Source organism: Martes martes, assembly GCF_963455335.1.
Source record: "Martes martes genome assembly, chromosome: 5".
NCBI lineage: Eukaryota > Metazoa > Chordata > Mammalia > Carnivora > Mustelidae > Martes > Martes martes.
The window spans coordinates 81,016,078-81,068,917 of NC_137892.1; the positions used below are offsets into that span (position 1 = coordinate 81,016,078).

A 52,840-nucleotide genomic window follows, 5' to 3' on the forward strand; every position below is an offset into this window, starting at 1 on the left:
CCTAAGGTCAATGAAAGCTCTCAGGGGGCCCAGATCTTAGCACATTTATCATCTCCAACCAACACGCCTCAAATGCTGAACCACAATTCTGGCAGACCAGCTAGAGAACAACCTATTCTTCTTCCTGTTGCAGGGGATGGGACACTTGATGAATCTAATCTGAGGGGGCCAGTCAGAGCCTCCAAGTGTGGACAAGGTTGCACACAGCAGGCTTTGCCAATGGCTTGGCAGGCTGCGGTCTGTTGGGAGGAGCAGATGCTCAGGGAGCCTAAGTCATCCTAGGAGATGCAACAGAGTAAACCCTGAGATCGCTGGTCCCACACCCAGCTGGCTCAAAGGCAAAACCAGGTCAAAATGGACACTGGCTATAAGGAGGAAGACAGAGGATGGAGTGTAGCCCATTTTGTTGCTGCTGTTAAAAAAAAAAAAAAAAAAGGAATGAATGTGTCATGGGATGATTTTCTGTGACACGACCAGGTGTACTGAGGGGGGCCAGCTGAGGTTACACAAGGAGCATCATGGGAATAGGGAGGGACACTGAAGCCTTACTAGAGGCTGATGGAACCTCAGGAGCAAGGCTGCCAGGGAATGGGAAGTAATGGCCATCCTTACAACCCCAGCTGATGTTCCAGTTTAGAAGCTGATGGGAAGGAATCACTCAAGGGGAAGATGTTGAAAGTACAAGAGAGCCGGAGGGAGGGGTGTACATGAGCAGAGCCACCTCTGCCTCTGAGACCTTCCCAGAAGTCTGACCTGAAGGGGAGAAGAGACATGGGCTAGTGCATCCTCCGAGAAATTGGAAAACACATCATCTGCTGGAAGCCCTGAAGGAAGACCCTGAGGCAACGTGAGGAGCTGGGAGTTTGAAAATGCTGCCATGAGGAATCAAATAGAAAGAGTGAGAGCCAACGTGAGAGGCCCAGCTGAACCCCTGGCAGGAGTAATTCCTGCTGGTTCCTGTTCTCCTGTAGCTCTTCTGTGTGTCCCCTAACCAAGAGATTGCCTTCATCTCTGACAAAGTTGGATATTTATATTTGAAGTCCCATTTTAAGCATCTGAGTGGGGGCACCTGGGTGGCTCAGTCAATTGAGCGTCTGCCTTCAACTCAAGTCATGATCCAGGAATCCTGGGACAGAGCCCAGCATCAGGCTCCTTGCCCAGGGGATAGTCTGTTTCTCCCTCTGCCCCTGCCCTACCCTTCCCCTCCCTGCTCTCACTCTCTCTCTCTCTCAAATCCATAAAATCTTAAATACACACACATGCCTGAGTGGGTAAAACTTTAAAACAAGTATAGCTTTACATGAAAATGTTATTATAGCTTTATTACCTGAAAGACTGAAATACAAATGCATTTACAGTAAAGCATTTTAAAGGCTGTTCTCTTTATAGTAAAACCCTGTTTTCATACTCTGCTTAGGAGGACAGAACTGCCAGGTACATGTATTACGTACTATATTGATTTATGAACAATATGTGGAAAAGACAACATGCAGAGCCTACAAAGAGTGGTGCCCTTGGTACACAGGTCCCATCTTCTACATTACTACAATCATTCAGAATATTCTGCATGTCCATTCTGCCTTGCAAATTTTGACTTTCATTTCAAAGTCCAGGCCTCAGGCTGCTTTCCTGTCATTTTACCCCACACTTACAGTAAAGTTGGGCAGGACAGAGAATCCCACTCCTAAAAATGGAATCAGAAGTAGGGACACCTAGATTCCCTTGAATAACCATCTGAGGCATGTAACTGTTGCCTTCGTTGCTCTTGTGGACTTACTCCCTTTGCCCTCCTCCCACACTGTTCTGAGTAGCAAGGGGCAAGCATCTCCAGACTTTTGTCAATGTGTACTGGGGCTGTTTGTGCTTTTGAGCAAACTCTTTCCCTGCTGACCCCAAGGTCTAGTGAAAGCTGCAGAGAGACAAGAACTGCTAATGATGTGTCATACTCAGTCCAGATACCTTTCCCCAAAAAGTGCCAAGACACAGATAATGACACATACGATAATTACAAGTAGACTTGTCACTAACACAAAACACATCAATGCGAAATTTCTTTTTAAATGCCCTATAAACACCACATATTTTAAACAGTCAACTAAATGACGAGTCAACCGGTTGTTGTAAAGTTTGGCTGAGGACCTCTAATGTCTAGCAGCTCACCTGCTCTCTCAGTGCCCCAGTGGCTTGGAGGTAGAACATTCTGCAGTGTCAACAGGTGGACAGGTGGTAGTAAAATACACACGGGAAAAGTCTGCCTTCACTTAAGCAACACAAATAACGATGAAGTGTCTTTAACCATAGCGAATAAATTGACAAAATTCAGTTTATACCAGTAAATGGTTGATCATCATTAACAAGAACAAAGGAGGCCCCAGATACCCCTGGTGATACTGCATATCATTGTAGCCTTTTTTGGGGGACAGAGTTGTGCAATATGTGACAGCAACTATAAAATTTGACCCAGCAATTCCACCTTTAGAAAGAACACCTGAGGAGTTAAGACAAAGGTGGGAAAAGAAAATGCTATACAAAATCAACATTTACTGAAGGTATTCTCTGTACAAAGAAGAAATATAAAACAATCCTGTCAACTAAGGGGCCTTAGCAAACCATAATATGAAGGCACACCATGAAGTTCTGACTGTCTATTCAAAACGCTACCATGATGAACTATGTTCATGCATGAAATTTTAAACATGGAATAGTAAGGGACAGTGAAGGTAAAATACAGTAGAATCAATATATAACATGCAAGGAAGTGAACATGTATATTAGAACACACAAATCATATAAGGGACTAAAAAATGATACAGATAACTCATATTTAGAGATTTTGTTTGTTGATGGTAGTGTTGTTATAGTGGAGTCCAAAAAAAATTCTAAATTTACAAAAAAAAAAAGAATGCCTGTGGACAATGAGTAGGATCCACACAAGTGGGCAGAGGTAGCCTACTGAGGTTTGGGGCCAGATATTTGTTGTGGGTGTGGTTTGGTGCATTACAGGGTCACTACCAGCACTGCTGACTTCTACCCACTAAATACCAGCAGTACCCTCCAGGCAGTGCCAAATGTCGGACAAAGTAAGCTGTACCAAGAACCACTGGAGGGGCACCTGGTTGGCTCAGACTTTAAGCGGCTGCCTTTAGTCAGGTCATGATCCCAGGGTCCTGGGATTAAGCCCCACTTTGGGCTCCCTGCTCATCAGGGAGCCTGCTTCTCTCTCCCTCTGTCTGCCATTCCCCCTGCTTATGTTCTCTCTCTCTCAAATAAATAAACAAAATCTTAAAAAAAAAAAAAAAAAACATTGGAGTAAGTGATAACAAATGATCAACTCACCACCTGACCACCTGAGCTATGGGCAGTTGTGAGGGCTGGGGCCGGGAGCCAGTGTGTGCCCTTCCTACAGAAGCAGTCCCCACTCAGAAATCCAGAACGACCACAATGTGACTTTTTCTTTCTTTAGCGGCTAATTCAAAGTTAAAACATTTTGTGGGCCAATGCTGTGCGGTCTGAGCCTTGTGTCTGTGGGCTACCCAAGAGTGAGCGAACTTTGTCTGCACAGGGCCAGGCGGTGAACATTTTAGCCTTTGTGGGAGAAATTCTTTCTCACAACTAGTCAGTTCTGTCTTTGTGGGAGGAAAGCTGACACAGACAATATAATAAAAAATGGGCGTGGCTCTTTTCTAATTAAGCTTTGTTTATGGACACTGAAATTAGAATTCCATAGAGTTTTCACATGTCATTAAACATGAATCTTCCTTTGATTTTGTTATCCAGCCTTTAAAAATATCAGCAGCATTTCTGGGTCAGGGGCCTTGGAAATAACAAGGCCCAGATGTAGCCTGAGGGTCAGTGTGCAGACAGCAGGCAGTAAGTAGGGCTGTGCCAGGAGAGGCTGCCAGAACCCCCTCAAGGCGACTGGGAAGCCAGGCACAGGCTTCTCCCACACAAGGGAGCAATAGCAGCGGGCACCTGGGACCCACACAGGATGCCTCTGGGTTCCCATCTCCCTCTCCCATCTCCTGCCTCTTTTCAAAACCCAGCGCCCTCCCCCACCTCCCCCATAGTGTTTGTACTGGGTGTGGTATACTGCTGCCTCCGGAGAATCCACAATGAGAGTATCCCTCCCCACCTTTTTTCCTCCAGCCACAGATTGGCTTTTCGGCCATTCTTCTAAAATTTTCTGGTATTATTAGAAGGGCCAGGAACAAGGCGCTGACAGAGCTGTTTACATGATTCCCAGAGCCCCGGAAAACTTCAGTGGGAATGTTACCCATTTTTAATGAACTTACTAAAATGCAACTTTTCCTGTTTGTGTTCTGTTTGCTGTAACTGAGAAAATGCAGACAGCTTTTTCAGGCCACAGAGGCAACCCAGGACAGTGCGAGTGGAAACGGTTTGAGACCCAATCCCAGGAAAGAAAGGCCTTATGGCCTCGTAGCTGTTGGGCCTGTGCCCTGTGAATGTGCTCTGGAGGGCAGTGTGTGGCCCCCTGAAGGAGCTTCAGGGGTCCTGCTTCCCTTCTTGGCAGGAAACAATGACTCCTAGGACCTACCTTGGGCCATCTAGAATAGAACAGAGAGTCCCGGTTTCCTTAACACTCAAGGCAGCAAAAGTCAGTGCGAAAATAATAAAAGGAGTCTAGTGGGAAAGGAAGAATAAATGAAAGGAAAATAAAGAAGAAAAAATTGAATTTAAATAAAATTAAATTTTAAAAAAAGGAAGCGTTAAAAAGATGAGAGGCTGCTGGGAGAGGTGGAAAAGCCAGGTTCACAGCCCCACCTTTCTCCATCTCACAGCCTGGCCTTCCTCCATCTCTCCAGCCTCTCAGCCACCTCCCCCAATAGCTAGAGGAGTCAAAACCACATACTAGGAAGTCGTCTGCCATCAATGTGGTCACGATGCTGGGTCTCCACAACTGAATCCTGACCATAGGATTCCCTTGATTGCCATAAGCTCTGTGTGTGGCCAGTGCAAAGGAGAGAGGAGTCCTGGGGTCAGAGCAGCAAAATCGCAGCAGCATGTTTCTACAGCCTACTCAGGTTGTGCTGGGAAGAAGCCTTAGAAGGTCATGCTCAGGAAGCCTTCCCTGGCTCTGAGGCCGCGTGAGACGCCAGGGTCTCTGGCTAAAAGCAGGGCAGTGTTCAGTGCCTTCCTACTCCCAGGCTTGGGGGCAAGATAAAGTGGCAACAGGGCTGGGCAATGTGAAGATTGGGGTGGACCTTCTGGCCCAGCCCAGAGTCTGCTCACCAGTACCCTGCTGAGACACCCTCCACACACATTCCCTGATTTACTAGCAGCCAGTGTGCTGTGAACTAGGGGCAAGAATTGAGGGTGGAGGTCCTGCTGAGATTTATGAGGGTAAGAAGGCGCCTTGGGCAGGCACAGCATCAGGAAGGCCACTCTAACCCACCCACCCCCCGCCTCTTCTGTACAGAGGGAAAAACAAAATCTCGAAAGTGAGATTTCAGTGCTGCCTTGGAGGTGGAGCCCAGAACCCAAGGTATAGAGGTATAGGGAGAGACTCTCACCTCCTACCAGACCCCTGTCTGCTGGCAGTGGGGAGAGTCTGCTGGAACCCTGAGGAAGTAGCTCCAGCAACAGCTGTGACAATGATCTAATTCCTACAGAAGGACACATGTATCCACCTTGGGGGCCCTGCTGTCCCTTGAAGTAATGTCACAGACCTCAGTGTGAAACTGAAAAAAATAAATACATAAATTGCTTTTCCTAGGCAGGGTGCACAGACATATGACCATCCTTCCTTCTCAGGCAAGTTACACATCTGGGCCAATGAAGATCAACAAGCCCCTCAGGGGTGTGTGAGAGTTTCTCTAACACAAGCAAGTTGGGGGAGACACCCAGGGAAGCTCTTCTGGCCAAGTCATGATATATGCTCTCTGCAGGAGTCACCCACACTGAGACCCAGAGGGATTCAAGCCATAGCAACAATTAAACTTCTCTTTTGGCTTCATCTTGAGGTTTTTCACATGTGACAAATTCTCTGGTTGTCACCGAATTTTTCAAGTATGGATTTGGTTCTCTTTCCTCGCAGAGATGCTCTGGCCCTAAACTCTGAACGGAAGAGAGAAGTTGTTCTTTGGTTTCTAAGCAGGTCCCCTCTGGTATTCTAGAACACAGCTGTTGGGGTTTTCTCTGTGGAATCTCAGTTGATGTGGGAGGACGATAAGGCCAATATGGAGAAGTCACATACTCATTTTTTTCCTCTCTCAAAATGCTTTCCTGATCCTTTCCAATTTCCTCTGTGGAAACCTCTTCCAAAAAATTCTCAAAGTTCACCACCAACTTGTCAATAAAATCACTGGGGGCCGAGTATGATTTTAGAACCCTGTCTCCTTCCGTGTTCACAGGATCATCAAACTCCTTCAGGTTTAGCTTATCCTGAAAAAGAGAAAGGGACACCCCCAATGATCATTTAAGAGCTGCACATGAGGCAGTCAAAAGCTCATTAGGCTTGGGATAACCAATGTCTCACCTCTTGACCAGCCCCCCACATTCCTTCCAGAGACCAGAAGTGATGGCCAATCTCCTCCACGTGCCCTTCCAGAGAAGCCTGGAAAGACTGACCCATTTCCTGAGAAATGGCATATGGTATTCAAACAACTTTTTTTCTTCTAGAGAGCTCAAGGCTATTTTCCACATAATCATAAGCTCACAAAACCCCAGTTGAGATCGGAGCATCCAAATTAGAACTCTTACATAAGATGAAAAACCACAATAATCAGACAATACTGCCTCTAAATTCATTTACTCTCTTAACAACTTTTAATAAGTAGCAAAGTGTATAGGGTAACACACAGCTGATAAAGGGGAGAAGAAAACAGAAATAACACAAATGACAAAAATTGAAATAAATAAATAAAGATGTCTACATTTTAAAAAGGCTTCCGAGCTGAAACAAGCAAGGGCTAGTACTAAGAATTCCTGCATCAAGAAGTACTAGAAATAGTCTTTCAATAGTAAAAATTTAAAGGTTATATTCGATAGGGCTTGTTTTTACTTAGCTAAAAGAAATTATATCTTAAAAACTGCAAAACAGTTTTTAATTTAAACTTACAAAAAAGGAAGTTTTCTACTTAGGGATAAGTCACTAAAAAACCCTATTCCCAGTTCAAGTCTGACTGTAACTTCCCCAGTCTGAGAAAAACAACTGGAGGCAGCCGTGTCAGCCTGTGGACAGCTATGTATATCAACATCTCCTCAAGGTCTCCAGTGGCCTCTAGACTAACTTGTTCTTGACTGCTTTTTAGTGGCCCTGAATCTTATAGCCAGGCTCTCTCTTGCTCCCTAATTAGACAGTCAGGTCCTTGAGGGTAGGGCCAGTGTCCTTCAGTGGGATCCATTATAGGACCAGTTCCATGTCCAGCACACACTGGGTCCTCTGAGCAGAATGAAATCCTTTCCACTGGTCCAAAAGGATGAAGGCCAAAGTTGTTCCAGAAAGCCTCATTCCACCTGTCATGCTAGCCATACCCCGGGACTTTTTAACCTCAATTTCTATTGATGTGAAGCCTGTACAAATCTCAGCCCAGGACTCCTCCCCACCTCCAACACCCTTCCTTGTCTTCTGCAACCAACGTACTCAATGATTTCTCTAACAAAAGCAAAAGCATTTACCTTGAAATCATCTCCACGCCATGTGGCTATGCTGCTTTCAGCAGGGTTGGGAACATCAGGCCAACATAAGTGCTTCAATTTGCTAATAAGAGATATGATTTTAAAACAGGAATTGAGTTTGAGAAGTATATGTTACTTACACTGCATGGGTCTGCCAGAAGATTGCAGCTTTGCTACAGAGAATTGTATGGCTCTCTATTAAATAAGGGCCAGCTGTCGACTTCCTGACAGAAACTGGGAACACATAGTTTGGGGAGTGAAATTATAAGTCATCAATGGGTTGTGATGGAAAGACACCTTTCTTACCCTCTCCTGCCCCTGCATCTCCACCCCTGGTCCATCACAGAACCATGTTTTTGAGACTTATCCTCCAGGAAGCATAACCCTCTAAGCCTGATACAACACCTACATTTTAGTGCAGTGATTCTCAAAGTGTGGTCCTAACCAGCCTCAGCCGCCTCACCAGAGAGCCTGATAGATAGGCAAAATGTACAAGGGTTTGCCTGGTGACTTGGTTTCTACCTATGGTTGGGAAATGAGGCTGACATTCACTTAACTATAACTAAGCCTAGCTGCTTGGCAGAGAAGATCCTCAACTGTGCAGTTCGGGAGAAAGAGATCTATGGGGGAGGGAGCCCTTGACCAACAGGGTAGCATGAGGCTTTCTGGGGAGAGAAAGGACAAGACCCTGAAGACAAGCTCCCTTTCCCACAGTGACCAGGGCACATAGGACAAACGTCTTTGTGGCCAGCCCTCCAACACTGCACTACTAGCAAGGAACAAGTCTATGCTGGGCATACTACTGGCCAATGCTCTAATCCCATGGGTAAGTTCTCTCTCTACCTGGGAGACCACTGGCAGGAAGGACCTTCTCCCTGACTTTAGAGTCAGATGCCAAATACATAAGATAACAGCATGTGGGGCAGCTGGCAATCCCCTGGCATAAGCCTGGTACATGGGGCTGTGGGGAGTAGAAGTCCTCATTTGGTCAGAATTCTGATGAGCAGGGTATGGCATATAAATAAACTCAGGGGGGCGCCTGGGTGGCTCAGTGGGTTAAAGCCTCTGCCTTCGGCTTGGGTCATGATCCCAGGGTCCTGGGATGGAGCCCCGCATCCGGCTCTCTGCTTAGCAGGGAGCCTGCTTCCTCTTCTCTCTGTGCCTGCCTCTCTGCCTACTTGTGATCTCTCTCTGTCAAATAAATAAATAAAATCTTTAAAAATAAATAAACTCAGTAAATATTTACCAAATTGGTAAAGAATCAACATCCCCTTAATAACATGGTGCCCTCTCCACACATGATGCCTTCCACCCCTACAATCCCTGATTTTGAGGGTACGTGCTGTTGCCTATAAACTCACTTGGGTTTTTTGAGACCATATGCCACTGTCAGCATGATGAGAATGAGAAGGCCGCCTCCAACCAAAGAAGTTATAAAGAAAATCTCAGGGACACCTTTGGGAATAGGAGAACAAAAGTCAGTAAAAAGATGAGCTCCTCACTTTGGTGACAAAAATTAAAGATTAATTTTTTCTTCTAGGAGTTTCAGCAACACGTTCCTTATGAGTTTTCTTTCAAATCAATTAAAATTTGTTAATAAAAAGAAAATTGAAATTTGTGGCTCCTCATCCAGTTCTCTTCTGCCTGAATAACAGTGACAAATACTATGTTCACCAGGCTCATTCTCCACCTTCATTCCTTAGCACATATTTAGTGAGCACCTACCACTTTCCAAGCACTATTCTGGGTAATAAAAAGTAAGGAAGATATACAAGATCCCTACTTGCATGGAGCCTACATTCTGGTAGAAGGATTCAGACAATAAAAAAAAGATGATGATTTCAGATATAACAGGATGATAGAGTATATTTAGGTAAGATGGGAGGATAGTTAGTAACTTTACACATCGGCAAAGGAAGACTTCTCTGAGAGGAGAAATCTGAGTCAATGTTAATAATGAGAAGAAATCACTCATGCAAAAATGTGGAGAAAACATTCCTGGAAGAAGGAACAGCAGAGGCAAAAGCCTTGAAACAGGAAGAAGTTAGAGAGCACAGATAGTAGCAGAACGCGGTAGGAGAGGAGGTCAGTAAACCCCAGCTCAGGAAGGATCCTGAAAGCTGTGGGTAGGAATTTGCATTTTACTTGACACACAACAGAAGCCACTGGTGGGTTTCAGGAAGGGAGCTAGTGTTTTAAACTCTGACTGCTATGTGGAGAATAGACAGCAGAGGAATGAAGACAGAAGCAGGGAGATCTGCAATCTGCAAACGAGTGTAAGAAACATCAAGGCTCCAAGGCAGGCTCTTGCCTTAAATTTGACCCATGGAGAAAATTCTAGCAGAGATGCAATCTGTGCCTAGTGCTGTGAAAATACAATATGATTTTAAAAGATTCTACAGAATAACAAAAGAACTCCAAAAAAGGCAGTGTTAGCCCATAAAAACAGAGCATGTTTTCTATGTGGAAACACATGCTGTATTTACATTTTCCAGAGCCATAAAGATAGTTTTATACTTTTGAAAATGTGATAAGCAAGAGGCTTTCAAGAGTACTTAAACCAGGGGGGTCTGGGTGGCTCAGTGGGTTGGGTGTCTTGATTTTGGATCCAGTCCCATGGTCATGAGGCTGAACCCTGCATTGGGCTCCACACTAAGCCTGGAGCCTGCTTAAGATTCTCTCTCTCCTTCTGCTCCTCCCCACCCTCTGCTCACATGCTCTCTCTCTCTCTCTTAAAAAAAAAAAAAAAAAGAGAGAGAGAGAGAGTACTTAAACCAGCCTATGTTTACCTTTTACTGAAAACACTGGCAATGTCTCTTCACTTTTAATACAAATAATTCTTAAAACAGGTCTAGTATATCCTTAAAATCAAATCTCTGCTCCTCGGGGCGCCTGGGTGGCTCAGTGGGTTAAAGCCTCTGCTTTCGGCTCAGGTCATGATCTCAGGTTCCTGGGATCGAGCCCCGCGTCGGGCTCTCTGCTCAGCAGGGAGCCTGCTTCCTCCTCTCTCTCTGCCTGCCTCACTGCCTACTTGTGATCTCTGTCTGTCAAATAAATAAATAAAATCTTTAAAAAAAAAAATAAAAAAAAAAAAAATCTCTGCTCCTCAAGGACTTGAGAAAATTAACATATTTCTGTTTCTCACATTCTCCTTCTTCCTTCTTCATCTCTCCTCTCATTCTAGCTTCTTTTCCTCTTGAATATTTCCCATAACCATCAACACTATATTTTATATTTTGTTATTAAATTTTTCTTGCTATTTTTTAATGTAAAAACTGATAAGTAGAACATATTATGTACATTTTTCCTCAAAAATCTCCACAAATGATTGAAATTAAGTTCCTTCCTGTGGACAATGGTGCTAGTTAAACCAAGGTTTTCTCTCCAAGGCCCCACTCTGTAGAAACCTCTGGAACACAGATACTGGTGACTATGAACTTGGGGCAGCTTTGAAGCAGAGGTTGGTATGTACTGAAATGAAGTTGGAATTAACTTGAACCCTTCTCCTCAAGATGACATGGGACTACCCATGATGAAGGAGCAAAATGACCAGTCTTTTCAAATTCATTTCTCAATGTGTCTGCTCTCTCTACTTCTCTCCTCAACCATATGCCTTCCAGGAAGGTCAGTGAGCCAGAGGGCAGATGGTTCTTCCTACTTAAGTTCTTCCCTTTCATTAGGCTTCCCCCTGCCTTTAGCAAACATCATCTCTGACTGCCATAAGGGAAATGCCAAGGAGACTTATGTAAGGCATAAAGGAAATACTCACTAATTGATAATGTCTTGAAGTTTATCTTGGTGCCATTGGTTCCCCCAGCACTGGTGCTGGCCATGACCTGAAGAGTATAAGAGGTCTTTCGTGTCAGGGACTCCAGGCCATACTGCAGGATGTTGGGGTTGACTGTCTTGGCTAAAGGAAAAATATAGAAGTCAAACACAACAGCCAAGCCCAAGTAAAAACTGCTTTAGGAAGAGTGAAATAAGAGCACTGGGACCTGTACCTCCAAGTCATCCAATTGAATACCACAATCCCTCTACCCATGTTCTGCTTAAAATTAGGCTGTAAAGACATAGCAAAGACCTAAAAATAAGAGCTAACACTATAAAACTCTTTGAAGACAACATAGGGTAAATGGTGGCTTTGAACTTGGCAGTGGTTTCTTACATATGATACTGAATACATAAGCAACAAAAGAAAATAGATTAATCTGGACTTCACCAAAATTAAAAACTTTTGTGCATCAAAAGACATTATCAAGAGAGTGAAAAGACAATCCATAAGATGGAAAAAAATGTTTGCAAATCATATATTTTATAAGAAACTTCTAACATAATCTTATGACTCAAAAACTGAAAGACTAACAACCCAATTTAAAAATGTGCAAAGTGGGGCACCTGGGTGGCTCAGTGGGTTAAAGCCTCTGCCTTCAGATCAGGTCATGATCCCAGGGTCCTGGGATCCAGCCCCACATTGGGCTCTCTGCTCAGCAGGGAGCCTGCTTCCTCCTCTCTCTCTGCCTGCCTCTCTGCCTACTTGTGATCTCTGTCTGTCAAATATATAAATAAAATAAAAATGGGCAAATAAATTGAACAGACTTTCTCAAAGAAGATATATAAATGGTCAATAAGCACATGCAAAGATGTTCAACATCATTAATTATTAAAGAAATACAAAATGAAACCACATTGAGAAACCATTTCATACCCACCATGCTAGTAACAATAATATAAGTGTTGGTAAGAATGTGGAGAAATTGTAACTCTCATCCATTGCTGAGTGGGCATGTAACATGGGGAAGCCACTATTGAAAACAGCTGGGTGGTTTCTCAAAAAATTAAACCAGAATTATCATATGGGCCAGCAATTCCACTCCAAGAATTAAAAGCAAGTAAATACTCAAAGAGTATTTGCCTACAGTATTAATTACAGTAGCCAAAAAGTGGAAACAACCCAAATGCCCATCAATTGATGAATGGATAAACAAAATGCAGACTATCCATAGAATAGAACATTCTTCAGCTATAAAAAGGAATGAGATATTATTACAATCTGCAAGATGGATAAACTTTGAAAACACGATGCTAAGTAAGAGAAGTCAGATTCAAAAAGCCTTATATTGTATGATTCCATTTATATGAGATACCCAGAATATGTAAATCCAAAAGACAGAAAGCAATTTTGAGGTTTCCAGGGACTGTGGGGAAAAGACAATGAGAAGCGACTGATAAATGTGACAGGGTTTCTATTTGGGATAGAAACAGATAGAGACGATGGTGGCACAACATTATTGATATACTCAGTGCCACTAACTGGTACACTTTCAAATGTTTTGAGTGGTAAATTTTATGCTTTATGTATTTTACTATAACAAAAAGAAAGTTAGCCTAAATAGGAATCCAAGCCTAGCCCAGAATTGAGGATGTCAGTAGATATTGTGGATTCAAGCAAAAGTATGACTTGGAAGTGGGCAGAAGGAGTCAGGGTAGAGGGTCCTGCACTGAGGTAGGCGTCACCACTCTACTCTTTAAAGCAGAGTATTAAAGAGTCTGCATTAATGATCGGGATGCTCCCAGGAGGCCAACTTGTTCACAGCCTGACCACAAACACTCCTTTTGCTCCTACAGGATTCTTAGGTTCTGTCACTTCACTCTCATTTGACTCCAAAAAACTCAAGGGGTAGGTGTTCTTGGCCTTATTATCAGAGAGGCTGTCAAAGAGGCTAAGCGATTCATGCAAGATTGTAGGGCACCAACCCCTCGGCAGGTGTACCCACAGCATCTCTTTGGGCCTTGGGGGTTTTCCAGCTTGGCTACAAGCACACTTACAGAACTCCTTTCCATCTTCAGCTTGGTAATATACGGTGTAGTTGCTGATGAAGCCATTTCTCTGACTCTTGGGAATCTCTTTCCACATGATTGTGACTGTCTTCACACCAATGTTGTCTGCCTCGGTCACAGGACCCACCGATGGAACTTTACAGACCAGGGAGAAAAACAATAAGCACTGAATCACACGTGGGGAGATCCTTTCCCCCAGAGCTGTGGATGGTACTCAAGGTAAATCGGGGCCAGAGATGGGAGGCTGGAGCAGAGTAGGGAAAAGAGACACCACCTTGTTTGGGAACATAGTTCTCTGGAATTATCCATCTTGAACAGAAGGAAAGCACTGTTAAAGGCCTACAAAAAAAGTACTTTCTGACAGAGCCCCCACTCTCATTTTGCATTCAGCTTTCATTCATATCAGTAATAGCTAGTATCAAATACAGCTGCAGGACAGGCACCCAGGGTTACCTTTGAGTGACAGGACAGATTTTCTAATGTTGAATCTGGATAAGGTTAACCTCCAAAGGATAAAGAATAAAGTCTGGGCAGTTCATCAGTACAACCCTTGAGTACAGCAACACAAAAATAATTTTTTGCATCTCCAATTTAGGATTAACTCTGTAAGGTCCCTAACTTGGTCTTAAATAAATGTTATTTCTGCTTACAAGGCTATTGGCCCTAAGTTCCTTTGTGAGGTTGGACAAATTATTTCACCTCTCTCTCTGAGCCTTGATTTTCCATTTGTAGAATGAGGGGCTTGGACTTGAGGATCTCTAACTTCTACCCCAGCTTTGAAATCCAGTAAACCTACAACCGGACCGCAACTGTGTCAAGCGTATATAGCTTCCAAGCTGAAGGTGCAGCACAGCTAAACACTAAGGCAACTGTGAATGGGCTACAGACATTCACAACCTTGTCTGGTTGTTGGACAGGCCCCAGGGTTTCCTTGCCCCACGGGGCCTTTGCATACATACTGCCTTCTTGAGCATAAGCCTGAATGGAATATGGCTGGCCCACTCGGTCTCCCAACACTGGATACACAGAGATGTTATAGCACTGGAAGGGTTTTAATTCATCTGTAAAAAAGAGAGAGAGAGACAGAAAATAAGCCTTATGCTCAAAGGCTGGCAAAAGAGAACCATTAGACCGAGTTACATCTACATCTTAGAAGACATACTGTAAGTATGGACATATACTCTAATGTAAGAATATTTCTCTACTGTTTCCACATCTGGAAAACAAGGAGGTTAGGTTGGATCATCTCCATTGTCCAATTCTAACCTTTTAAAATTAATTCTTAGAACTAAGTCTACACCACTCTAATGAAATGACAGAGCCAACCAGGAAAGGAAAAGTAAGAGATCCAGTCCTTCCTCTATCACGGATTTTGTTACATGATTTGGAAGCACTACAGAATAAAACTTAATCCTTCTCTCAATAGCATATCACCCTGAGAACTCAGATACCATGAATTCTAGCTCCTCTACCATGAATCCCTGCATGGGTATAATCCTTTATATGGATGCCGTTAAGTATTAAATGGTTAGACTGACAGGTTTGGGAGGGTAAAGCCTCACTCATTTGTCTTTCAAGGAGCAGGGACTTTCTTAAAAAGAAGTCCATTCTCTATATTACTTACTTGGAGAGAGGACCTAGATCTTAAACAGGGAACCAGAACTAAAAGGATAGCCCGGGCAAGACTGATAGGAGAAAAACTCCAGTGTTACCCACATGATAAGATATCCAGGAAGGGCTCTCTGATGGTGAGGTCAATATGGTGGTTTCCACCTGTAAACAGACCATATACCAAGTCTGATATCCATAGATTCCTGGCCCAGCCTAAGTGGGAACCACCAAGAAATATGGCACTTCACTGGGCCTGCACTTGCTTTGTCCAAAGCTATTAACTACATCTACAGCTTTAGAGTCAAAGTTAAAGATTTTAAAACTAGTGGAAATGAAACTGAATCTTATATAGAGGAAACTTGTGGGGTCCACAATGGATACCTTTCCGGATTGTCCAGTTCCTGGCCTGAGATACAGATTCCCAGGAAAAAGTGGAGGGCTCTGAGTCCAAATCTGGAAACCATTCAACCATCCATGTGTCCACATCTGGAGCAGAGCTTTGCCACTCCACCACCAGCTGGTCCTGAGTGAGGCAGGCCTGCATGGCCTCAATGCAGTGAAATGCTAAGAGAGGGGAAAAAAACAAGAGAGAATGCTGCCCAACTCATTCTCCAAATGCACCAACCACACTGGCTTCCACTCACTGTCCAAACTCTAAAGAAGATCAAAATTCAAGATCTCCACTGCAGCCTCCTCTTAATGGTGCTGTTTCCATCCTTTTTATTGTATCACTTTTCCTTGCCTCCCACATTTGATGATTAAGTATCTTCTTAATCTTTCCTTATGTCTCCAAAATTAACCTATTTCCAAGAAAGAATCTCATTACAAAGTTGCTGCCTCACAAGACTTACCTTCCACAAGTGCCTGTGCAAATAAAAGGAAGCAAGTTTAGACAAAGAATGAATCTCTAAAAGCAGAATTTCAGGTACCAGTAATTCTATGGCTGGGAGCTGGGAGATCCTGCCCCTAAAGTCAAATTTCAACTATCTAGGCTGGTCCCACACAACCTGGCTATAGATTCCTATCCACAAGGCAGTGAGAACTGTATGTACCAGAAAGATGTAGACACACACTTCAAAGCACCTAGATATGACTGATACATAAATGACATTTTCTGCAGCCCTAACAAACAAACAAACAAAAAAACCCTCTTGTCTTGAAACAAGCAACAAGGATTCCTTTAATAGAAAAGTTACAAATAAAATCTTGGGGAAAAAAAAGAAGGGTGGGGTGCACCTGGGTGGCTCAGTTGGTTCAGTGACTACCTTCAGCTCAGGTCATGATCCCAGGGTCTAGGGATCAAGCCCCATGTCAGGCTCTCTGCTCAGGAGAGAGCCTGCTTTTCCCTCTCCCTCTGCCAGCCACTCTGCCTGCTTGTCTTCTCTCTCTCTCTCTGTCAAATAAATAAATAAAATCTTTAAAAAAATTTAAATACAATGCAATACCTAAGATTTTAAATAGAATAAATAAAATACCTAAGAGTTTCAATACAATACCCAAAATTTAATTAGAATCAGATAGCTATCTTATTAAAAATGTTTAAATAAGAAGAAAGGAGATCTACTGGAGGGCAGTGTGGCACAGAAGGAGAGCACAAGTAGGTGGGGCCCAGAAGATCACGGGGTGCCACTCTCCTCTCTCCTCTGCCCCTTATCACCCACAACATGCCTGAGGCTTCAAAATTACAATTAACAAAGTATGCTTCAATGAACACCAAAGACAGTCCTGGATAAAGGCAGGAGGCAGTGTCCTTCAAGAAAAATAAAAAATCTTTCTGAAGCTAGAAGCCTAGCCAAGTGTAGAATTTGGTGTGAGGTCTGGGAGTACTGAATCCTGCTATTTCTAGGCAACAAGCCCCAGCAGGCTGTGTGCAGCTTTACGAGCCTCTGTTCTTGAAGGCCACAGTTTATGAATCCTTTTCTCAAACTGGGCCTTTATGAGATACTCCAGCTGCTAGTCCCAGAGAAAGGCCAGGAAATTTGTCGATCTAAAAGGATCAGGAAGGGCAACTGAGGCATGAAGGAAATGTAAAGCTAGAGTAGGGATAGGGGCCAGGACATCAACCACATGTGATCCCTAGAGCTCCTACCACTCCCACCCCCACCCATAGCCTCTAAGCATCCTCAGTTACCATTCCAGTCAGGCTGAAAGGCATTTCTAGAGCTTCTGGAACCCTCCCTAGCCTCTTGTAGAAGGTAATATTCATGCTCCCTAATCTTCTCAATTCCTTCTTACTATCTGGTCTCTCTCTCTCTCTCTCTCTCTCTCTGTGTGTGTGTGTGTGTGTGTGTTGCTTGGTTGGAAGAACTGTGCCCTCAACTCACTCCAGAGTCCCCTTGCAGGCCATGCTGGAACCACTCTTCCTTGGGTTTTTGTTGCAAATTGTACCCATGATGGGTGGAACTGTGTCCCACAAAAAAGAAATCCTCAGTACTCCAGAATGTAACCTTATCAGGAAATCAGATTGTTGTGGATGTTAGTAGTTAAGATAGTGGGTCCTTAACCCATTATGACTGATGTCCTCATGAACGGATTTGGACACAGAAACAAAGAGACATAGGAAGCTGGCCATGTGAAGACCCAGGCAGAGACTGAAGTTATGCTGTTATAAGCCAAGGAATGCCTGGGGCTTCCAAAAGCTGGAAGAGGTAAGGAAGGATCCTCCCCTAGAGCACAACCCTGCCAACACCTTCATTTTAGACTTCTGGCCTCCAGAACAATGGGACAGTAAATTTCTGTTGTTAGAAGCCACTGAGTCTGTGATACATTGTTTCAGCAGCCCTGGGAAAATCACATAGCACCTTTGGCTTGGCCAACTCCCCTTCCCTGGCCGTGTTTCCTTCACATCCTTTTCGGGTCTCCCTGGAGGCACTTTCGTAATAATTATTTGCACACAAATCCTGACCTGAAGACAGGAATGAGTGTTGATTCCTAAGTCCACAGTCCTTTTCTTTACCAACACTGGCTGTCTGAGGAGTAGAGGTCAGGTTGAAAGAGCCAAACATGCTATAGGGATGAATGGAACAGCCCAGGCCCTGGGCCACAAGAGGTGTAGAAAAGGTTCAATTAAGCCATAAATCAACTGTGAAAGAGCCTGGGCAGTGTCAAGGGTGCTGAAGGAGAAGTTTCCAAGTCATCACTCTGCTGTACGTAAACTCTCCTGGACCCTTCCATTATTCAACAAGAAGGTTTGAACAATTTCTCCAAATACAACATACCCCCAGGTGCTGTAGAAAATCCATATTCGTCCTGGGAGAGGGGAAAAGGGGCTTTGACTGCTAACACTTTTAAGTTCTTGTGGTCTGCATGAAGGCAGTCACTGTGGGCCATCAAATACAGCCCTCAGGCACCGTGGTGCTCACCTTAGCTGTCTAAGGCTACCCTCAGCTCTGCCTCAGGAGTCCCGACAGCCTCCTCACCCACACCACACAGTGGCTGTGCTCTTCGGGGTCCTACCTCAGATCACTCCAGAGCCACATGCTGGCTAAGGTCCTTTAAAACTCAGAGATGTTTAGGTCAAAAGGAACATGAAGTTGTATCTATTCCAAACCCTTTTTTTAAAGATGGTAAAATGGAGGCCTACAGAGGTAAATAACTGGTTCAATGTCAAGCAGCATCAAGTCTAAGATTCTGGTATATTGTAAAACTGTAGATTATGCAGATCTGGGTTTGATTTCACCTGAGCAACCGTGGGCAGATTCACAAGCTTTCCTGAATCTCCACTTCATCATCTATTAAATGATTCTAATAGCCTCTACCTCATGGACCATTTCAAGGCATTAAATTAACCTATCTCATCTTGGCATAATGCCTGACATTTACCAATGAACAGCATATGATAAGTGTACTTACTGTTAACATTTATAACAATTATTATTATTATTAGTAGTAGTATCTTGGTGCAAAAAGGTGATTTTATTAAAGCACAGGGACAGGACCCATGGGCAGAAAGGGTTGCTGCTATAACAATTATTATTATTATAACTATTCTCTAGCTGACTCCACCTTATTAAACAAAATTCTGTAAAGCATTACTTTCTTATATGTCTAAACCAGGAGTCTTTAAACTTTCTCTGTAAGAAGCCAAATAGTAAAAATTTGGGGTTTTATAAGACATGTGGTCTTTGTCACAATGATTCATCTCTGTCACTGTTGCACAAGAGGAGACATAAGCAAATGGAAACAAATAGGTGTGGCTATGTTTCAATAAAACTTTATTTACAAAAACAGGTATCAGGCCAGGTTTGGTCTACAGCTGTAGCTTGCCTGCATCTGGTCTAGGATTATTATAATGGATGATCACACTGATGCTTCTGACACAAAGCAAGTACCTTCAGAATTGGGAAAAATTAACAACATCAACAAAAAACCCTATGGGAATTTAGCATAATTTTAGTTAAAATATTATTTTATAGTATTTTTAAAGTTGATAATCCCTGCCTAATAAAAATTTAATCAATCAGAAATTTTATTAAGAATGGCAATGTTGGGGCACCTGGGTGGCCATTCTGTTGAGCGTCCAACTCTGGTTTGGCTCAGGCCATGATCTTACAGTTGTGAGATCAAGTCCCCCATTGGGCTTCACTCAACACAGAGTCTGCTTCAGATTCTCTCTCTCCTTCCTCCCTCCTATACTCTCTCAAATAAATAAATAAATAAATAAATAAATAAATAAATAATTTTTAAAAGAATGACAATAGTAATAATTAGCATTAGGCAAATCATTTTAAAGATACAATCTCATTTCACAACAGCTCTGTGAAGGAGGCATTACTATATAACAGCTCCATTTTACAAGTAGCTGAGGTTTAGTGAGGTTACATAAGTTGCCCAAGGTTTGTGGTAACTAGATACCACAGTAAAAAAGCCAAGATATGAATACAGGGCTGTTGGACTCCAAAGCCCATGTTTCTATCCCGTATTCTTTACTGCCTCCCACTCCAGGGCCACACCAAGAAACTGGCTTTACTATGCAGCAGTGTCTCTACTAACAAAGCATGTTTATTCAATGACACGCATTTGTCAGAAACCTCATCACTAGGGATATCAGATAGGCAGAAAGTAGGATGCCAGGAACTAAGGATGGTGGAGAATATTATTAAATACTACAGTAATGTCAAGTGTAGCTCAAAACACAGAATATGTATACAACTGACCATTGAACAACATGGGGGTTAGGGGCACCAACCCCCATGCAGTTGAAAATCTATGTATAACTTTTGACTCCCCCAAAACTTAATTACTAATAGCCTACTGTTGACTGGAAGCCTTACTGGTAACAGAGTAGATTAATCATGTTTTGCATGTTACATGTATTATGTATTATATTTTTTTTATTTTTTAAAAAATTTTATTTATTTATTTGACAGAAAGAGATCACAAGTAGGCAGAGAGGCGGCAGAGAGAGGGGGGGAAGCAGGCTCCCTGCTGAGCAGAGAGCCCGATACAGGACTCAATACCAGGACCCTGAGACCATGACCTGAGCCGAAGGCAGAGGCTTAACCCACTGAGCCACCCAGGCGCCCCTATGTATTACATTTTTACAACAAAGAACACAAGAGAAAAGAAAATGTTATTTAGAAAGTCATAAGAGAAAATACATTTATAGTATTGTACAGTTAAAAAAATTGCATATAAAAATTGCATATAAGTGGACCCACCCAGTTCAAACCCATGTTGTTCAAGAGTCAACTGTACATAGGAGTTCCAAAACGAGACAAGGGAAGAAATGGGTTCAGTTTAAGGGGAAGAGAAAGAGGGGAGTAGAGGCAAATGAGTCCAGAGCTGGTAGTGCAAAGGTCTGAACCAGTCTAGGTCTAAGTAAAGAGAGGTGAAAAATTATAGAGTGCATTACCTAACTATGATGTGTTTCAATAAATAGTTACTGAGCACCTTTTCTTTCTTTCTTTCTTTTTACCTGAGAACCTTTTCTATGCCAACTGCTCTAAGCCTATTCTAGGTGCTACAGAAGGGGGATGGTGTGAGGAAGAGGAGGGGAGGAAAAGAAAAACAGACAAAAATCTCTGTGCTCAAGGAACTTGCATCCAACTGAGGGAGAAAATGAGGAGTGAGAAAATCTATAGAATGAGAAACAGTAAGATTTATAGAGAAAAATAAAGTGGGAAAGAAGAAATCCCTTGCCTGCAATTCCTTGACTAAGAATCACAGAAAGTATTTTATTCCAATATGCGATATAAAAGATGAGTTTGCCTGGGAACAGTAAAATGTTTAAAACTACTTAATCGAAAGTGTAATGAGCACTTTATCGATAAGTATAATCATCAGAAATTTTCCTAACTGAAGATTCACATGGAAAGGGGAAAAGGAAGAACATGGAAGAGTAAGTGCAGGCTGGGACATGGTCAATACCATGAAAGGGAAAACTCAAAAGAGAAGTTTCTTTCACTGAGGACAAACGTGGTTTTGGACAGTTTTATATGGCTCACTCAGACCAAACAAATACAAGCTGCTTGTAGAACTTCTAGGTGTATGACTGTCTCGTATGACTTTATGAAGTCTCTGCTTTTCAAAACAGGCTTTGTTGCAAAGGAAGTATATTTCAAGGGGCTCATTAATTACCACAAGATTTTGGTCTCCTCACCATAACCTATAAAGCTCCCACTTCTTTTTCATTTGGACCTGACAGAAAGAGCAATCCTTGAGGGGGTCTTCCTGGCCAGCTAGTTGGGACCAGGCATTGAAGTAAGACGTTGACACTCTACTTACACTTTTCATCAACAGCCGGAATCCTCAGCATGGCCACCGGAGATTCCCCAAGAGAATTATAAGAAATCACATACACCCAATGGGTCTTGCCTCCCAGATGCAGTTCATGTGTTTGGTTAGTGGTGTTCACTGTTTCTGTGAGATTAGTGTTGCTTTCTGGAAAGTACCATATCTTGTAGCCAAGGGCCTTCTCCAGGACCGGGGATCCGCTTGCCTTCTGAACCCAAAGGAAACAAAATGTATTGCCAGAAACAAGAAAAGATAGACACTGAGATGGTAATAAATGGTGAGGGTGAGGGGTAATGTTAATTATTAGGTGCTAACCTGCAATTAGGTCATCACCCTTCTGGGATGAATGATACACCCTGTGCTGTAACAACGTGAATCCTTCAAGGGCCAAAAGAGATTTGATAAATGGTCCCTTGGTATCAACCCTTAACAGAAGTGTACTTCCATGAGGCTTAACTAGGAGAAGGTGCAAGTCAATGTAAGCAAGTCATTTTGATGCTTATCTTTCTTTCCCTCCCACAGGAACAGGACAGGACAGTATAAGCTAAAAATGTGAGGCAGTCCCTCCAAGAATCCCAATTCTGTTCTGGCCCTGGGTCATCTCTTCTCTGGAAGCTTCCAAGGGTTGGAAAATACCTGTGCTGTGACATAAAAAGCAGCATGCCGCCTCCTTTGAGAAAAGAGCTAGCTTGCCTGGACCAGCCATACTGGATATCCCAGCTAAGAGGCCTAAAACATTCAGGGTTGCCCTACCAGTCCTAAACCTGCGGTGAGAAGCCTCAGGGGACCCCAGAGATTCCAAGCCAGACTCCTCTTCAGCCTTGAACCTGAACCTACTAACCATATGTTTTTGCCTAGTGATCACCTTGCTGAGTATTTCCCAGGAGTTATAGGGCTTTCCAGTTGTTTACTCTGTGTTACTGACAACACACATAGATGGAGTAGAATGACTGAATGTAAGGTCAAACAGGACTTTAGAAGTCACTTTGTCCCACTGCCTTTCCAGTTCAGGAATCGACAGAAACTTCCTAATGACTGGGAGGTTTTTACCTCTTAGGACAATGCATTTTCTTTTATAAACAACAGCTTTATTGAGATGTAATTCTGATACCATAAAATTCACTGTTTTAAGGCATACTATTAAGGGATTTTTTTTTTAGTATATTCACAGAGCTGTGCAATCATCACCACCATTCAGTTTTAGTCCAACCTTCTTAACCAAACTTAATTCTTAGAAACCTCTCCTACTGAGGCAAACAAACAAACAAACAAACAAAAACGGACCAGTCCCCAGGTGAGGGGAAGAAAGAGGAGGGGACTCAAGTCCATTTCATGAACTTCACATTCACATATTTGCCTACTTGACCCAATACTCGGTGACTGACCATATGCGGATATGTGCCATTGTTTGCTTTCCTTCCCCCAAAATACACTGACTGAGTGATTTGTTCATACTTAATCAGTGAGAAAGAAACCACAAAATGGGAGTCACATAATCTTGATTTACAAAGGTGTCCCAGTGCACCTGGCTGTGCTCTCCCTGGCCTGCTGCCTCTATAACTTGAGGAGGCCCCAAAGTCCTAAGGTATGAAGGGAGTGGAGAAAAGCAGAGGGCATAACTGGGACTAGAATATCATCGGTAAGTGATTTCTCCATTTTCAGAAGGATTTTAAACTTGCCTGGACTTTAGCAAGTATGAGATAATATGAGTGTTCCCGGAGAACTCTGGACACTACTGAAGAGTTCTGACATCTCGCTGCCTTCCTCCCCTTCTTCTCCCCTCCACAGCTCCCCCATCTTTTTCTCCTGGTTCCTGGCTGGGTTTTTTTCCCCCCTCATATTTGCCCTTCTCTTTTCCTGTTTATTCCCTCTTCCCCTCCTTTTCTGTCCTTTGTCTAACCTTCTCTTCTCCTCTTTTCTCCATCTCTACACATGATGCCCACATCTTCTCCTTTGTTCCTCAATCCCAGGCCTCCATCCAAGAAAGGATCATTTGACCCCTGCTCTGTCCTTATATCCCACTATACCAGTACTCAAAGGGACATATGAGCAATGTATGTTTTCAATGACCCGAGGCCACATTAGTGAACTGACCCCAAGTCAGTGCTTTTCTCCCATGTAGGGGTGGGTGTTATACAATATTACACTGCCTTCAAATGCAGCCAGCCTGGGTCGGTGGGGGGGTGGGGGGGGAGGTGCGGGGGGAGTTCCCCAGAAGGTCAAGATGCCTTCTGCACTTGCACTTTGTACCTGTCTTAAATGTTAATGTTCAGACCAAAGAAGAGAGGGGGCAGGGTCTGTAAGGTGTATTTAGGCCAACTATAAGATGACCTATAAGGCTTTGTGAACTGTGAAACCACTGTGAGATTTGGGGCATTATAAAGCCTCTAGGGAAGGAAACACAGGAGGTAAAATTTCAAGAATTACAGTTACTGGAGGTGTAAAAAACCAATAGTTTTAAACAGAAAAACAACAACAACAACAACAACAACAACAACAAAACTGTAAGGTGGTCACCTTCCACATCAACTGCACTGGCCTTCTTTCATTGACCTTGGCTGGTCTCAGGACTCTCCACAGATCCAGGCCATAGGGAGCTGTAAGGAAACAGAGTGAGGTGCTCAACATAAGACAGAAGGGACCTGAAACAGAATTTGCTGAAATTAGCTGGGTTGACTATTAAAAGTATAGTTGGGAAGGGTTTGCTGGAGGAAGCCAGGAGGAGTAAAGCAGTCAGTGGAGGGATGGCCGCACTGCAACAACCTGCGATGTCTTCATTTTGTGACCAAAGGATTCACATCAACCAAAAGTAAAAACTAAAACTACTCTTAGATCCAATGGCTTAATGTAAGTTTAAAAAGTACAATAGGTAGTACCGTAATATAATTTATAACTGAAATCTGGATTGAAATGTAACATCTCATGTCCTCTAAGATATAATATCTACAAACACTAAAGCTGGGAATGACACAGATAACTAATAAGGAGATAGATACATAGATAGAGATATTATATTATCTATACCATTTCAGGGTGGGGAAGGGAGAGGGAGAAAGAGAGAATAAGACCTACTCCCAAAAACGTTAAGATGTTACAAAATATAACAAAGAATTAAGGAAGAAAGGAGCAGAGAAATAATCTTTGCTAGGTCATAGGTCATTACCTGAGCTTTAAATTTGATGCTGATCTTTGTGGCAGAAAAAGCAAAAAGGATCATATTGAATTGCACGTTTCTCATAGCCTGATAAAAAGCAGTCATATGAAGGAGCAAATGGCTGGCTAGGGGAATGAATTAATTAATGGAATTTATCATGGGGATCCTCTTAAAAAGACAATGGGAAACAAAAAGGCCAATGTCTGCAATCACAGCTGAGCAAAATACAGAAATATGACATATGTACTTTTTCACATTTCTGTTCTATAAAATGCAAGGGCATAATGTTATACCCGATTTACACACTTCTTCCGTGAATAACATAATCCAAGACAATATAGTTCAAGTGTGTTAGCTTTTGATGATCTGATCAGACAGGGATAATTTCAAAATCCTGAGTTTCTAGTTTAAGAATGACTTACGCATGTTAGCCAGGAGGAGAAAGCAGATAATTCTGAAGAACTGTCCAGAAGGCTAGTGGCCTGTAATTTGGAGAAAGAAATGTCTCTAATTGAAGATGCAGTTAATGAACTCTGAATATTTTTTTTGAGGAAACCACATGGCTGAAGATAATGTAAGTAGGTCTGCAGAGAACGGAGTCAACCACTCAGGCCAAGAACTAAACTGCTTTAGTACTAACAGACTGTTTTCATGTATGTGAAGTCACAATTTGGGTAACTAGGTGTCTTAGGGTGAAATTACTGAACTCCAAATGAAGACAACTCCATAATGTAGAAAAATGAGCCAAAGGTCAAATAAGTCAATAACCTGTTTTGTCATCAATGGAGAGTCACATTTCTACAACTACTCTTGCAGAAGCTGGAAGTGAGTAAAACAGTCTAATTGGTAGGCTCTGATCTTGATGAGACCTAATTCTATGTAAGAGGCATATCAGGAAATCAAAACTATTTAGACTTTAAACTTGACTTCGTTTGTGCTCCACTAAGATAACTGTCTTACTGTCTTACAAGCTCTGTCAGAAGTTACCTGATTTCCCAAAGAAATCAATATTCTTCAATATCAATGTCTTCAAATCGATTCTTCAATAAAGAATCAGAGGACAGACAGCCTGTACTCAATTTTCTCAGAGAACAAGAAGCTGGTTTCAACCTGTCCACAAGCCAATGAGATGTGAACACAGAGTTCCTCCGGGCAGAAAGCTCTAGCACAAGGGCCCAAAGTCACGAGACTTCACAGGTGACCCACAGAATTGGAAGGACTGTCACTCCATCTCTCACTTGCAGAGTCTCTCCATTCCAGTTATGTTCAGCCAGACTCAGGGATAATAGCACTGACAGTAAGAAGGAAACAAATCTAAAGGTGAAGTGTGTATTATAATCCAGCCCTGAATATTCATCTGAAGGACAGAGATAAAATAAACTAATTATTAGATAATCAATCATTGCAAGGACTTGGCTAGAAATACAAGCGAAATTCTCCTTAGATTTATCCCATAGGCAGTCATCTAGTTGTAGTAGATGGTGATGGTAAATGAATTTAATCAATTATTTTCTTTTTTCACTAAGGTCCCTATTTCCTGCAGATAAAGGCCAAAGAGGAACCATCTTCCCAATATCAGCTTCCCACTAAAAGCTTTCCCAGATGCAGCTTTTAGTAAAACCATTACCCGAGTTGCATGTAAATCTTCTACAATGAACAGAAATTTCCATTAACCATGAGCTAGTAATGGCTTTGCAGTATAATCAAAGTTAGAAAAGTAATAATTCAGTGTGTTTGTAAGAGCAAAATTAAATTTTTCCAAATCCATCGAAATATCTACATATTCAAAGGCATCAATTCTTTGAACACATTAGCAACAATTTGATGCTATGTTGCTTCCATTACTGTCTGGGAATATCCACAACTACCACCAGTCAGACACCTCAGACATGCCCTGGTGCTTTGCTGAAGACCAGTTAATAAGAACAGTTAACTTTTAGCCAAGTGTCACTATACTAAGCATTTTACCTGATTTGCCTCATTTAATTGCCACACCCTTATAATTAGGCATGGTAGTAATATCATCACCATTTCTGAAACACAGAGACGTATATTTCAGTGTTACAAGATTTTAGGTAATAAAGCCAGGATCGGAATATCAGAACATAATTACATCTGTGTTCTTATATGCTTAAATGTGGGTAAAACACCCTAATAATCAATCTATTAAAATCCAAATGAAAATAAGTAATGTTTCATATTTAACTTAGAAGAGAAAATTTCAAGCAATTAGAAATGGTTTGAGGTGGTGTGTATTAAATAACTGACGTTCCATTGTGAAACATGGAAACAAATTGTTTATGAATTAGAAAATGGGAAATTAGGATTTGCTGGGGGCCAAGGGAGTGCTTCTTCATCAATTTTCTCTGGGATCCTGAAAAAAATGAAGAGAAACAAAAGCAAAAGTTCTACAGCGGTGACTTTGATAAATAAGTGGTTTGATTTAATCAACCCCAGGCACAGACGACACCAGCATCTAGGGCTCTGCTAATGAATTCCAGCCCAACTAGCCGAAATAACAAATCAGCTGAAACAGTAAATCTTGTTTCTGGCAGCAAAACAAGTGGATGAAATGGAAACTGACATGAGGGAGTCGAGGGGCTGTCATGAGCTAACAGAAGATCCAGAGCCACAATAGCACCAGGAGGCCACTGGAGAGAAGACCGCCAGCTACAGGGTGGGAGGAGGGCAGTGCAAAACAGGGTTATACCTGAAGTAGTACCTAATCTCCTAGACCATCTTCTAGAAGATGTAGCAAAGGCAGAGGACACTTCACTCAACAATACTATGTGTATTGCTTTTTTTTTTTTTAATTTCTTTTCAGTGTAACAGTATTCATTGTTTTTGCACCACACCCAGTGCTCCATGCATTATGTGCCCTCCCTAATACCCACCACCTGGTTCCCCCAACCTCCCACCCCCCGCCCCTTCAAAACCCTCAGGTTGTTTTTCAGAGTCCATAGTCTCTCATGGTTCACCTCCCCTTCCAATTTCCCTCAACTCCCTTCTCCTCTCCATCTCCCCTTGTCCTCCATGTTATTTGTTATGCTCCACAAATAAGTGAAACCATATGATACTTGACTCTCTCTGCTTGACTTATTTTACTCAGCATAATCTCTTCCAGTCCCAGCCATGTTGCTACAAAAGTTGGGTATTCATCCTTTCTGATGGAGGCATAATACTCCATAGTGTATATGGACCACATCTTCCTTATCCATTTGTCCATTGAAGAGCATCTTGGTTTTTTCCACAGTTTGGCGACCGTGGCCATTGCTGCTATAAACATTGGGGTACAGATGGCCCTTCTTTTCACTACATCTGTATCTTTGGGGTAGATACCCAGTAGTGCAATTGCAGGGTCATAGGGAAGCTCTAATTTTAATTTCTTGAGGAATCTCCACACTGTTCTCCAAAATGGCTGCACCAACTTGCATTCCCACCAACAGTGTAAGAGGGTTCCCCTTTCTCCACATCCTATCTAACACATGTTGTTTCCTGTCTTGCTAATTTTGGCCATTCTAACTGGCGTAAGGTGGTATCTCAATGTGGTTTTATTTTGAATCTCCCTGATGGCTAGTGATGATGATCGCCTTCTAATCCTTTAAAAGGGAGGGCTCAGTTAAGACAGATAACAACTGACTACTCCTACAGATTATAACCAATGGGCCATTTTTTTTCTGTATAATTTATGTGCTGTTAAGTATTTGTAAACTATTATATTTGTATTCATTAGACACCTTGAGGTGATGTCTATAGAATGTAAATGTGTTCCCAAATATTGTATGTAATTTTAATCAAAAGTTACACGAGATCCACAAACTGACTAGTTTTCTTTTATTGTGTATTTCTATTGATGTAAAATTTATATAGCCCTTACCATTTGTAAGGTACTGTTCTGAGTACTTAGACATAAAGATTTGGAATTTTCTGTGATTTTTTTTTCTTGGACTGCTAGAACCTGGCATAGAAAACTAGATGCCTGAATGGCATAGATGAATGGAATCTATGGGTGAGAAGAGCCTTTAGAAATTATCTAGCCTGGGGTGCCTGGGTGGCTCAGTTTGTTGATCCTGTACCTTTGGCTCAGGTCATGATCTCAAGGTCCTAGGATCGAGCCCCACATTAGGCTCTCTGCTCAGCGAGGAGTCTGCTTCTCCTTTTGTTCTCCCTCTGTGCTCACATTCTTTCTACATCTCTCTCAAATAAATGAATTTCAAAAAAAAAAAAAAGGAAAAGAAAGAAAAGGAAGTCATCTAGTCCAATTTTCCATGTGCTGCATGAACCCATGTTGTGTAACCACATCCACCAATGGGTAGTGTAGACTGAACTAACATGAACATCTCCAGTGGGAGCTACAAAATTCAGAAGACACTGGATTGGGGCACCTGGGTGGCTCAGTGGGTTAAGCCTCTGCCTTCGGCTCAGGTCGTGATCTCGGGGTCCTGGGATCGAGCCCCACATCGGGCTCTCTGCTCTGCGGGGAGCCTGCTTCCTCCTCTCTCTCTCTGCCTGCCTCTCTGCCTACTCATGATCTCTATGAAGTGAATAAATAATTAAAAAAAAAAAGAAGACACTGGATTATTCCCAGACATCTGATCATATGGGCAAATGTGTTGAACACCTATTAGTACCAACTTGGTCTCATAGGAAACTCAAGCAAGATTCAGAGGAATAAATTATTGTCAAATGGACTAGGGAGCACAGAAATTGATTGCAAATGTTACCTGAAAATTGTGTGGTACGTGGCTGTAAAACAGAATAAGATTTAAGAGAATATGACTGAAATTATGGCTGGATGTTGGTTGGGGGAAATTCAGGGAGAGTAAAGCCTCAGAAGTTTAAAAGGATGAACCTTTTACATTTCTTCTCCTTATTTCGAAAGATGTGTGGACATACCAAGTGTTCAACTACTCATTCATTCATTCACCAAGTGGGGTGATTCCACATCATTTATAGGACTCCTAGAAGGTTTAGTAAAAATAATAGGAAGCCTGGCATTTATTGAATGTTTACTATAAGCTAAATATATTATGTCATTCAATTTTTAAAATAACACTAAAAAGTAGGTACTACTTTTAACTCAGTTTTATAAATTGTATTCTATTGTGGAAAGGGGGAGTAAATAGTGAGAAAAATAAGGTTTAGAGATTAGGTATCTAGCCCAATGTCACTCCACAGCCACGCTGGGATTTCAGCCAACCCCACAAAGTTAAAGTATTACTCTGAATGACCAAACCTCACTCACAGCAAGCATTCACTCATTGTATGGTTTCTTTATCTTTCCCTCACTGTCATTAAGAACCTAACTTTTTTTTTCCCTCATTAATTATACCTTTATTTATCTTTAAGTGGTAGCTCCAAGGTTTACAATATATAGCTTTAATTTATCTTTAAATTATAGGATAAATTAAATTTATAGGATATCTTTAAATAATATTACACAACTTCACATATAGTATAAGAAGTTTCTAAGAGTATTAAAGATGTGCTCTTTTGCCTTTGGGGCAAAAAGATGCTAACTAAGGCCATATGAGGAAGGCTGGCTTACCATGTGGGCTCAGCTGGGCACAGTGAGTGCCCTGTGGAGAGGGAATGTACAGACTGCCAGAGTCCATGATTCCCAAGAACAGAGCTTGATGAAACCCAATAAGGCTTGGCCCAGGTCACCCGAAACTAGACCAGGCAGAAAAGGAATTGCAAGGGAAGAGCTTGCCTTCTTCCTCAGTTGTTCCCACTTTCTCTTGGCTCCAAGCACTCCAGAACATGGACTCCGCTGGGGCACATCGCAGAGCTACAACATACTCTGTAAAAGCCTGCAGCCCTGTGAGGTTGTAGGTCTCATCTCTATCGATATCTTCTTTGGTGAAGTTGACTTCCATCTAAAAGACAGAGATAACCCTGAGCTAGATGGGAGACCTCTTTTATCTTTCCATTTTTCTTCTCCATTCCCCAATCATTTCAGAACTAGAAGCACTGTACCTCAAGTTTTAAAAAATATAATTTTCGTAAATAAACTTGCATGCATGCCCGGGGATCATTTGTGCCTGAGCAGATGTGAGTCACCCCACGAACCACCACCCTCCCCATTTCCTCTCTCTATGCTTGGAAGGCAGAGATTCCTGCCCCTGGGCTGGACATGAATGAGTAGTCTTGTTGTTCTGGAAAATACAAGGTGGAGTCCTAGGACTCAGGCAACCCAGGTCTTAGTTTAAAAATAGCAGATGACTCCAACACCTAGATATAAGGCCTTACATAACAGTAGGCAACAGAGACCTTCCTTAGTGGCATCATGTTCAAACTCAGGTCATGCACAAGACCTCAAAAGTTAAGTGACCATGGATTACCTCAGGGTTTGTTATGAGCAGAACTGGGATCAGAACACAAGATTTCATCCCTCCTAGACCCTTTCTCTTTACCCAAATCTTCCACAGCAAATTATTGGTCTTTGGGTGACCAGTAGGGCTGCCAAGGATCTCAGCAGCCTGGATGCATGCATTCATTTTGACATCTTTTGTGGTATGGAGAGAGAGAGGTAAATAAATCACTTCTCCTTTCTAGACCTCAGTATCTTCACTAGTAAAATGAACACATTGCTTTATATAGTCTCTAAAGTCCCTTCTGGATCCAATTTTCCAAGAGAAACTAAAAATACTTGTTTTTGAGCATGGTCACTGTTGCTGCAATAAGAACTTTCAGCTGTTGGTTTATATGAACTCATATTGAATTAATTAATAAACTGCACTAATGGGCATATCTATTTTGTGAGGATGCCCACTAGTCCCATAAAACCTTGTGAGAGAAGGATGTCCTGACATTTCCTATATGTATATAACAGCTGTGAAAATAAGTATAGAATGATAGGTGTTAGGCCTAAAGGAAACTGGGAAAAATGACAATGTGTATATGTGGCAAAAAGCTGAGCATCCCAGCTACAAATGGACACTTGTGAGCTCCCAGCCTAGTAAGATGGTGCTGTGAAAAGGATGTAGGAGCCAAAGATGAGGAGCGTTTCATGCTGAATCCAAAGTTCCCTGAGCTCCCTCCTCCAGTCACCCCTGGAAATGTTGCAATGGCAGAACAGGGTCACTGGGACAACCCATCCTCTCCGGAAGAGTAGCCTCTGCAGCTTAAGCCTAGTTATGGGGCCCAGGAGAAACCAGATTAAGATCTTTGGGAGAAAGGCAACCACATGGTGACTTCCATACATGAATCAAAATGAAAACCATACTAATCTACAAAATAAGTACAAGGAAGTCTAATAAAGTTCTATTTTCATTTTATGCTCTTTTAAATATATAATATTCTTTTAAGACGATCTTTTGAAGTTTTCTTCCTGCTTTACTAGCCTCCTCAAGCACATGCTTGGCTTGTGTGTTGGGGGTCCTCGTATTCATTCTCAGAAAGCTCTGTCTAATGTAACTATGCAAGAATGTTCTTTTCAGCCCTACCGCTAAAGCAAAAAAAAAAAAAAAAAAATTCTGCTCAGTCTTTCAAACAGTGTGCCTGCCTGAAAGGCTTTTTTTAGTTTGGCTTTTTTGTCTGGGCAAATGCATTTGGCCCTCACAGAGTCCAGAACAAACTGATCCTCCTTATATGGGCTTAACTAAAACTTTCCCAGCTCAACACAGACAACGGGCTCCTAATAAAACACTAATTAACTTCATCAGGTTTGTTTCTAACAATCTGTACTTTGTGCCAAATCCTAGCTTGCCCAAAGTGTTTATGTTTTAAAAGATGAGTCAAAAGTGTTGGTACAAAGCCTAAGCCTAAATCAAACTCTCAAAACAGTCTTGAGATCTTTGGCAGAGTGTTTATATGGTTGGGACTTATACGGGCAGAAGCTCCTTAGAACAGGCAACAGGAAGATGGTCTGGAGGTTGCTAAAATATGGTCAAATGAGTGACAACCTAGGGTCAGACAACCTGGGCTCAGGTTTGCAACCTACAAAACTTGTAGTCTTGGACAGGTGATTTAAGCTCTCCACATCACAATTTCCTATTCTGTAAAAGGAAGAATAGTGATGCCTCATTGACAAGATAAATGCAAGGATTAAATAGTCTGGAGTATAAGAAAGCGCTTTGCAACCCATATAGCATCATACAAATATAAGTCTTGCTATATGGCCGTATGGGTTTTTTTTGTTTTTTGTTTTTTTTACAGTCTAATGCACAGAGAGTTAACTTTAAATGACTGTGCTGAGGGTTAAGTGCAGTAACAGAGGAGGAGCACCTAGCTCAGGTTCTCAGAAGGAAATATGTCAGAACTGAGTTCTGAGACATGAATAGATTCAGCAAAGTTTGGGGAGGGGCGAGAGATGCAAAAATGAGACAGAATAGTGAAACAACATGACATAAGGGAAACTAGCAATTTAGAACTACTAGAGAATCAAGGGCAGGATGAATGATGAGGTTGGAGGGATTGATAAGCAGCAGGTCTTGGAGGGTTAAAGATTTGGAACTTCCTCCATGGAAAAGTTGGGTTGGTGTAATTGCATTTAGAACTGATTTTGTCTGAAAACTGAAAGGAGAGAGACACTAAATACACATTGCACTTTCCCTCTCATTTCCTTCACAAGAACAGGAGAGAGAACATCTCACTTCAGGGACTGGAAGGAATAAAGCAAAGAAGAGTGCAGATGTAGGTGGTTTTGCCAATAAAGTGGCCTAGAGGATGTTGTATGCTCCAGTAGTTTATACCTGCTGACCTCACTTAGTGTTGTGCATGGCTCAGTAATTTTCTAGAGGAACAGAGATCCTGGTTTATTTTTCCTGTTGAATCCTATCTCAGCAGTCACAGGACTCTGGGCTCAGACAAAGAGAATAAACCCAAGGGCACACCACTCTAGCAAGTTCTCAAGTTTACTTAGACTATAACATGTGATGTAAGGAAGATGAGTTTATGCTCTGCCAGGAATTGCCTTGTCTAGAGGTTCCCGTCTATGTTTCCCAAAACTACAAATTAATGAGTCTTATGTTACATGTAGTCAAGTACTAGTAGAATGATTCCAGAGATGGCATAGAAAGGAAGCTGAGAGGAGGAGTGGACATCATTATTTCTCTTGTGTTAAATACAAGACAAGTGAAACTTAACCAACTTTCTTTTCTGAAAGGGCTCTAGGTTAAGAGACAATGCAACAGATAAAGTATCTTTGAATTTCAGCAAAGGAGAATCTAGCAATAGTGTCATGGACAAGTTGGAAAAAGGTGGGCTGAATGATTATGGTGGTAATTCGGTATATTCACAGAAACCTGGATAAATGGCCACACTCAAAGAAAAAGAGGTTGGTATCTCTGAGTAGTCTCTAATGGTTTGCCACAGGGCTCTGACATAGTCATAGATTGACAGATCTGTTTTTATTAACTATCAGATAAAGGTATAGAAATAAGAGTGATCCAAGCCAAAGATATTACAAAGTTAGAAAGTAAAAAGTTAAATGTAAGTTTTGGGTGACAGAATAAAGCTAAATTGGCTGAAATGATGGGTACAACCAACATGAAGAAATACAACAAGAATAAATAAAACACCTACACTTACCTTAATAAACAAGTTATAAGATAGTAGACATGTGTTTTCCTAGAAAACCTTGTGTGGGGGGAAAAAAGTCCTGAAGATTTAACTGATTTAACTGGCTAGGAGATAATTAAGAGTCAATAATATTTAGTGGTTACAAAAAAAAACTTGATATAATTTCAGGTTGCATTGATGGAGATATGGGAATACCCTCTAAACTTTGAGGTTAGAAACGATTTAAGATATAAGACCTTATGGATAAAAGAAAAGATTGAGAAAATTTGATAATATTAAAATTAAGAAGTTCTGCTCCAAAATAACCATTAGAAGAGTTAAAAGGCAAACCACTAGTCAGAAGTGTTTGCAACACACATAACAAACAAAAAACTCATAAATAAAATACATAAGAAACTCCTACAAATCAATTTAAACCTCAGACCACCCACTAGAAAAAAACGTGCAAAAAGCTTAAATCAAAATTTCACAAAGAAGGACTCCAAATAGCCAATAAACACCTGAGAAGGTAAATGAGCTCATTAAAAGTCAGGAAAGTGCAAATTAAAGCCATGATTCCTCTGTGTTTATATAATGGAGTACTACACAACAATGAAAATATATAAACTCCAGGATTATATAACATGGATGAATCTTAAATGTACAATATTGAAAGAAGCCAAATATTTACAAAACACAAAATGTATGGATTCCTATTATGTAATGTCTCAAATTATGTTGTTTGGGGATACAAGTTTAAATGGCCAAACCATAAGAAAAAGTGAAGAATTATTTACCATGAAAAATCAAAATAAAAGCTCTAGGGAGGTATGGGGATTATCTTCAGGAAAGGATAGGCAGCGGACTTTGGCATGCTATTTTGGACCTCACTGGTTTTTAACATAAGTGCTTACTTAATAATAATTTATTAAATGTAATATTTAGGTTTTGTTCACTTTTCTAAATATAAGTTATATATCACAATTTCATAAAAGTTTGAAAAAATAAAACAGGAAATGGCCAAGCTGTAGAATCTCTGGCCACCAACACATCTAGACACAAATCAGAGTAGAATGCAAAAGTAAATTTCTCACTTTTTAATAAGTGGTGCTTATTAAAGTGTGCTCAGAATGCAAGATGCCTACAGTGAAACACTTATAGATTCTAAAAGGCTGAAAAGAGAAACTGGGACAAAAAGTACTCACTATTGTCCATCTTCTATTTTTAAGGTAGAAAATGGGGGGAGAAATGATTCCAGGTCAAAAAAACGTTATCAATAATATTCTTCTCTGGGCCCTCTAATAGAAACATCATAATGGCATAACTTACCCAGCAGGCACTATTTACTGTTCTGAATCGAAGAGTATATTTTAAAGTAGATGAAAGAGGAGCCAACACAGGCCTTATCCATTTTATTTGAAGCATTCGTTTGATGCCCAAAACTGATTCCACACTGAAAATCTCAGGTGGTTCAATTTTCACTGAAAATAAAAATCATCATAAATTTCTCATATTTGCAAAAAGATCATAAAATGCTAGTAACATCCATCTAAAACTGAAAAAAAGAAAACTAGGAAGGAAATGATAATGCATATTTTGTAACTGGCTATATGCAGATGGCTTTGGGAAGGCAGGGCAAAAGGAATGGTGCCACCCCTGTTTCTCCCACCCCTACCCCACCACCAAAAAAAGAATGGCCAGTGAGGAGAAGATACATTTCTATGACTTTTCTGCAAATGCACCTTTTACTGATTGGTTCAGATCTTATGCCAAACAGAAAGGAAGTCAAAAGAAGAGATCACACAACTAGAAAATGGGCTGTTCCCCTTATCTCCACTCCCTTCAACCTCTCTTTCCTCAACCCCCAAAAGTATCCAGTAGAAAGCATCTCTCACTTCCCTTGAATGTTACAAACATTATCGCTCAAAATCTTTCTCTTTCAAAATACGTAATATTTTTCTGGTTTTAAAAGTAGCATATGCTCATTCCAAAATTTTTTTTTTAATATGGAAAAATACAAAGAAAAAGTTTAAATTAGGGACGCCAGGATGGCTTAGTCATTAAACATCTGCCTTCGGCTCAGGTCATGATCCCAGGTTCCTGCAAACAAGCCCTGCATCGGGCTCCCTGCTTAGCAGGAAGCCTGCTTCTCCCTCTCCCATACCCTCTGCTTGTGTTCCCTTTTTTGCTGTGTTTCTTTCTATCAAATAAATAAATAAACCCTTAAAAAAAAAAAAAGAAAGAAAGAAAAAGTTTAAATCCTCCATAACGCCATAAACCAGAGTCACTGTAATGTTCTGGTGTATTTCCAGGCTTTTTTCTATGTAAGTAATTGTGTATTTTTTAAACAAAATTAATATTATGTTAAATAAAACCGTTGTCTTCTTAAATAACACTATTCAATCAGCATATATCCTTTTGCATTAGAAATTCTAAAAACAATGATTTTAACAAGATTGGAGGGTATAAAATTAATATACAGAAATCTGTTACACTTCTATACACTAGTAATGAAGTAGGAGAAAGACAAATTAAGAAAACAATCCCACTTGCAATTGCATCAAAAAGAATAAAATGCCTAGGAATACATATAAACAAAGAAGTGAAAGACCTGTACTCTGAAAACTACAAGACACTGATGAAAGAAATTGAAGACAAGACTAACAACTGAAAAGATATATCATGCTCATGGATTGAACGAATTAAAATGTTCTAAATGCCCATACTACCCAAAACAAAATACAAATTCAATGCAATCCTTATCAAAATAACAACACTTTTCACAGAACTGGAAAAAAATACTAAAATATATATGGAACCACAAAAGACCCCAAATAATCAAATCAATCTTGAAAAAACAAGAATAAAGCTAAAGGTATCACAATCCAAGACTTCAAGCTATAGTAATCAAAACAGTATAGCACAGGCATAAAAACAGACACATAGATCAGTGGAACAGAATAGAGAATCCAGAAAGAAACACAAACTTATATCATCGATTAATATACAACAAAGAAGGCAAGAATATACAATGGGGAAAAGACAGTCTCTTCAATAAATGGCTGGGAAAACTGGACAGCTACATGCCAAAGAATGAAACTGGACCATTTTCTCACACCATGTACAAAAACAAACTCAACACGGGTTAAAGACTTAAATGTGAGACCTGAAACCATAAAACTCCTAAAGAAAACACAGGCAGCAATCTCTTGGACATTGGCCTTAGCAACATTTTTCTAGATACGTCTCTTCAGGCAAGGGAAATAAAAGCAAAAACAAAAACAAACTATTGGACTTCATCAAAATAAAAAGCTTTTACACAGTGAAGAAAATCATCAACAAAATGAAAAGGCAATTTACTGAATGGGTAAAGACATTTGCAAATGATATATCCAATTACGGGCTAATATGCAAAATATATGAAGAACTCATACAACTCAAAACCAAAAAAAACACACACAATTTGAATTTAAAAATGGGCAGAAGACCTGAATAGACATTTTCCAAAGATAAAAACAATACCAAAAGATACGTGCAAAGATGCACAACATCACTCATAATTGGAGAAATGCAAATCAAAACCACAAAGAGATATCACCTCGTATCAGTGAGAATGACTAGTATCAAAAAGACAAGAAATATCAAGCATTGGTGAGGATGTGAAGAGAAAGGAACCCTCATACATATCCATAACCCTTGATATACCTACTATATCCTTGAGCTTTGAGTTTACTTTTATGTTTACATCTCTTCTGAGAAAAAGAGGGGAGGGGTTATCTTTTAATAATAGAGTATATATGAATAAAAAATGATACTTACTTATGGCATCTAAGTTCCAATGTGTTATATCAGAATTAATTATACCATCTGCATTTTGAGCTTCCACCTGAATGGTGTAATTATCTGGGTTTGTTATTGTTGGAGGAAGAAAGGAGCAAGAAGCATGATTTCCCCTTGTAGAATTATCAGTTGGGCAAATATCACTTTTGTATCCATAAGAGCTTTGAATGAAAAAGCATATCAACATGAGTTTAGTACAGTAGTTTGGAAACAAAGCCCTACTTAATATGTTAAGCATGTATTTATTAGTTTCATTCTGGGTTTCTCTTGAGGACTATATAATCTCAAATATGATGCTCCTTTCTCCAAATTCCTTCCTCATCTCTTCCAAGGAGAGATCAAAGTTACCTGTTTCTTGCCTGAGATGTTATGAACCATAGAGACTTCCTTGGAATTCTGTAAGTCCAGCAAAATCTATGTTTGTGATACATTTGCTATTGGTAAGAAATACTGACTAGGATCCTGAAAACACCAGATTCTAGTCTTGAGAAATTATCCTTAAAAGAAAAATAAAATCAAAGAGGATTTGTTAAATAAACTACGATAGATACATAAATAGAATTAAAATAGTTTTTAATAAATCAAGTTACTGATATGGAAAGATGCCCATACTCCTATTGGTGGTAAAAGGAAAAAAAAAGGATGTGTATTATGTACATAATAATCACATTTATATATTTATATAACCATTCTCAGAGATGTCTGAAAAGTATTCATCAAAATATTAAAATTTTACCTCTGGTGGTGGAATTTCAAGTGATTTTTTTTTACATTCTTTATATTTTTCAGATAGAATTTTTATCACTGCCATATATTATTTTCAGAAAACTCATTAAATTTTTTTCCTGGGCATAAAGATAACTTAAATCCTATCAAGCTATAACTTAATGAAGATAAGTACAAAGATTGGTAGGAATCCAATGGGTGGGTACAGCCCTAGTCCCCATGGCTGGGGGATGATGATATGGGAGATGAAATAGGCAGGGAACATCCTACTTTGCAAGATGCCAATGTTCGCTGGGGCTGGGTGCAATGGAGCAAAGCTAAATGTACAGAAGCATGGAATTTTGAAAGTAGAAAAGACTTTAAAGGCTTTCTACTATTGTTGAGCAGTGCAAAAACAGCCTCCAGTGTACTGTTGGGTCATGGTTCCAAGCACAAGCTCTGGAAGCCGACCAGGTTTGAATTCCGTGCCTTGGGTAAGTTTCTTAACCTCTCTGTGCCTGAGTTTTCTCATCTCTAAAATGAGAATAGTAATGTACCTATGACATAGCACTGTTATGAGGATGAAATGGACTCATATGCATAAAGTTCTTTTAAAATGTCAGCCACAGTCTAACAGTGAAATGTTACTATCATTGTTATGAGTACTATTACTGTAGCTGAATATATTTGCCTTTATTAATGTTGTAACCTCTAAGAAATAACCTTTCTTCCCTTTTCTGTGCCTCAAGGGCTCCTTCATACCTCAGTTCAAAAGTCACTCCCTCCCTGAAGCCATCCCAAGTCTCCTTATTCTTTCTCAAGGAAAAATCCATTCCTATCATTTCTGAGCATTGGTATGTTTTTGTTCATACCACTGACCCACCACCATCTGTTCTCAGGGTTGACCATCCACAAGAAATGCTCCCATTCTACCTGGAAGAGATATTCTCAGTGATAAACTTACAAAACTACAAACCAGTCTGGGAGTCCTGGAAAGCCCAGCAGGCCTGGGGCCAAATACAGGGGTTGTATAAAGACCTGAGAACACCCTGGTGTGAGGCACCATCTGACTTCAGCTCAGGTCAGGATCTCAGGGTCCTGGGACAGAGCCCCATGTTGGGCTCCCCGCTCAGCAGAGAGTCTGCTTGTCCCTTTCCTTCCCACCCCTGCTCTCTCTGTCTCTCTCTTAAATGAATAAATAAAATCTGAAGAAGAAAGAAAAAAAAAAAAGAACACTCAAGTATTTCCTACTTCTACAGGACCAATAGGTGAGAATAATGATAATCCATAGGGAGTGATGGAAGGAGGGGGAATGACTCCTTAAAAAAGAAAAATAGGAGTACACTTATTGAGGTTTTCAGATTTACATACTACTGGTACTTTCTATTCAACACTGGGCCTCGAACTAATAAGTCTGAGAGAAGGTAAGACACTTGGACCATGGATTAGTGGGCCTTTATCACTCTGATCTTCAGAAGCAGGGCTCAGCAAACTGGGCCTGCTGACCAAATACAGCCCATCTCTTCTTCTTGTAAGGCACAGAGGCTAAGAACAGGTTTTACATTTTTAAGTGGTTGGGGAAAACATAGAAAAAGAAAAATACTTTGTGGTGTGTGAAAATTATATGAAATTCAAATTTCAGTGTTCACAGATAAGGTTTTATTGAACAGTCTGGTCCCTTGGTTTACACACTGTGTCTGTGGCAGCTCTCCTGCAACAGTAGTAGTATTCAGTAGCTTCACAGAGATCCAATCTCCTCTGGGCCTAAAATATTTACTGTCTGTCCCTTCATAGGAAAAGTTTCCTGCTGTCTATTTTAAATCATCTCCCTGATATATCACGGATACATGAGTACTGCAAAGAATAGTGTTTGCTTTTTTCCTTTTCTTCTACTGCAAAGCATGAAGTAGACTTCCCTGATAACACCAGGTACCAATTTTCAAGGAGTGGGAAAAAAAAGAATATATATGAGATATTGTATTTAAAAACAAAACAAAACAAAAAGTTGGAATTACAGGCTCTCTTTCTGAAATGGAAAAAGTTTAAAGATCGTCTTTCAATATTTCCTAACATGGGTTTCCTTATTCTTAGGGAACATGAAGGAAATGAAGTATTTCATGAGCTATTTTCAAAATTTCAAAAAATTTCCTGCACATAGTCACTAGAAACATCTAGCTTTTGGCTAGGATTATAATAAAAATTTTCAAACTTTTATTCTAATAGGATTAGAATAAAAAGGGATGCTTGAGATAGTGAAAATTTTGGGAATCACTGTCCTGGTGGAATACTGTTTGACAGGGGTCACACAGCAAATTAGTGGCAGACTGAGAAAAATGTGTCTCCCAGTTATGGGTTTATAACCCCACTTACTATAACTGAGTTCATGAAGAAGGAAGTTTTATGGCACATTCTGGAAAGAGGACAAATATAGCTGAATATAGTAAATAAACAGATTTTTTCACTGTGCTTATAACTGGTGACCACTCTCAGCCAAGTCAGTGCATCTCAGAGGAGGTCATCATGACGCTACATCTTCCCCCTCCCCACGCCGTAGCTGCAGATACTGTCACATGGCTATAGCAGCCAAGATGTCACCCCAGACACTGGACACAAATAGGGGTCAACCAGAAGCTGTAATGAAGAAAACCTTTCATTTCATAAGTGACTCGAATCATGAATGACCCAGGAGCCTCTGCCTCCTTCCCTTACTCCCACTGATAGCACACAAGCTCCCATACTTACTAAGTTCTCTTTACTTTGTACCATGTATAACTGGTTTCTTTCTCTGGACTCCAGGTGCAAGTAAAATTTTCCTCATAGTAAAAGACACATGAAATGTTCTCAGGCTTAGCAGGCAGAACTAGATAAACAAACAAACAAATATATACATACATAAATATATAAGTATACACACACACACACACACACACACACACACACACACACACACACCCCGACACAATCATTTCATGAAAACATCCAGGTCAAAAGCTGGTCTTTTTTGGTTAGTTAATACACACAATAGATTCTCCCATTCATGGCCAAGGAAAGAATCTAACTCCCTTTCTTCAATTATTCCCCTTGAAGAACTAGATTTCTACCTTTTTTTTTTTTTAAAAGATTTTATTTACTTATTTGACAGACAGAGATCACAAGTAGGCAGAGAGAGAGAGAGGAGGAAGCAGGCTCCCCGCCGAGCAGAGAGCCCGATGCGGGGCTCGATCCCAGGACCCTGAGATCATGACCTGAGCCGAAGGCAGAGGCTTTAACCCACTGAGCCACCCAGGTGCCCCTAGATTTCTACCTTTTAAAAAAACACTTTTTACATTCTTTTTTTTTTTTTTTTTAAAGATTTTATTTATTTGTTTGACAGAGAGAGATCACAAGTAGGCAGAGAGGCAGACAGAGAGAGAGGAAGGGAAGCAGGCTCCCCGAGGAGCAGAGAGCCCCATGTGGGGCTCGATCACCAGGACTCTGGGATCATGACCTGAGCTGAAGGCAGAGGCTTTAACCCACTGAGCCACCCAGGCGCCCCAACACTTTTTACATTCTTAATCAAAAGCAACATTTGAGAAGCAAAAATCTTTAAAATGCCAGGCAAATATAAAGTGTTAGTAAAATACTAAGTAAAGAATCAAATGATGGAACCAGTCTGGGTAACTGGGCAATGGATGATATGTGGAAAAGAGAAAAACACAAAATGTTCAACTATGCCACACTTCAACCTTATGAGCAGACGCTTAACTGACTGAGCCACCCAGGTGCCCTACAGCTGCACCCCATCCTTAAAGCACCCATTAGTCATCAGTGCAGTCAGATTTTCTATCTTGTGCTGCTGGGAAGACAGCAGAGTAGGAGGACCCCAACCTCATCTCGTTCCACAGATACTACTAGGTAACATTCATATCAGTTTGAATATTCCAGAAAAGGAACCAAAGACTAAAAGAACAAACCCCACAAACAAAGGTAGAGAAAAGGCTACACTGAAGAAGGCAGAGATGAGATTTGAGACCTAAGGGGATTATGCCCATCCACAAACAGGAGGGAGCTGAGAGTACAGTGAAGGCAAGAAACAGACAATCACACTGGGGACTCAAAATGGGGAAAACAAACCCCATAACATTTGCCTTTGAAAACAAGAGGGGCCTGATTTTGTGAGTTACAAATAGTAGGACTCGAAGCCTGGAATTCTTAAAATAAGGTGTTTGGCTCTAGAAGAGCTCTGCAGGCCTTAGGAAGTGGAGTCCACACCCTTAAAGAGACAGCATGACAAGAAGCCTGAGTAGATACAGTGAAGAACCAGCAGTTTGAAAACCACTGGGTGGCAGGGGCTCCTGTGTGGATCATTTGGTTGGGTATCTGCCTCTTAATATCAGCTCAGGTCATGATCCCAGAGTTGTAGGATCAAGCCCTGTGTCCGACTCTGCACTCAGCACAGAGTCTGCTTCAGATTCCCTCTCTCCTCTTCCTCAGCCCCTCCCCCAACTTGCATACTCTATAAACAAACAATAAATAAACAAACAAATAAATAAAATCTTATAAAAAAAAGAAAGACAGAAAATCACTGGTGGCAAATGGGAGGGAGAGTGATTTACTCATTACTGGGAGTGTCTTGGAGAGCTAGGGATCTCAGAAAGACTCCTCCAGGATCAAAGGAGTTGGTATACACCATTTCCCACCCCTGCCCCCCAGCATAAACACATAGCAATCTGTGGGAACCAGCACTTTGTCCACATTCCCTACCTAACTTGCTTGCCCTGAGCCCCCCACCCCATGCTTCAATGTATCCGCTCTGTCCAGCCACACTTGCCTCAGCCCCAGCAATGCAGAGCCCTCCCACAGAAGATCAATACAAACCTCACCAGCATTGCCTCTCCCGACCTGTGCCTTTAGCAAAGCCTAGGTCTTGGTGGTGGCAGGCTCTGCAAAAGCCTGAGGCTTTGTTAAAAGTGCAAGACCATCCCACATGCCCTTTACAGATCCACTTAGGCTGCCCAGTACTAACAGCAGCTCCAGGTCTCAATTAGCAAGCAGACCAGAGTGTACCTTGTTTAAATACAAGCCACAACTGTGGGGAACCAAATACTACCCACAATAGGCAAAGAGAGTCACTGTAGACAACTGAAATGAAGCAAAAAGAGACAAGAACATAAGACACATGCAACCTCCAGAGGAGAAACTCCCTAAAGGGCTAGGTCCTGGGGAACAGGGGACATTGCAATGCAGGGTACTTCAGGACCTCTTCTTCCTAAAGTCATTACCGTCAAGAGCAGGAGACATAGCTGACTTATCTTGCATACGAAACAGACACAGACAGTTACCAAAAAACGAGATGACAGAGAAATATATCCAAGTGAAAGAATAGGACCAAACCAGAGCAAGAGACCTAAGCAAAACAGACATAAGTAATGTGCCTGATAGAGAATTTAAAGAATGGTCATAAAGATACTCACTGGACTGGAGAAAAGGATAGAGGACATCAGTAAGACACTTAACAAAGAGATAAAAACAAATCAGAGATAAAGACCACAACAGATGAAATTAAAAATACACTTGATAGAATAAGTAGTAGGCTAAATGAAACAGAGAAATTATGACCTAGAAGACAGGGTAATAGTAACCAAACTGAGCAAATGAGGGGGGGAAATTACGAAAATTGAGAACAGTCTGAGGGAACTCAGTGACTCCATCAAGTATGAAAACACTCACATTATAGGAAGTCCAGAAGAAGAAAAGAGAGAAAAGGGGGAAAAGAGAGAAAAGGGGGTAAAACATTTATCTGAAGAAATAAGAGCTGAAAACTTCCAAGAGACACAGAATGCCCTTTGCAGATCCAAGAGGCACAGAGACCCACATGGAACATTCTCCAGAATAGATCACATCTTAGGTCCCAAGACAAGTCTCAAAAAATTCAAAAAGATCGAAATCATAGATAGCATTCATTTTTTTCTGACCACAACCCTATGAAACCAGAAGTCAACCACAGGAAAAAATCTGGAAAGACCACAAATTCACAGAGGTTAAACAACATGCTACTAAACAATGAATGAGTCAAAAAAGAAATCAAAAGTAGAAATAAAAGATTCCCTGGTGGGGCGCCTGGGTAGCTCAGTGGGTTAAGCCACTGCCTTCAGCTTGGGTCATGATCTCAGGGTCCTGGGATCGAGCCCCACATCAGGCTCTCTGCTCAGCAGGGAGACTACTTCCCCCCCCTCTCTCTCTGCTTGCCTCTCTGCCTACTTGTGATTTCTCTCTCTGTCAAATAAATAAATAAAATCTTAAAAAAAAAAAAAAGATTCCCTAGAAACAAATGAAAATGAAAAGAGAATGGTTCAAATCTTTGGGACTTAGCAAAAGTGGTTCAAGAGGGAAGTTTATAGTAATACAGGCTTACTTCAAGAAGCAAAAAAAAGTCTCAAATAAACAACCTAACCTTATACCCAAAAGAGCTAGAAAAGAACAACAAACAAAACCACAAACCAGCAGAAGGAAAGAAATAATAAAGATTAGAACAGAAATAAATGATGTAGAAACTAAAAAACAATAGAACAGATCAATGACCAGGAGCTGGTTCTTTGAAAAGATCAAAAAAATTGATAAGCCTCTAGCCAGACTCATTAAAAAGAGAGAGAGAGAGAGATAGGGCCCAACTAAACAAAATCACAAATATAAAAGGGGAAATAACAACCAGAAAGACAAACAAATGTAAGAGAATTCTGTGAAAAATTACATGACCCAAAATGGACAACCTGGAAGAAATGGATAAATTCCTAGAAATATAAAACTACCAAAACTGGAACAGGAAGAAATAGAAAATCTGAACAGATCCATTACTAGAAAGGAAATCAAGTCAGTACTCAATAAATTCCCAACAAACAAAAGTCCAGGACCAGACAGCTTCACAGGAAAATTCTACCAAACGTATAAAGAAGATTTAATACCTATTCTTTGCAAACTATTCCAAAAAATAAAAGAGGAAGGAAAATTTCTAAATTCATTCCATGAAGCCAGCATGATCCTGATACCAAAACCAGATGAAGACTCCACCAAAAAAGAAAACTACAAGCCAATATCTCTGATGAATATAGATCCAAAAATCCTTAGCAAAACACCAGGAAACTGGTGTTTTAATGATACATTAAAAGAAGTTGTTCACTGTGGTCAAGTGGGATTTATTCCAGGGTTGCAGGGGTGGTTCAATATTCTCAAATCAATCAGTGTGATATATCACATCTATAAAACAAATTATAAAAACCATATGATCATTTCAATAGATGCAGAAAAACCATTTAACAAAGTATAACCCATTCATTAAAAAAAAAAACCCTCAATAAAATAGAGATAGAGGGAACATATCTCAATATAACAAAGGCCTTATATGAAAAACCCACAGCTGGGGTGCCTGGGTGGCTCAGTTGATTAAGTGTCTGCCTTCTGCTCGGGTCATGATCCCAGGGTCCTAGGATCGAGCCCCGTGTCAGGCTCCCTGTTCAGCAGGGAGCCTCCTTTTCCCACTCTCTCTGCCCCTCCGCCTGCTTGTGCTTGCTTTCCGTCTCTCTCAAATAAATAAAAAAAAATCTTTAAAAAAAAGAAAGAAAAACCCGTAGCCAACATCATAATAATAGGAAAAAACTGAAAGCATTTCCCCTAAGATCAGGAACAAGACAAGGATGTCCACTCTCACCACTTTTATTCAATATAGTACTGGAAGACCTAGCCATAGCAAGCAGACAACAAAAAGAAATAAAAGGCATCTAAATTGGTAAGGAAGAAGCAAAACTTTCCTATTTGCAGATGACGTGATGCTATATATAGAAAATGCTTAAGACTACACCAAAAAACTACTGGAACTGATAAATGGATTCATTAAAGTCTCAGGATACAAAATCAACATACAGAAATCTGTTGTATTTGATATATTTAATAATGCTACTTTTATTTAATAATGCTACTAATAGTGAGGTAGCAGAAAGAGAAGTTAAGAAAGCAATTCCATTTACAATTGCACCAAAAATAATAAAGTACCTAGGAATAAATTTAACCAAAGAGATGAAAGACCTATACTCTGAAAACTATAAGACATTGATGGAAGAAATTGAAGATGACACAAAGAAATGGAAAGACATTCTATGCTTATAGACTGGAAGAAAAAAATACTACCCAAAGCAATATAGACATTTAATGCAATCCCTATCAAAATACCAGCAGTATTTTTCACAGAACTAGAACAAACAATCCTAAAATTTGTATGGAACCACAAAGACCCCAAAGGGTCAAAGCAATTTTGTTTGAAAAAGGAAGCATCACAATTTCATACTTCTAGTTATACCACAAAGTTGCAGTAATCAAAACAGTATAGTACTAGCACAAAAATCAGAACAGAATAGAAAACCTAGAGATAAATCCACAATTTTGTGGTCAATTATTCTTCAACAAAGCAGGAACAAATACCCAATGAGACAAAGATAGTCTCTTCAACAAATGGTGTTGGGAAAACTAGACAGAAATATGCAAAAGAGTGAAACTGGATCACTTTCTTACACCATACACAAAAATAAATTCGAAATGGATGAAAGGCCTAAATGTGAGACCTGAAACCATAAAAATCCTAGAAGAGAGCACAGGTAGTAATTTCTCCAACATTGGCTGTAGCAACATTTTTCTAAATATAGGTCCTGAAGCAAGGGAAATAAAAGCAAAAACAAACTATTGGGACTTCACCAAAATAAAATGCTTCTGCATAACAAAGGAAACAAGCAACAAAACCAAAAGACAACCAAACCAGGGGGTGGGAGAAGATATTTGCAAATGACATCTCTGATAAAGGGTTATTACCCAAAATATATAAAGAGCTGATATAACTCACACAAAAACCCCAAATAATCCAATTTAAAAAAGGACAGAAGATATACAGACATGTCTACAAAGAAGACATCCAGATGGCGAACCAACACATGAAGAGATGCTCAACTTCACTCATCATCACACCTGTCAGAAGGGTTAAAATCAAAACCACAAAAAAGTGTTAAGTTTTGGTAAGGAATTTGGAGAAAAAGGAACCCTCTTGCACTGTTGGTGGAAATGTAAACTGGGAATGCCACTGTGGAAAACAGTATGGAGTTTCCTCAAAAAGTTAAAAATAGAACTACCCTACAATCCAGTAATCACACTATGAGGTATTTACCCAAAAAAATACAAAACACTAATTCAAAAGTATACATGCACCCCTATGTTTATTGCAGCATTATTTATAATAGTCAAGATATGAGAGCAGCCCAAGTGTCCAATGATAGATGAATGGATAAGGAAGATGTTATACACACACACACACACAATGGAATATTATTCAACCATAAGAAAGAATGAAATCTTGTCATTTGCAACAACATGGATGGAGCTAGAGAGTATAATGTTAAGCAAAGTAGGTCAGAGAAAGGCAAATACCATATGCTTTCACTCATATGTAGAATTTAGGAAACAAAACAAATGAGCAAAGGGAAAAAAGAGAGAGACAAACCAAGAAACAAACTCTTAGAAAATAAACTAATGGTTCTAGAGAGGAGGTAGACAGGGGATGGGTGAAATAGGTGATGGGGTTTAAGGAGAGACTTATGATGAACATTGGGTGATATATTGATGTGTTGAATCACTATACTGTTCCCCTGAAACTAATATAACACTGTATGTTAACTACATTGGAATTAAATTAAAACAATTTTTAAAAAATTCCAGATTAACAGATTCCACACTTCACAACTGCCAGCAGGAATACGCAAAACCCGACAAGGTAGTGAACCGAAGTTCTGGCCATAATATCCCCAGAGGAACAACCTTCACACTTAGCAACTCTCTGCCTCCATCACTCAGAGATGATGGCAGTGGGCTCACGTGTGTGTGTATTTACACATGGGTTGGTCTTTAGTCCTTTGGACAAGTTTGCTTGTTTGTTTGTTTTTAATATTCATTGAATATTAGCTTGCCCCTTACTTCACTTCACGCATTTCACTTATACCCATCACACCAACTGTTAGCAGGATTTCAAAGTTAAGCCTTTGTTGGAGAACAAGGAAACAAGAAGTTTTTTCTTGTATCCCCAGAATATTCTTTCATCTTGTGTTATTCTCATTCTGGCCTTCTACAGTCATATTTTATTTCTTTTTCATTCTTACTTTGTCTTGCATTGGCTGAATTCAGAACCAGCCACAAAAACCAATGTAGAAACAGATCCTTTTGGATCCAAACACACCCTGGTAAAAACTCAGTGTCTTTACTTTTCCAGTCTTCCCTGAATACCTCCCTTCACTCCTTCAGAAGCTGTAATTAACATATATAAGAGCCATAAGTCAGAAAAGGAATCAAACATCTGGCTACCAGAACCAGAACCATCTGGTTCCCCAGGTATCAGGAAACGAGAAAATGGTTTTAAAAATGATTTCCCAGGGGCGCTTGGGGGCTCAGTCATTAAGAATCTGACTTGACTCAGGTCATGACCCCAGGTTCCTGGGATAGAGCCCCACATCAAGTCCCGCATCAAACAAACAAACAAATAAAACAAAACAAAAACCAGTTTATTAATGCATGCAGTGCATATCATTCAGGAGAAACCTCAATGAAAAGTAATTAGAAGAGGTGGTTAGATCTTGGGCTCACATAGCATCTTAACAAAAATACAATAAATTTGTGCAGAGCAGACAAGACAAAGGAAAAGGAATTTAGCTTTCCAAGGGTAGGAAACTACAAGAAGGTAAATATGTGTGGGAAACTAATGCAGTAGGCTTCATTTTTGCATCTGTTGATTCTCCTCTGCCTCCACAACAAAATAATCCCCATGTCAAAGTAGCATATTTTGGAATGGAATATTTTAATCCCTTACTCTAGTATTACAGAACACATTTGTGATAAATAAAATGTACATTTAGTAGCATTTCTAGTGCTCATCAATATCTCCCCTTCTTGGACATGCAGCAAGATCTTACTTTCTTGCCCCCTTGAAATTAGGCATGGCCATGTGACTTGCTCTGGCCAAATGAGAGGATCATTTAAGTTGTAGTGCATGATTCTCCTTTCTCTCCTTCCTCTGTTCCTGTACACCCTGCAAATCCATGCTGAGATGACAGCACCTTAGGGTGGCAGAGCCTTCATCACCCTGGGCTCCTGCTTACCTCTAATGGACATACAGAGTTTGCTGCTTTAAACACTGAGATATGGGGCTTGCTTATTCTTGCAGCATAAACAACTTTCCCTGACTAATGTAAAAAATAGACAGTCTGTTCTGAAAATCCAGGATTCTAAGACTTGGGAGAAGAATTCATTTTATCAGCAGTTTTCTCTCTTCATGTGTTCTCATGACCTTAACACTCTAGAGTACTTGCCAGTACTCCTGCGTCTTTAGAAAACTCCTAAGCACCACAGGTATATCCCAGGGAGCTACAAGGCAGGCCATGCCAGAGGAGAGGTCTGGAAGATGTTATCTGTGGGTTATGACTGCCTCTTGGTCACCCCCAATTACTACATGTTACAGTTTTAATTATATGTGCTCAAATTCATATGTTGAAGCCCCAACCCCCACTGCCTCAGAAAGTGACTCTATTTGGAGATAAGGTTTTTAAGGTTTTAGTTATCATTGAGACCATTAAGGTAGGCCCTAATCCAATCCAATTGGTGTTCTTATAAGAGAAGGAGATTAAGACACACAGAGGGATGACCATACAAAGAGGAAACAAGAAGAATGCTATTTATGCCCCAAGGAGAGAGGTGTCAGGAAATCAACTCCATGGGCACCTTGATCTTGGACTTCCAGCCTCCAGGACTATGGAAAAATATATTGTTGCTGTTTAAGCCACTCAATGTGTAGTAATGAGAGCCCTAGCAAACTGGTACATGACATGATGCCTTCTCTACATTCCCAGTATCCAATCCCCACTTTTCCTCTCTGGTCCTAATTCTTCTAAATATAAGATGCAATCAAAGTAATGGATAATAAATCTGCAAGGCCCATAGTCTTAAGTTGTCCCATAGTCTTAAGTTGGACCATTGTAAAAATATGTTATGTCATCATTTCCCTTTATATCCTTGGAAATTATTGAAAATACTGTGGTTACATATTTTTGTTTTTATGTGTGTGTTTTACATGAAACGACTGTTCCTACCATAAAGACTATTGAGATAAGAACCTACTACCACTCTAACACAGTGGATCTTGGCCTTTTGGGGGGTCGTATCTCCCTCTGAAACTAAGATAGGCCATCTTGCCAAATTTGCACACACATATATACATCAACATGCACGCACCCATCCACAGAAATTCAGGGAGTTCACAAATCCCCTGTTGTTCATCCACACATGCCCAAGGTCCAGGAGTCCCTTTGCACTCCAATTCACAGTTCTTGTCCAAAGAATTTAGTAAGAATCATATAATCCATAAAAGGGCATCTATCAACCTACCTGCCAGGCTGAATTTGCAGAGTAGAAGGAGCAGCCACAGCGCCCACACCCCCATCATCCCCAAGTTAATGCAGGTAGGCTGAGGAGAGAACTGAAAACGTCATCAGTCAGGATTTCCTATCTCTTTTAAATAACTCTATTTCCAGTGACAAACAGATTCTGGGGGTTTTAAGGGAAAGACTTTGTGGTTTGTTTTTTTTTTTCTGACTTTCTTTATAATTTATATCTTTGGCTCTCATCACATGGATCCCTTCACAATTTCTTCATCAGCCCCAGTCAACATTTAATTTAAATTACCCAAAATTCATTCCACTATGTAACACGAAAAGTACAACAGCCACCAAGAAAAAAAGTACTGTGAGTTGTATAGATCAGAGACCATAATGTCCGCCTCAGGCCTGAGGCACTGCAGCCAGATGGAACAACTCCTAATTTCTCGAAAGTGCCATGGTATTTCACAACCCCATGCTTTGCTCATGTGGTTCCTTCTGCCTACAATGTCCTTTCCCCCTCATTCCTGGCAAATGCCACTTCCACTCTAGCACATGTCACACAGAATGACGTTTAGCACTTTACTTGTTGGCTTCTGTACACAGAGCTTCTGCCTAGGGAAGCTCTTCTTACTCCTCTCTAAAGTCTAAGTATTTAAATACCTACTGGTGCATGATAGACATACAATATTGTTAACAGAATCAATTAGAACAAAAAGGCTGCTGACTCTACATCTCATCCCACAAAGAGATGGTGGGATAATCTAAGGATAAAGCAAATGTAAAAGTAATCACTCATTTCTGGAAGAAATAAAGGACTCCACATCTCATCTGACAGATCATTATAGGAAAAAAGAAAAAGATTTCTCAATAAAATAAGTCATTTGAAAAAAATTCACGTGCATCATTTCTGGAGAAAACCACCAGGTTAAAATTTTCTCATATACAAACCAATTGAAATATCTTACTAACTGAAAATGCCCAGGGCAATAAAGCAGAATGAGAACTTGGGTCTGTAATGGCAAAAATACTATCAGGAAACAATAAGAGATTGGTTACATAACAGCAATAGCAACCACCTGTTACTCAATAACAGTAGCTACTCTCTCAGGAAATTACCATTTTAATTTAAATGAGCACAAAACAAAGAGAAATTTTAAAATTTTTTAATGAAGAGTAAGTATGTTCTTCAAAATTAGTTGTAACGCTAATGGCATTTGTCAGTGCCTAACTATTCAGAACATTGTCTTAATTTTCTCCATTTCTTACCTAGAAGACATGCCTTTATACTAGTCCTAAAATCATTCTGGAAAGGGAGGGAGGCCCTACCATGAAAACTGTATAAAAACTATGATGCTTGGGCGCCTGGGTGGCTCAGTTG

The 52,840-nt window shown here is 40.6% G+C and overlaps 1 protein-coding gene across 1 annotated transcript; it reads right to left on the reverse strand.

The window, feature by feature from the left end:
* Positions 1-5,909: 5,909 nt before the first annotated feature.
* Positions 5,910-51,551, reverse strand: IL31RA (interleukin 31 receptor A; the record flags this gene model as incomplete). The annotated part of the gene is given in 15 exon segments (XM_080804339.1): positions 5,910-5,990; positions 5,992-6,402; positions 7,639-7,720; positions 9,000-9,093; positions 11,408-11,548; positions 13,465-13,611; positions 14,436-14,537; positions 15,469-15,651; positions 21,814-22,030; positions 24,340-24,419; positions 30,690-30,855; positions 35,810-35,961; positions 38,300-38,481; positions 41,768-41,885; positions 51,470-51,551. Coding segments are annotated over 15 exon segments (2,214 nt in total). The 5' UTR covers positions 51,528-51,551.
* Between the last annotated feature and the right edge of the window lie 1,289 nt (positions 51,552-52,840).